General features: G+C 45.4%; 1 protein-coding gene across 1 annotated transcript; it reads right to left on the reverse strand.

Moving 5' to 3' along the window:
• Nucleotides 1–14,122: 14,122 nt before the first annotated feature.
• On the reverse strand, nucleotides 14,123–41,053 carry LOC306908273 (uncharacterized protein). Its single transcript, XM_079480983.1, has 8 exons — nucleotides 40,929–41,053; nucleotides 38,770–38,833; nucleotides 19,931–20,326; nucleotides 19,778–19,849; nucleotides 17,417–17,806; nucleotides 15,675–16,070; nucleotides 15,515–15,580; nucleotides 14,123–14,700 (listed from the first exon to the last, which is right to left on the reverse strand). The coding sequence occupies exons 2-8, from the start codon at nucleotides 38,813–38,815 to the stop codon at nucleotides 14,678–14,680; spliced, it is 1,389 nt and encodes a 462-aa protein (XP_079337109.1). The 5' UTR covers nucleotides 38,816–38,833; nucleotides 40,929–41,053; the 3' UTR covers nucleotides 14,123–14,677.
• Between the last annotated feature and the right edge of the window lie 31,036 nt (nucleotides 41,054–72,089).

Genomic DNA, 72,089 nt, shown 5'->3' on the forward strand with positions numbered 1-72,089 from the left:
AAAACAGGACCAACACGGGGGTCTGTCGACACAGCCCCGCAAAACCCTGACGTTAGAAGGAGACTCATTGGTAAGTAAAATATGTATGTCTATAGTTGTTCAAAACCCTATATAAACATGTTAGTCACACATTTTCTTTTTACATATGGCAACAGTTTCTGGAGACATACAAAACGACGAAACACCTCAGTTTGGCTACGGCGATAACGACTCACTAAGTAAAATATACTTATTTTGTTTTATGTTTTTGATAATCTGGTAGAAATGTAGATATATGTTTTAAATAATGTGTTTTGTAGGGTCTTTATCGCGATTGGTGGCAGACATCTCGAATGATGTGAACATATCTACAGACCCTGCGTTACCAAGTACCTCTATTGCTCCAAGGACGATTGTAACGACTGCTCAAATTCACACGGAGCCCGGCTCCATCAGCAATCAACGAACAGCGCAGGCTACAACACCGTTGCAAAATCTAAATAACGGGTCCGGTGAGTGAGTCTAAGGCTTTTTATATTTATTTATAAACATCTTGAACCTTTTTGGTTATCTCTCTCGCCTAATACATATTTTGTTTTACTATTTATTTCAGAGGCTGTGTGGGACGACGATTTAGTTGAAGCGTGGGAAGCGGCAGAGTTCACCCAGGCCGATACAGGCCCTGACACAGCGGCGTTGCCTTCTAATCAAGAGGCGTTCAGAGCGGAATCTGGTACAACACTGACGGCGCCCCCGGCACCTGTCTTTGAGGCAGCGGCGATTTTACGTCGTTTGGATCTGATTAGCTCCGAATTGAGGATTGCGAGAGATGATCGGTGTCGTTTGCGTGATGAAAGACGGAGAGACAGAAGGGACTTTGAAAAGTTAAGGAGTGTCATCACCGCAACATCAGTATCGCTGAGAGAAGGTCTAGCGAGACAACGGTTGATTCGTAAGGCTCTAAAAGACATTCAGGACGGTCAAGCGCAAAGTGTTGTATTATTTATGGAGATCATTAACATGGGCAGACGCAGATCTGGTGAGTAAACACCGTGTATATAAATCACTTTGCCCCTGTTTTAATGTTTTATTGTTTTGTTTTATTGTTATTGTTTTTAAAAAGTGTGTATATGAGGGGTTTCAACTGTATTTTTAAAAAGTTTTAAATAAAATATTGTGAAATGGCCGCAAAACGTTGTCAGGGGTCAAATGATTCTGAAAGTGAGTCAGCGGCAAAAATGTTTAGATACCACAGTGACGGTGATTCACACCCCCCACAAAGTGTTTCAGACACGTTACAGAGATTAATTTACACAGTCAGGTCGATGCATAGACCGACAACTACAACCGAGTCTCTTTTAGCTTTAATTAGTACCGTTCGTTCAATGTCAGATGTACAGCCAGAACCAATTGTGGCTCTAGATGCACCTGTTCTAAATCAACATCAAGTTGGTTACGGATTAGACATTGTTGATGCGGATATTGTTGGTGCAAATAATGTAGGTGCTGATATTGTTGATGACGATGATATAGTTGTTGATGATGAACCGGTTGTAAGAGATGTAAGAAATGTTGAGACCAATGAAACAACCATACCCTCTGTTTGTTTAAATCCTAGCGAAGCTCAGCGATTAGTAAGAGAGGGCGGTAGTGTTGGTGATTATACTGTGGTCCCTAGAAGGAGGTTTAACAGCTTGGAAATACATAGAGCATTGAATCTGCGTTCGATAACATCCAACGATATGGCAGACCATGTTCGTCTTTTACATGAGGCGTTGACTGAAATAGTTCAATTTTCACGACAGCTGGCTGGCGATGGCGGTTTGATTAATATCACGTTACGAGGTGCTAGTCTGACAGCTGATGTTAATACACTATTGTCACCTAGCAACAACTATAGCGTAGAGCTTTTTGAATACCAGATCGAAAAGATAATGCAGAGCAACGCAGACGTGTGCGTTGACGATAGATTGGAATTGAAAGTGTCTATAGCCATGTGTAGACAAGGTGGTGCGTATAGAAAACTCCGTGACACAGCTCATAACGAGGTTATTGCGAGAAACAGAATGAATCTTTTCTGCCCGTTAATATCTCAAACAATCTGTGTTTTGCTATTTGTCTGGCACATTTTCTGAACCCCCAAAAACAACACACAGAGTTAATACCATTAGCTTCAGCATTGCAGAATGCTGCTGGTCACACGGATCAGGATATGATAGGCTTTAATGACATAGCAAAGTTTGAACGTCAGTCTTATGTTAAAATAGTGGTCTTCCACAGGTCAGACACTGGTGTGTTGGAAAAGTACAACACAAAAGATGCACCACATAACAGAACAGTGTTTTTGTACCTGCACGATGGTCATTATTTTATGATTAAGAACTTAAAAGCTTTCATAGGTACGCCTTACGTTTGTGAATTTTGTTACAGGGGTTACACATGTCGTAGAGATCACAGCTGTAAATATGTGTGTGATATCTGTAATGGGTCTGAATGTTTCAGACACACTGTGAGAAAAAGACAATGTGGTGACTGTCTTCGTTACTGCAGATCTGACTATTGTTATGACATGCATAAGAAACCACCGCTTGGTCAACAGTTTTCGCAGTGTGTTGTGACCAAACATTGTCCAAAATGCAATAGACGTTATCACATTAGCGGCACAGATCCTAAACCCCACAAATGCCCAGCAAGTTGTTGTGTCCATTGCGGTGATGTGTTGGTTGCTGATGGAGCCCATCAGTGTTTCATACAACCGATAACCCCTAAGGAACCTGGTGTGAAATACTTATTTTATGATTTTGAAACACGCTACCAAGACGGTAAACATGTTCCGAATTTTGTGTGTGCTATCACTTTTTCTGGTGAGGAATTCACAGCAGAGGGTACAGATTGTGTCGACAGACTTCTCAGACGTTTCAGACAACCGCGTTATAAAAATTACACATGGATTGCACATAATGCATCAGGGTTTGACAACTTCATACTTTTGGAACATTTCACAAAAGTAGGGCTCACACTTAAAATCACAATGCAGGGGTGTCGTTTAATTTTAATGTATGACAGCGGCTTTAAGCAACGGTTTATTGATAGCTACTCATTCATACCCATGCGTTTGGCCAATACAGCGGCCGCGTTAAACCTGTCCTGTGAGGATAAGGGATACTTCCCACACCATTTCAACAGGGTAGAAAACGAAGATTATACAGGCCCTTATCCAGACAAGCATTTCTATGGGTACGAGACCATGAGTGATAAAGACAGAGGTCAGTTCGATGCTTGGTACACAACAGTCACCGATAAGGTGTTTGATTTTAAAAAAGAACTAGCCATGTATGGCAAGAATGACGTTGTTTTGCTGAGGGAGGCATGTATGAAATACCGCGATGAATTCATGCAATGTACCGGGATTGATCCGTTTATGTGCACCACATTAGCATCATGCTGTATGGCTGTGTACAAAACACATTACCTCCCAAAAGACACTCTAGCTCTTACCCACAACAATGCCTACACCATCAGAATAAGGCCTACTCAGATGTCTCCATCGAATGGCTGGAATATGTAAAAAAACACGGTGCATAGACATTCGACATGCTTTAAACTACGGTGAGGTGTCAATTGGTAAATATTTTGTTGATGGGTATTATGAGAATTCAGATGTAAAGACAGTTTTTGAGTTTTTTGGATGTTTCCACCATGGATGTTTAAAATGTTTCAGACATGAACATGTTAACCCCCTCTCAAAACTATACTATGGTGATCTCAGAAGACAGGTTGATGACAAACTTGTAGTGTTGAAACAATTTTATGGTCTGAAGGTGGAGGTGATGTGGGAATGTGAGTGGAAAACAGCTAAACAATCCGATCCTGCTGTAATTGTTTTTATGTCCACATATAAACACCCTGAAAGATTGAGACCACGCAACGCTTTATTTGGGGGGCGTACTAACGCGTTCAAATTGTACCATAAGGTCGCAGAAGGTGAGAAAATAAGATATGTCGATTTCACAAGTCTATATCCGTTCTGCCAAGCCAGAAAGGAGTACCCTGTAGGTCACCCACAAATCATTTTCAAGGATTTTGAACCTCTAGAAAATTATTACGGATTTGTGAAATGCCATGTTTTAGCACCGCGTAAACTACAATACCCAGTACTTCCCATGAGATTTGGTGGCAAGTTAATATTCCCCCTCTGTCGCACCTGCACCGAACAACAAAACCAAACAACCCCCTGCAGACACACAGATGATGAAAGATCCATCTCCGGTACTTGGGTTAGTATTGAATTGTTAAAAGCTGTAGAGAAGGGATATTTTGTGACGAACATAGATGAGGTATGGCATTTTCCACAGCGGTTGGATACCTTGTTTTGCGAATGTTGAAAATTTTTTGCAGTACAAACAGGAAGCCAGCGGTTATCCAGAACATACGGCAACGGACACTGACAAACAATCATACATCGACGACTATTTTGAAAAAGAAGGGATTCAACTGAACCCTGCTAAGATAAGTCACAACCCGGCACGTCGCTCAATCAACAAGCTATTGCTTAATAGTTTGTGGGGCAGGTTTTCAATGAGGGAAAACCTACCCACTACAGAGTTACTTTCAGACCCTGAGGAGTTTGCTCAGCATATTTTTGGCAATGGCTATGACATCAAACATTTCTCATTTGTTTCAGACACTGTAGCGATAATTCAATGGTGTTATGCTGATGGTAAAGGTGGCCAGACCCGTGATATAAACATTTTCTTAGGAGCATTTACAACAGCGCATGCTCGTTTAGAGCTGTATGGTCTAATGGATAGGTTGTCCGATAGATTGTTGTACTGTGACACAGACAGTGTCATTTTCACATCCAAAGACGGTGATTGGGAGCCACCATTGGGTCCTTACCTAGGTAATCTCACCGATGAAATCGGGTCAGGGGGCTTCATAACCGAATATGCTTCAGGAGGCCCGAAGACATATGGTTATCGCACCAACACTGGGAAAGTTTGTATGAAAGCCAAAGGTATAACGCTTAATGCAGTAAACTCTGATGCTATCAGATTGGACACTCTGATAGGACTTGTCAATCACTATATTGTGGGGGATGGTGATAGTCGTCACATACTGGCCCGTATGGACGGTATTGTGAGGAATTACAATAAAAGAGTTCTGCTTGGTGATTACACTACACTACCATATGGCTACTGACAACGTCTTTGGTCATCGAGGTGTGCTAGACACCGAGGCATTTGATTTCAGGTTACAACATCCATTTTCATGTGTGATAAGTGGATGCTGTTACATTGATTTCTAAAAATGTGGAGAATATTGTATATATTTATGATTGTTGGCAACCATTGTATGATGATTTATTGAAACTGTATAAAATTAAATTTTTTGAAGGTATACCACAGACTCTAATGATGATCATTTGTTTCCTGTCAATAAAACAAATCTGCTTATTATTGATGATTTAATGAAAGAAGCCAGTGTTAACAATGAAGTGGAAAAGGTGTTTACACAGTATGTACACCACCGAAATCTTAGTGCTATTTACATTGTACAGAATTTATTTTGTCAGGGTAAATCCAGCAGGACCATCAGCTTGAACACAAACTATTTGATATTGTTTAAAAACCCCAGAGACGCCACACAGGTAATGGTTCTAGCCAGACAGATGTATCCAGGCCGTGCAAAATATTTTATGGAATCATATCAGGACGCAACCGGTAAACCTTACGGATATCTCATGATTGATTATAAAGCAAAAACACCTGAACAATATCGTCTCAGAACAGACTTACTCAGTGACTTCGGCTTGGGTGATGGACGAGTCCACCTCTGAGCCCTCAACCTCTGCTTCCTCAATGGAGGACGTGACGGTGGGATTGAGGAGATCCTCGAAGTACTCCTTCCACCGTCCGACGACATCCCCAGTTGAGGTCAACAGCCTCCCACCTCCACTGTAAACAGCGTTGGTAGGGCACTGTTTCCTTCTCCTGAGGCGCTGGACGGTTTGCCAGAATCTCTTCGAGGCCAGTCGATAGTCCTTCTCCATGGCCTCACCAAACTCCTCCCAGGCCCGAGTTTTTGCCTCCACAACCACCCGGGCAGCAGTCCGCTTGGCCTGCCGGTACCTGTCAGCTGCCTCAGGAGTCCCACAAGCCAACCAGGCCCGATAAGACTCCTTCTTCAGCTTGACGGTATCCCTTACTTCCGGTGTCCACCACCGGGTTCGGGGATTCCCGCCTTGACAGGCACCAGAGACCTTACGGCCACAGCTCCGAGTGGCCGCTTCGACAATGGAGGCGGAGAACATGGTCCACTCGGACTCAATGTCTCCAGCCTCCCTCGGGATCTGGTTGAAGCTCTGTCGGAGGTGGGAGTTGTTGATCTCTCTGACAGGAGACTCGGCCAGGCGTTCCCAGCAGACCTTACAGTACGTTTGGGTCTGCCGAGTCTGTCCAGCTTCCTCTCCTGCCATCGGATCCAACTCACCACCAGGTGGTGATCAGTTGACAGCTCCGCCCCTCTCTTAACCCGAGTGTCCAAAACATATGGTCGCAGGTCAGATGAAACGATCACAAAGTCGATCATCGACCTGCGGCCTAGGGTGTCCTGGTGCCACGTGCACTGATGGACACCCTTATGCTTGAACATGGTGTTCGTTATAGACAAACTGTGGCTAGCACAGAAGTCCAATAACTGAACACCGCTCGGGTTCAGATCGGGGGGCCGTTCCTCCCAATTACGCCCCTCCAGGTGTCACTGTCGTTGCCGTCCCCCAGTAGGACGACGGAGTCCCCAGTCGGAGTACTTTCCAGCACCCCTCCCAGAGACTCCAAGAAGGTCGGGTACTCTGCACTGCCGTTCGGCCCGTAGGCACAAACAACAGTGAGAGACCTAACCCCGACCTGTAGGCGCAGGGAAACGATCCTCTCGTTCACCGGGGTAAACTCCAACACATGGCGGGAGAGCTGGGGGGCTATAAGCAGACCCACACCAGCCCGCCGCCTCTCCCCATGGGCAACTCCAGAGTGATGAAGTGTCCATCCTCTGTGTGGTTCCAGAGCGCAAGCCATGCGTAGAGGTGATCCCGACTATCTCTAGTCGGAACCTATCAACCTCACGCACCATCTCAGGCTCCTTCCCCGCCAGCGAGGTGACGTTCCACGTCCCTAGAGCTAGCTTCCGTGTCCAGGGATCGGGCTGTCGAGGCACTCTCCTCCGACTGCCGCCCGATCCACTACGCACCGACCCCCTATGGTCCCTCCCGCACGTGGTGAGCCCACGGGAAGGCGGCCCCACGTCGCTCCTTCGGGCTGAGCCCGGCCGGACCCCGTGGGGAAAGGCCCGGCCACCAGACGCTCGCATACGAGCACCGACCCCGGTCCTGGCTCCAGGGTGGTGCCCCGGTTGCGCCATACCGGGCGACGTCACGGTCCTTGTAATTTTAAACATCATAAAGGTTTTTTGAACTACTCTTAGTCTGACCCGTCGCCTAGGACCTGTTTGCCTTGGGAGACCCTACCAGGGGCATATAGCCCCCGACAACATAGCTCCTAGGGTCACTCGGGTACTCAAACCCCTCCACCACGTTAAGGTGGCGGTTCAAGGAAGGGACCTATGAAGTCAAAAAGATTAATGAGAAAAATATTGCACCATGGTACAATAGCACCACTCGCGCCCTTAAAAGAGAAACACGTAAACTAGAGCGCAAATTGACAAAATCCCAATTAGAAGTCTTTAAAATTGTGTGGAAAGAGAGTGCAAACTGTTATAGAAAGGCACTAAAAGTAGCAAAGGCCGAGCAACTCCGTAACCTCATAGAAACCAGCAAAAACAATCCAAGGTTTTTATTTAGCACAGTTGCTAAATTAACAAATAAACAGACATCAACTGACCTGGCTATTCCGCCGCACCTCGGTAGCAATGAATTCATGATATTTCTTACAGAGAAAATCGAAACTATTCGCAACAAAATAGTAAAAACTCAACCTCCAAGTCTGTCCTATGAATTAGTATCAACCATCGCTCCAAAAGAAAGGCTGCACCGTTTTTCACCTATAAAACAGGAAGATTTAATTAAACTTATCGCAACTTCTAAACCTATAACTTGCTTACTAGACCCCATACCAACTAAATTATTAAAAGAGTTACTACCTGTTGCAATTGAGCCCATTTATATAATTATCAACTCGTCAATAAATCTAGGCCATGTCCCAGGACCCTTTAAGATGGCCGTCATTAAGCCTCTAATCAAGAAACCAAACTTAGATCCAAATGAACTAGGAAACTATAGACCGATTTCAAATCTCCCATACCTGTCTAAAATTCTAGAAAAAGTAGTGTGCACTCAGTTGTGCTCTTTCTTACAAAATAACAACATGCACGAAAGATTTCAGGCTTTAGACCGCATCATAGCATCATAGCACTGAAACTGCAGGATGGGTTAAAATTACAAACGACCTGCTTATAGCATCAGATAAAGGTAACATCTCACTCCTGGTCCTGCTTGACCTTAGTGCTGCTTTCGATACCGTAGACCACAACATACTTCTAGATCGCTTACACAATTATACCGGTATTGAGGGACAGGCACTACAATGGTTCAGATCTTACTTATCAGAAAGACATCAATTTGTCCATTTAAATGGGGAATCATTAAATCTAACGCAAGTAAACTATCGATTACCTCAGGGATCGGTTCTGTTCTCCATATACATGCTGCCCCTCGGAAACATTATTATAAACATGGAATTAGCTTCCATTGCTATGCAGATGATACTCAGCTATATATCTCATCAAGACCAGATGATTCCTCCCAGCTATCCAAATTGGCAGAGTGCATTGAAGATATAAAACATTGGATGACCTGTAATTTCCTTCTTTTAAATTCTAATAAAACAGAAATATTACTTATCGGACCAAAGACACGCAAACTGAATATTTCTGATTATAAACTGCAAGTTGAAGGATGTACTGTTACTCCAACAAATACAGTAAAAGATCTAGGCGTTATATTAGACAGCAACCTGTCATTTCAAAATCACATCTCAAATGTCACAAAAACAGACGAAACGAAAACGAAATTTTTCGTTGCTGATGCGGAGAAGCTTATTCATGCATTTATGACCTCAAGACTTGACTACTGTAATGCGCTACTTAGTGGTTGTCCTGCATCATCAATAAACAAACTACAGTTAGTTCAGAACGCAGCTGCCAGAGTTCTAACCAGGTCCAGAAAATACGATCACATAACCCCAATGTTATCAACCCTTCACTGGCTAACCATTAAGTATCGTATTGACTTTAAAGTTATTTTAATCACTTATAAAGCCTTAAAGGGATTAGCCCCTACCTACCTAACAGAGCTTTTATCACACTACAACCCATCACGCTCTCTAAAATCTCAAAACTCAGGACTTTGGATAACACCTAGAATACATTTACATTTACATTTACATTTATTCATTTGGCAGACGCTTTTATCCAAAGCGACTTACAAGTAGTTTTTTATACAGTGGCACATTACTGCAGAGCAATCAGGGGTAAGGTGCCTTGCTCAAGGGCCCTTCAGTCATGACCTGCTGGCACTGAGATTAGAACCGGCAACCTTCTGATAACAAGCCCAACGCTCTAACCATTAGGCCACAACTGCCAAGTGAGACACCTCTGGCTCAATTCTGCGCAGATGGGAGGGGTCGAGAGAGTCCGCTTTCCTGATGCACCCATTGCACAGCGACTTTCGAGTATTTTGACGAAATAGCAGAAGGAGGCCATCAGCCTCTTCGCCGCGATCTGGCCCCCACTAGGGCATCGTGGTCACGGTTGGTGTCTGCATCCCAGCAGCCCCCTATCTCCACCTGTGGTTTCCGGTGCCCCCTCCTCAGGTGGCCCCCCACAGACGGTGGTTTCTTCGGTGCAGATGGAAGGCATCAGGAGAGTCCGCTTTCTTGATGTACCCATCGCACAGAGTGGGCTGCTTGGGCATCGTCGAAGACTTTCGAGTCTTTTGACGAAATAGCAGACAGAGGCCATCAGCCTCTATGCGTGACCCGGCCCCCGCTAGGGCCTCGAGGTCCTGGTTGGCGTCTGCATCCCAGCAGCCCCGCCCTCCGTAACTCCGCCTGTGGTTCTGGTGCCCCTTCCTCAGGTGGCCCCCCGCGGATGGTGGTTTCAACGGAGGACGTCAGCTCCCTGCCAGGAAACGGCTGGCAGGAGCCACCCGGGGAGACTTAGGACATTAGGCGCAGCTCCGGCCCCACGATGGGTGTCGAGCTGCATGGGAGCTGCATCCTTGCCATGTCCCGCATCAGGCCGGGCCCTTCTCAGGGCCTGGTGCCCACTTGGTCTCCAGGAAAGCATCCTTCCACCTGGGTTCCCACAGCATGCAACAGCCTCAATTTGTTTTGACATGCCACTTCCGCAGCCCACCGCACTCTCCACGCTTCGGCAGCGAAGACTTAAGGCAGGTAAGTCAGCAGACCCGCTTGCCCCCCCCAGGGCCCTAACCCTGGCGGGACAGCTGTGCTGGCACCACAGAACCTCCCCCCACGGGGCAATGAAGCAGATCTCCCTGCTAGTTCCTCATGATGTCTCGGGGCCTGGTCACAGAACCACACCATGTCACGGAAGCTCTGCCTAGTGAGGATGATCCGTCTCGGCCACGCGATCGGTTGCCAGGCACTCGCCCAAGTCATGGGACATTCTCTATATTCAGAGGTGAGATCGCTCCCGTACTTCGGCTCGAGGTTGCCACCCTTCTGGAGAAGGGGACAATCGAGCCAGTCCCTCTGGCCTAGATGTCTTAGGGGTGACAATCTCTACTTAATTTCCCCTGATTAAGGTGGCGGGGCTGTGCGGAGGCTCATCCTGGAGTCCGTCGGGCATAGCGTCCCTGTCGGCAATCATGAGCATATGAGACCAATTCAGCATGGGCTTCAGAGTCGGGTTCCCTGCAGAGTGTGGCACACCGACACAGGGCGTGTTCCTATCATGTCTATCTGCCGGTGCACCCTAACCACTCGGACAGACATGTCCCACATGTACCATTAGAGCAAGTGGGAGGCGTGCCGTGGTACGGCAGTCGCATCCCAGCTTGGTTGGGGTGGGTGTGCAACGGGCAAGCAGTGCTAGGGCGCTGGACGGGCCCCTGCCTACGGTTGCAATCCAATTGCCTAAGATTGCGGACAGCTTGCCTTGCAATGTAGAGGCCCCTGCCTCTCATTTGGTGCAAGCACATGCTACAGACAGCATAGCTGCCCTCTCCGTGTCCAGCGGGTGCCTTGAGTTAGGGTACCCCACGTGGGCTAGACCCCAACCTGGCCACATGCCCAGAGTCCCCACCACCCCCTCTCGGACTGGGGGTGAGGAACCTGCAGTCGCTCCCCCTGGGAGGAAGTCCCAACCCTTTCCCTGTCGTGCCCAGTACGCGCCCTACGCCTCTACTCGGACCGAACACAGAGCTCTCGCTCTGAGTAGCTCTTTGTCTGTGTCAGGGGATAGCGAGGGGCTTCCATTGGCGTTCTTTGTATCACCAAGCACTTGGGGAGTACGAGCCTGGCGGAGCAGCTCGTATTCACGCCCAGTATATGTGAGTTTCCCTCATGAGGTAAACCCTTGTACCTGGGCTGGTGCTCCACACGTAGTGACTCCCCTCCTTGGGTAGTCCCATCTGACGCTTTTCACTCTTGGTTCCCCTGTCAGCGAACCTTTGACCTCCCCTCGGTTGTCTCCACCGCTTGCGTGTGTAATGCAAATTTTCTAATCTTGCTTCATGATATGTATATGTATGAGATAAACATGAACCATAAATAAGTTTAATGCATTTAGTTTATTTAGCATCAGTTATAAAGGATGATTTACTGTAAAATCCTTTCCATTTTTTTCATATGTTAATTTTATGAAGCTTTTAAAAATCTTAAAAATCTTTTACAAATATTTTTGGTTTGTATTTCTCAGTAAGAGCATTTAAGCATGACATTCTATTTCATAGTCAATGACAACATGCAAAACACAACAATATATCATGGTTCTAATGTAACGTTACTCACTTGCATGGTTCAAGAAGGCTCTGTAACTTGTGCAGTTTATCCCACTCCGATGCAGTCAGCATGACTAACTTGTGTTTCTGTTGGGCCAGAATAGTCTTAACAGCCTCTTCATTTCGTAAGAGACGGGTGATCATGTCGAGTGATGAGTTCCACCTCGTTGAAACGTCTTGTATCAGCTGCTCTCTCTTCTGATCCAATGCTGTTTGGTTTTGATGAAGTTCTTCTGTATTAGCAGGACTGTGCTTAAAATGTCCAATAATCTTCCGACACTTTGTCAATGTGTCAGTGAATCCACTGTCAGAGAGACAAACCGTAATGGTTCTCTGTAGTATATGGGCAGCGCATTACATGTGATGATACGGAAGCTTTCTTGCCGCTGCGACCATGTTGCGTGCGCTGTCAGTTCCGATGGTTGTCACATTTTCTCTAACGCCCCAGACGTCGGCCACTGTTAGAAACTGTTCGGCACATGCATCAGAATAGTGCCGTGTGACTGACTTCAGCACGGTTAACACGAATGATTTAAGTTTCCAGTCACAATCGATGACGTGCGCAGTAACACCTAGAAAGTTATGATTGCTGATTGACGTCCAGTGATCTCCAGTTAGGGCCACATATTTAGCTTGAGCTAAATTGTCCCTGTGGCGGGACATTTATTAGTGAACAAATAGCTGGGAAGTGGTGTACGGTGAGAAGGGGAAGTAGCGGTTGTTTCCCAGCGGGGTACGTTAGTGAAGGATCCTCCGGTGTACGTGCGGTGAGGGTGAGTAGCTGCCGATCGTTTTAGGCGCTGGTCTCTGTGAAAAGACGCAAAAAAACAAGCATTAGCGATGACTTCTGTCAGGAGAACGAGCTCACCCTCTTCTCCTCTGTTCTGCTTATATCTGGTCTGTTTGATGAGGCGCAGGTGAAAACGATCGGCAGGTGCCGAGGCTTGATTGTGGTGTTTCCATGGCGACACTGATTGGCCATTGGCCCGCTCGCCACAGTCCCGTTTAGTTTTGAATCATTTGATTTATTCTCGAAAGTACCGTACCTCTTGACGGTGGTGTGTAGGTTGTATCGGAGGAAGCAATTCGAAATGCATCCATAAGCCCCTTGTCCTCCACAACATTAATAGGCCAACAGTCCATTGCAATCCACTTAGATATCGCATTTGTTAACGATTGTGATGTAGACTTACTTAATTTTTGGCGACTCGTCTCAGGAAGCGTGGTTTGGCGGAGCTTGCTAACTGCCGCAGCCGGGGGTGAGGTGACCGCCAAGCTCGCTAAAACATGCTTCGAGTTTAGGTGGTATTTCAAGCTAGAACTGCTTCGATGATAGGCAAATTCCTTGCCACAGATAATGCAAATGACTTTGCTTTTGTCAATGGCTCCATTGAGATCTCTTTTGTACTGAAAATGGCCATTCAGCAAGCCATGCAGTTCTTCGTCCTTTTTGTTTTGCATCTTGATCATTTTGTTACTAGAAGGCTGCAATTCTAAAAAGTGTACAGGTCTGTCGAAGGGCGGGGCAGGGCGGGGCGCGTTATTTGCGTTAAAAATATTAACACGTTATTTTTCCCAGGGATTAATTAATCAAATTAACGTGTTAAATTCCCAGCCCTAATATATATATATTATATACAAATAATGTAAAATCAGATATGGAGGACCCCTCTTCCCACTAATTTAATGAAAAACGTAGTGAAATTAATTTGATAAAATGCTTCCGAAGGATCTAAAAAACACATGAATAACCATTTAACAGAAAAACAGTAGAATAGAAAGCAAATTACACTAAAAGGTTCGGGCACGCATACTTAATATGATCCGCTGTTATTTGATCATGAGAGTAAGAACAGTTCCATTTAGTCAAAATAAAGCAAAGTTTGGGTTCCTAGCAAAGGTTAAAGAAATTCATAGGCACCAACACAAACAGTGCTACCGCAACAAACGTGATGCTAGAGCAGCAGTCTGTATATGTATTGTGGTAAAGTCTGTTCTCCATCTAGGAATCTGCACTTGACTACAACTTCTGCATCTGGGTCTAGCCAAACTTCAGTTTTTGGCTCAATAAGTTTTGATACACAAATAAAGAGATGCAGAATTGAAATAGTTGTAGTCGTTTATTGTATTACATGTGATATTGCAGAGTATGTTGTTCATACTGTACATGGATAGTTAACAGGATTTGTGTGTTCCTGCTCAGTGGTTGAGCAAAAGATTGTGGGTTCGATTCCCAGGGAAAACACAAACTGATAAAAACATACAGTAGCTTGGATTCTGCTAAATGGATACAATTCATTTTATAAATTTCTTTTTAAGTTTATGGCTTTATAACCAGACACATTCTAAATAATGTTGTCAATAAATGTAATGTTCCTGCCTTAAATAGGAGTAATGTGAAACAACCGTGAACAAAACAATGGAAATAAAATGTTAGAGATGTATTCTCCTTCTTTTTCGGATGTGTTATTTCCAAACAGGCTGCAAAAAAACGCGTTCCAATTGTAAATATTCACAAATGTCATCCACGCACATGATGTACCACATGAGACACTGCATTTGTAAAAACACAAAACTGGCACAGTTTAATAGATTAAAAACTTCTTCTCCCCTTTAAAGGGTGTGGTGCTTCTTCGGGTTTGTTGGAGATACGACGTGTCAGTAGTTGTCTGTGACATTTCCTAAAGTGGAAAAAACAAAGAACATTTAAATTTTTTCGGTTAAGAGACACTGTTGTATGAGCTGCGTCTGAAAGTGTGTTGCCTTGCTGCCCTGTCACACAATGACTCCGGAGGCAGCGTTTGTTAAGCAATCAATTCTAATACCAATAAGCTCCTTCTGATCATGAAGCAATAAAGGTAAAGTGTCGCTCCTTCTAAATGTGTTGCCCCGCCTGCACTCTGGGGCTGCTCGATGCTCAAGAGTGGACGCGTGACCCCACTATCCGCAACAAACTCCTCACGAACTGTAATCTATTCATTCATGTTTACTAACAAAACTTTTCGTGTCACCCAGCACGACTTTCAATCTAATTTAATTCATGATCTTTCACGTGTATAAATATATCAACGCATCTTCCTTTAAAGGTTGCTAAACCCTGTGAATTCTTACTTCCTACGATCTCATTGGCATGCTAAGTTATGATTTGACTTTGCCCTGTGACCTTCGGTTTAGGGGCAGTGTTAGGGGAGCCATTTATCAGTTTCTTTTAACGTTTAAGCAAAATTAGCCTCTGCGGTTGAGATTATAGGGTTTGGGCTGAAGTAAGGTGTTTGCGAGCCACATTCTAAAATATGTACCACTTCTTTTGACATGAGGTTATAAATACATGTACATACACACACAGTCTGTGTATTGAAAGTCTGAGTGCCTTTGAAAAGGCCATGCTCACTGATACGAAAAAATTTGGATATTTATGTCCACGAACTCAAATGAATTGATTCTAAAGTTTGTGACAATGACATAAATTCCTGTGAGACTGGGTTGTATATTTACCAGCGGTTGTGATGAGCGGAGTGCTCAGACTCTCAGTTGTCTGTGTTGTTTTGAAGCCTGTGACTACTGCAATCACAAACATTTGTTTATCAATGTCAATTATTAACAAACAAATCTCAGAAAAGTAAAAGATCAAATTTCATATGAGCAAATTCTTTACCTGCACAATAAATTGAACACTTTGTTGGTGTGACAAACTCATAGACATAATAATTTCCTGGACAGGCTTTGACTTGTATGGGGTGAGATTCATAAGCACAGCAGCCAAACAAGGAGGACATACAGACGTGTCGTGTGACCACTCCATCCTCTAGCTTCGGATGAGGATCTCTGAGCCACAGTGGGTAATAAGAACCACACATCCCTTGACTAACACATGATTCCGGCATCTGAGTGCTCTGACCATTCATGAAAAGTCTGTACCAGCCCTTCCAATACACCTTATGATCACACATGTCATATTGGTAGTTGGTGTAAGAATAATCAGTGGATCTCCAATGTTCATCCAGACTGGTGTAGCTCTCACAGGGGTCAACAGTTGGAGTGCTGAAAGGAACTGTTAAAAAACAGAAAGTGTGCTTGAATAATGTAGACTACATTCAATCAGATTAAAATAATTCAAGATAATACTACAGGTGTACATGAGAGGTGTATTCCAGAAAGCAGGGTTAACTCAACCTCAGCTGAACCCTGAACTCTGGGTAGATGAACCCAAACCTTGCTTACTCTGGGATATGTCTGTTCCAGAACATGTTTGAAGGGTTAGTTTAATCAACCACCCGCAAGTTACCCAGAGTTAACATCGGTGCGTAAAGCACCAAGTTAAAAAACATAAATATTGTGGAATTTAATTTAGACGTTTCTAAAACTATGAATGCTATTAAATATAAAGATAGATTAGATATACTGTATGTAGGCTACTATATATATTAAGATTTATATACTAAGATTTTTAGTGGCTCCATAATCTCCATTATATTTGTGAGATTTGTTAAACATTATTTTGCCATGTGTATGGTTTTCTACCAGTGTATTTTACAGGTATTTAATGACATTGCTGATTGTGTAGGCTGTATATTTCAGCTGTTATTTGTTCCTTTAAAAAAATTGTTTTATTTGGTTTTGTGTAAATGCACTTTGCAATGTATGCGCTTTATTTTGAACAGTTGCTGGTGTGGTCATATTAATGGAGACTCCGTTAAAGATAGAAACTGTTCAGTAGACATTAACCATGATAATTCGTTTGCATTAGAGGATGAAGGTCTGCTGTGACGGAGATAGAGAATGAAACGTTAGGCCCACAGTTACATGTCCAATAAGTCATATAATATATCGCCATCTAAATGTTTTTCAAATATATCCATTTTCATTTGTTTTGCTAAAAGGCCATGGCTTTCCAAATGTTAAAAGAGGTGGAAACAGCCTATCCGGCAAGGCTAATTGTAATTTATAGAAAGGCCTTTCAATACTAAACTGTAGGAGGAGGCTGAGGATCATAAAGACCTTTTGAAGGAATACAGTCAGTATGAAAAACCTTATGTCTAAGTTTTTGATGTATTTTTGATGTAAATGGGCTAAAAGTTATGAAAAGAATTTAATATGTGAATAGTTTGCCATAGTTCCCATTGCTGTTTTTTGTTTTAAGTCTGGGCCACAACTATCTTTGAACCCATGCAAGTAGTATTGTACACGAGTAAGTTGCTATGATTACTTACATTCCCTGAAAGTTATCTCAGTTTTTGGACGTTGAGGTTATCCGCTAATTTACCCTTAAATTTACCAGGTTATGTCACATATCCACGTTTCTGGAATACCCCCCAGGTCTGCACAGGAAGTTATCAAATAAAAATGATACAATTAAATTCATGACAAACACAAAGTCTTTAAGCAGAATGAATGTACCTGCACAATAAGAAGGGAGTGGGATCGCTACATTTGGTCTGGTCAGTTTGTAGACATAATAATCTCCAGGACAAGCTTTGACTTGGATTGAGTTGGATGTGAAGTGACTGCACTGGTCATAATAAGAGGCATACACTTCACGAGTAACAACTCCATCTTCTACTCGAGGATGAGAACCACCAAGCCACAGAGAACTGAAACCTCCACATGACATGTAATAAAAACACCATTCAGGCATCTGAGCACTTGATCCATGGATGAAGAGTCGATACCAGCCGTCCCATTTTACACGAGTGTCGTCACGTCCAGTTATATTTCCATACAGTTTCCAGTCTTTGTGTGTGCTCCTCCAGTACTCGTCCAGTTTGTTGTAGTTTGAGCATGGATCACCTGTGAGGAACAGGGGCGTTTTTATCTTTTGGGTGATGCAACTAGTATGGCTGTACTAGGCCCTGCCTTTTAGGTTGTATTAACTATATGAAAAATACATCTTTTAGTTGAGTTTGTGAAGTAGGATTCTAAGTCATTATCTGTTATGTGTTTGTCAATAGCTCTGCTTTGAGTGCACGTACTGTGTGAAAAAATTGAGCAAAAACATATATATTGTTTTATATTGTGTTCTCTGTATCTAGTGATTGCCTTTTATGCTGAATATTTTACTCGCTGAACAAACAGGCATTGTTCATTACCACATCAACTGCTTGCGAATTGGTCTTTGAATCAAATTTTTTTTGTTGAGGAATTTGGCTGTAAGTTACTTAATTTCGACAAAACGACAAACTTATTGCGTGGCAACAAACCTGCCACCTGCTGGGTGGAACAGGTACTGAAATCAAACTTTGATGACCATTGTCTCAGAATTAGATCGGAGACTTAAGTCTGGTTTTCACAGGCAGGGTCCCGTATGGATGCTGCACATTGTTGTGGCATTTTAGCAAACTGTGAGTGATCGAATGCCACATCCATACATACAGTGCTGTGAAAAAGTGTTGGCCCCATTCCTGATTTTGCATATTTTTGCATGTTTGACACACATTAATGTTTCAGATCATCAAACAAATTGTAATATTAGTCAAAGATAACACAAGTAAACACAACATGCAGTTTTGAAATGAAGGCTTTTATTATTAAGGGAAAACAAAATCCAAAACTCCATGGACCTGTGTGAAAAAGTGTTTATCCCCCCTGTTAAAACATAACTTAACTACGGTTCATCACACCTGAGTTAAATTTCTCTAGCCACACCCAGGCCTGATTACTGCCACACCTGTTCACACTCAAGAAATCACTTAAATAGGACCTTCCTGACAAAGTGAAATAGACCAAAAGATGCTCAAAAGCTAGACATCAGGCCAAGATCCAAAGAAATTCAGAAACAAACGAGGAAGAAAGTAGTCTATCTAGTGAGATCTATAAGTCTGGAAAAGGTTATAAAGCCATTTCTAAAGCTTTGGGTCTCCAGCGAACCACACTAAGAGCCATTATCCACAAATACATTGGAGAACCTTCCCAGGAGTGGCCGGCCAACCAAAATGACCCCAAAAGGTCACTAAAGACCCCAAAACAACATCCAAAGAACAGCAGGCCTCACTTGCCTCAGTTACGGTCAGTGTTCCTGACTCCACCATAAGAAAGAGACTGAGCAACAATGGTCTGCATGGCAGAGTTCCAAGACGAAAACCGCTGCTGAGCAAAAGAACATAAAGGCTCATCTCAGTTTTGCCAGAAAACATCTTGATGATCCCCAAGACTTTTGGCAAAAAACTCTTTGAACTGATGAGACAAATGAACTGATGAGACAAAAACTTTTTGGAAGGTGTGTCTTGGGTTCTGCAGCAGGACAATGATACAAAACAGTCCACCTCTGAATGGCTGAAGGCAAAAAAAATGAAAACTTTGGAGTGGCCTAGTCAAAGTCCTGACCTGAATCCTATTGAGATGCTGTGTCATGGCCTTAAAAAGGCGGTTCATGCTCGAAAACCCTCCAATGTGGCTGAATTACAACAAATCTGCAAAGACAAAATTCTTCACAGCGCTGTAACCGAGTCATTGCAAGTTATCGCAAACGCTTGATTGCAGTTGTTGCTGCTTAGGGAGGCCCCACCAGTTATTAGGTTTAGAGGCAAACACTTTTTTTTTTTGTTTTCCCTTAATGATAAAAACCTTCATTTAAATACTCCATGTTGTGTTATCTTTTACTAATATTACAATTTCTTTGATGATCTAAAACATTAAGTGTGACAAACATGCCAAAAAAATACGAAATCAGGAAGTGAGCCAACACTTTTTCACGCCACTGTATCTGTTTTTGACAATGCATAAGAGGTTTAAGCCCCATCCCCTTTGTAATTGAAAACCTACTGAAGGTGATGCTGGATCCAGTTACCGTAACTGGAGTTGGTGTGGAAGCTGTCTTTGATTTAGTGCTGAGATCTAAAAAAAGGTAATTCAAGATATAACTAAAATAACATTGTAAAGAAAAGTTAGATAGTTAAAAGTATGGTAACACTGTACCTGTGCAGTATCCCGAACACGACACATTTGGTTTCACAAGTTCATAGACATAATAATTTCCTGGACAGGCTTTAACTTTGATGGGTTTGGATTTGTAATCACAGCAGTTACCAGTTCTGTAATTCCCCGCACAGACCTCCTGGATCACCACCCCATCTTCTATCTGAGGATGAGGACCACTGAGCCACAGACCAAAGTCTGCATTACAGCTGTATCCATTAACACAGGTCTCTGACACTTGGATGTTCATCCCATAATGATAAAGTCTGTACCAGCCATTCCAGGAGTAGGATTCATCACAAATGCTGAATCCATTTTCAGTTGTGGCTCTCCAGGGACGATCCAGAGACTCATAGTTGTCACAAGGATCATCATCACCGGGGATGCTGAAAGAAACTGTCATGAAAATAGAGATGTTAGAAAAATTCTAAAGATTCAATGCAGAGAAGTCAGGCTATTCAGGTGAAAACTGAGCATTTATGAGTGATATTCATGTCATGTTTACAGTCATTCAAATAAGCTTATGTTCAATAATCAACTGTTGTATTTGTTTTATTCCAAGTGTTATTTAAAGGAACAATCAGTGGCAGTTTTAGGCACGGGCGAACCGGGCAGTCGCCCGGGGCGGCATTTTTTCATGTCACGTGGGGGGCGGCACCGTCACGAGCAGTAAAAAAAACTCTGGGCCGCCGCAAATCGGTTATCTATTATCTATCATTCATTGTGTGGGGAATTGGCAAATTGGCGCCCCTGCATGCTGAAAAGATAAAGGTATGCAACTATAATGTTCTCTCTGTGTTATGATTACTGTATCCATGTTGTCATCTGAAGGGCTAATTTTAACTGTAGGGTTAATAACTCTTACTCTTAACGTTTATTAGCCTTTTAGTGTGAATAGACGTTGTGGTGTTTAGCCTAGTCGTTAGAGCACTCGACTCTCATTCGGACAGACGCCGGTTCATGGCCCGCGCAGGGCAGGTAGAACCGACAACACCTATACAACAAATTTGGTTTTAAGTCAACAAACACGAGATCTAATTTCACCATAATATTTTGCTTTGCAACAAAACTGTTACAAGTTCAGTTATTATTATTTATTTCCATCAGTTGGGTTAACATAAGGTCCCGTAATGAGCAAACAGAATTTTCCAAACATTTTAATGACAAATTCAATTTGTACCACTGTAGTTTAGGTCAAGAAAAATATGACATAATTTATTTTTTTCGAGGGGGGGGGGCGCTCAAAGATGTTCTTGCCTGGGGTGCAATTCAATGTAGAACCGCCACTGGGAACAATACAGGGCTTTTAGGAGGATCTATTGACATAAATACAATATAATATAAACTATTTCTTGACACAGGCGTCTGTTTAATGGCGAAATATCACCCAAACGGATTTCCATATTCTATACTCATAAGACGCCTGATAAACATGTCCGCTGAGTCCGAAATCGCATAGTCAATGAGTAGGTACTCAATTTCTGTAGGTACGTACTCAACGGGGCTAAATAGGTACGTACTGTTCCCTTTCTGTCGGTCTCTCGACGTTGTGTCGAAGCCGACAGATGGGGTTCGCCCTTGAGAACCAATCATCTCTGACTATTTTGAAAAGGCCAATGAAATTGGCGAATGAAATTTGCATGCCGGGCTCCGCCCCCGGATATCCGGGTATAAAAGGGGAGCCGGCGTGCTCATTCATTCACCTTTTGTGCTTCGGAGCCTTCGCATCTGATGACATTCTTCGAATTGCCGGTTTCTACGACGCGGTGCAGCGGAGATTCCCCTGGGCGTCCTGGCAGTTCCTGAGGTATTTTTCTAAAAGAGCAATTTCCTCAGCGTGGCATTGCCCGCTGATCTCTTGGGTGCAGTACACTCATCGAGGACGGGGACGGACACGGTGGTTGCCGCAAGTGTTCGGGGGTCCGATCGCTGTGGCAGCCTCGTGGATTCGTCCTGCCCGCACGGCGCGCGGATGGCTATTCAGACGTTGCGTCACTGCGCGCGGATGGCTAGTCAGACGTTGCGTCACTGCGGGCGGACGGCTATTCAGACGTTGCGTCACGTTGGCTACGTTCTGTCAAGAGCAAGCCACCACCTCGTTTGCTTCCCGTTCTGTGACCGCAGCGGCTACGGCCCTGCCGTCAGCGGCGGCGAGCAGCGAGGGTGATGTGGGGATTATCGTGAGCGTTAATCCGTCAGCCGGTCGGCTCGCGGACCGCTCGCGCCCCGTCTCGCTTGTTTAGCAGGTCCCCAAGGATGGTCCTAAGCCATCTTATTCCTCAGCCACGCGCTCGGACACGAGCCGTGGAGATGAGGTGTCTCTTGCAACATCGGAGCGCGACCTGCTGGCATCAGACTCTGGCGATTCCCTGAAGCTCCCTCCCTCGGGAGGTCGAGCACAGGTGAGAGCAGACGTCAAGATGTCAGCCATGCTCGCTCGGACCGCCGTGAGCGTCGGGTTGCGGTGCAGCCCTGGTGCTCGCGGCTGGGTACTCGCACATTGGGCCCGGCTCAAGTGCCAAGTTTTACCGAGCTGCATAAGGAGTTCAGTAAGACCTGGAGCGTCCCTTTCGGCGCGCTTCCGTCTAGCTGACTCTTTCGCCCTCTCTTCCCTCGGGGCGGGGAGGCAGCTAGGGACTATGTCAATGCACCCTGGGTGGAGCATGCAGTCGCGGGTATCCGCAGACGGCGGCCACCTGGGGGGCTTGACCTAGACTCACCGTCCAGGGCATGTAAGGTCTCAACATCTCTGGTGTTGAGGCTGGCAGTGCCGTGGACCAAGCTGCCTCCACTCTTACGCATGGCCTTCCTGCAGGCCAGGGCGCTAAAGAGAGCCCCACGGGGTAAGACCGACCCAAGTAGTGCCGCCGCCGACTGGCCCTCCGGGGACCGCGGTGGCAGCGCAGGCTGGGTCGGACGATGTCCACATCAGTGGCCCGGAAAGATGCCTCGGACCCAATCTTGCGCAGGGGGGCGATGTCGAGAAAGGCCACTTTCCCGACTCCCCTCTCGCAAGGTCGGCTGATTGGTGGCGCTGTCAAGGACTGCTCCAGCAGCCTTTTGACAGTGTAGAAACAGACCGGCCTGCTGTGACCCGGCCGCCTTTCGGCCGTCGAGGTCTCGCACGTGGTCTGCCCCCAGCAGCCCTGGCCTTCTCCAGCGTCGACTCCGGTTCTGGTGCCCCCGCAGGTGGCCCCCCGGAGGAAGACGTTGAGAGGAGGACCACCTAGAGAGATTGAACCATCGGGCCCGACCCAGCCTGGGTTGCTGGATGGTCGGACTGGGGCGGTCCCTGCCGCGTCCCAAACACCTTCTGGGCCCCTTCGGGGGCCTAGTGCCCGCCTTCTCACAAGGAGAGGTCTCTCTCTGGGTCCCACTTGCAGCCGCTCTCACCCTCTGAAAGATGGTGTTCGGCAACTCGACGTTGCGTCGTGGCGGCACGCAATGACGAGTATAAAGCAGCCCTCAGCACTCTCGCTTCGACGGTGCGTCGAGCTGCGCCATCGCCTGGCAGGTGATTTAGCGGAGCCGTTCCCCCCGGGGAGAACAGCACTGCTAGTCATTGAACCAACCCCCGCGGGTTGATGAAGTAGATCGCAGCCCCCCCTGTGAGGTCTCTGGGTGCTTGGTTAGCATTTCAAACCATCACGGTGGCTGGGAGTGTGGTCCGTCTCGGCATTCGATCCAGCTCGCCAGACCTCCGCCGGACTTCAGGCATCCTCTTACCTCAGCAGAGGCAGGGATGTTCCTGTGCTCCAGGCCGGGGCTGCCACCCCTCTGGCGAAGGCGATCGAACCGTCCCCTCGGCCGAGATGTCCAGTGGCTTCGACAGCCGCACTTCATCATCCCCAAAACCAGGGGTCGCTGCATACCTTGAGCAGCACCTTGCAAGGGTGCCGTTCGGGAGGCGCAGAAGCGCGTCCTGGTGTCTGTCAGACGCCAGGAGTGGTTCATGACAACTGACCGCATACTCTCATGTACAGTTTCCCTCGGCACTGTCGAGGGGCTGGCATGTCAGTAACGGGTCAGTCGGGAAAAAGAGAGCAGCTCTCCCTGGCGCGGAGCTCCCCCTTTTCCTGGTAGAGAACTCAACACTGTCTCCATGACGGTGTGCTCGCTCACGAGCACGCACAGTCAGTGCTGAGCTGCTTGAACTTTCAGGCAGCAGCCAGCGGTCCCCTGAAATCAGTTTCAGAGGCTCCTGGGCATGGTGTCCTCGGGGGTGGCCTGTCCCCCTCGGGTTGACGCACATGGGACCGCGACAGCACTGACTACAGAGATGAGTTCCCTGGAGAGCGTGGCGCACTGGCAGTAGGCGTATCGTCATTACGCCTGCTGCCGTCGCATCCTAACCCCGAGCAGGTCCTGAGGCCGGTCGTGGAACGACAGACGCCTCCCTACGGGGTGCGGGTGCGGTGTGCAATGGGCGCGCAGTGTCGGGTCGCTGGACGGGCCCCCGCCTGCGTCGGCAGATCACTGCCTTCAAGTTGCTAGCTGTCCTGCTTGCACTGATGAGGCTCCGGCCTCTCGTGCAGAGCCAGCATACTGGCCCGGACAGCACGACCGGCGTAGCGTACTAAACCTCAGGGTGGCACTCGCTCGCTGCAGTCATCGCAACTCGCCCAAAACGCCTCCTCCCGTGGAGACAGCAGGTGGCAAAGCCCCTGCAGGTCACAGGCCCACCGGGTGTCCTGAACCAGACAGCCAAGCGCTCTCTCGTCAGTTGACACCCCGTGGGAAGTGATGACTCCACCCCTGCGGGCTGGCCTGGGTGTGGTTTGGGCGGGCACAGGGGGACCTGTCGCCTCCCTGAACACCACCCAGTACCGCTGGGCATTCCTTGGACGAGGACCCCCTCGACACGGAGGCCCTAGCGCGCAGCCTCCAGTGGAGACAGCAGGTGGCAAAGCCCCTGCAGGTCACATAACCACCGGGTGTCCTGAACCAGACAGCCAAGCGCTCTCTCATCAGTTGACACCTCGTGCGAAGTGACGACTCCACCACTGCGGCCGGCTTGGGTGTGGTTTGGGCGGGCACAGGTGGACCTGTTGCCTCCCTGAACACCCCCCAGTGCCGCTGGGCACTCCCTGGTCGAGGCTCCCCCCTCGACACGGAGGCCCTAGCGCGCAGCTGGCCGCGGGACAAGCGGAACTACGCTTCCCCCCAGTGAGCTTCATTGCGCAGGTCCTGTGCAAGGTCTGGGAAGGGAGTATCAAGTGCTGCTAGTTGCGCCTTACGGGCCCAACTACACTTGGTCCTCGGAGCTGATACTCCTGACGACAACTCCCCCTGGCCAAATCCCCTGACGAAGGGCCTACTCGCAGGGGATGGACACGTTGTGGCGTTCGAGCCGGACCTCTGGGTCTGGCTCCTGGATGGGACGAGGAGTTCCTGGATGACCTACCCCCCTCAGTGGTGGAGACTGTCACTCAGGCAAGGGCCATGCCCACAAGGCTGGATGCCTTTAAGTGGCGCCCCTTCTCGTCCTGGTGCTCTTCTCGAGGAGAAGACCCGCGGAATTGCTCGCTCAGGAACGTGCTGTCCTATTGCAGGAGAGGCTGGGGAGTAATCTCCCCTTCCACATTGGAACGTGGGTACCCGCTGTCGCGGCTATCACGTACCAGTTGCTGGTGAGCCTCTGGGGCGGCATGACCTGATTATTAGGTTCCTCTAGGGCGCGAGGGGCTAACGCCTCGTCCGCGCCCCGTACCCTCTTGGGACCTTAAGGTGGACCTGTGGGTCCCCTTTTTTCGGGCCCTGCCGAGAGCCCCTTCCTCGTTCTGCGAGGGGGGTTGGCTCTCCTGCTGGGGCTCGAGTCCATCCAGAGGGTGAGGCACCTGCAAGCATTCCGTGTCCACCGATTGCCAAATTTCAGGCCCGGTGACTCTCACGTGATCCTGAGACCCCGGCCGACTTACGTGCCCAAAGTTCCGCCACCCCCCTTTGGGACTAGGTGGTGAACTTGCAGGCGCTCCCACACCGGGAGAAAGACCCAACCTGTACGTGGGGTGTCCAGTAAGCGCATTGCGCCTCTACTCGAACCACACTGAGGGCTTCAAGGCCCTGAGCAGCTCTTGTCTGTTATGGAGGTCAGCAAAGGGAGTGCTGTATCCGAGGAGAGTTGTAGCGCTGGGTCGCACACGCCGTCACTACGGCGTGCCGATCCTAGCCCGTGCCCATTTGAGTGACGGTACACTCCGCTCGGGGTGTGACCTCCTCGTGGGCATCGGCTTAGTGCGCCTCTCTGGCAGACATCTGTAGAGCTGCGGGTTGGGCTACGCTATACCTCGCAGAGGCTTGCAACCTCCGTGGGGAGTCGGCAGCTCGAGTCTTGCCAGCAGGTGAGACCAGCAGTCGTGGGGCGTACGCCTGCGCATAGCGCCATTCCCCTTCTGAGGTGGACCAGTGCGCTATGGGCTGCCTCCCTTCTTTCCCCAAGGGTGAAGAATAGGCAGTCCGTCCATCCATCAATAGCACTCAGGGCGGCGGGCTCGGCGGAGCAGCCCTGCCGCCTATGGCCGGGTATCAAGCTGAGTTATTACATATAGCTCTAACCGGACCTAGTGCCCCACACGTAGTAACCCCCCACTAGGGTGGTTCCGTCTGAGATGTCGTCATGAGATGGTTCCCCGCGTGGCAACCCATGACCTCCCCAGGTGGACATCCACCTTGCGGCATTCCGCACATACCTCCCATGAGTTCTCCCCTATTTGGTGAGACCATGTTGGTGTCTCCACTGTATTCCCCCCTAGGGTGGGAAGTGGTCTCCGTAGCGCACGTCCTCATTGAAGGAACAGCGCTTACCCAGTAGCCCTACGACTGGATGGCCCTCGCCAATGGGGCCGTCTGAGTTGGCAGAGGGCAGGGGCTACTCATCTTTGCCAAAAGCTCTGGGAGCCCCTGCCTGCCCACTGGAAGGTTACAAATTTCGCGATAGCGCTCACGTGTGGCTCGCCCAGGCCGGTCAACGTCGCTTCGCTAGAGATTGTGACGCGGCTAGTGCCGTGGCGTTTTCCATAGGAACCCCATCTGTCGGCTTCGACACAACGTCGAGAGACCGACAGAAAGGGAACGTCTCGGTTACGTATGTAACCTCTGTTCCCTGATGGAGGGAACAAGACGTTGTGTCCTTCTTGCCACGACAATAGCCGTCCGCTGCAGCAGTCACGAGATGCTCTCAGGCTCCTCAGCACAAAAGGTGAATGAATGAGCACGCCGGCTCCCCTTTTATACCCGGATATCCGGGGGCGGAGCCCGGCATGCAAATTTCATTCGCCAATTTCATTGGCCTTTTCAAAATAGTCAGAGATGATTGGTTCTCAAGGGCGAACCCCATCTGTCGGCTTCGACACAACGTCTTGTTCCCTCCATCAGGGAACAGAGGTTACATACGTAACCGAGACGTTTTACTGGCTGTAGTATGAATGCGACCGTTGTTCGGCATATTGATAATGTTCTTTTCCTTTTTAATGGCGGGGAGCAAATTAAGTTTTGGTGCATATCCAACACATACTGTACTGGAGTGTACATGGGCCAGATATTAACCATGTGATGTAATAACAAGCGCAACAACTTAAGTTAGGAGAGACAGGTGCATTAACACCAGTAATGCTAACTTTACCTTCTGTGAGTTTTCCCAGCATTTGCCACATGTTTGCAATGCCTTCACAAAGGAGACGTCGGGCAGCTGCTCTACGATCTCGCCGTAGGAGAGCACTGCTGATTTTATTGTCAAGTATATGTGAAGTATTATTGCTTATGAATTAAGTGTACACTAGAAATGCATTGCTAGCCCACAGATACACTTGTGCACAATATTGATAAGTGCTGACCAATACTTTTTTCCCCCTGAAAATGATATATTGTATTAAAATAGCTACTTAATTTAATTGTATTGTCATATGCCATCTATGCATTAATACAAACTACAAAAATGTGAATGCTTCACTGAAAACGTATGCAATGACATAATGCATGAAAGAATGTAATATGTTTTATTTACAGAAAACTATAGAATAAACATGAATAAAAATATGTAACTTTGATGCAGTCAAACAAGATTCAAGTGACCTCTGTGATTTGTTCTCAATGCTGCATTGAAATGTGCAGGTAGTTGCACATGTCTAGGGCTGCAACAAATGATTATTTTGATAATCGACTAATCTAACGATTATTCGATTATTAACGATATTATTTATTTGACTAATCATCGATTCTTTTCTCAGGTTAATCAGGAAGTTTGGGTCAATTATTCAATTCTTGCAATTCATTACAATATCGAGTTTGTTTTATTTATTGGATAAAATAGCTCAAAGACATTAAAGGTCTGTAAGTATTTAGAACTCGTTTGGCCACCAGGGGCGAAATAATGTTTTAAGGGTTGTGTATCACGTGTCGTATAACACACACACACAAACTATTGATTTCAATATTTATTATAATAAATTAACATATTATATATTATTAGGCTTAACATATTATAATGGGGCTTGGAATACATGTGTAGACCATCACTCCGAAGTTACATACAAAATACCGCGTTGTTTGGACACTAGGTGGCGCTATAAAAGTCAAACGCGTCTTTGTTTGCAATTTTATAAACAATTGTGTATCACGTGACATTTGACATTTTCAAAAACGATTGATATCATAGGATATCTCTCCAAATTTCGAACAACTTTGCCTCTTGAATCATTGATGTCGAACGGTTTGTGAGTTATAGCTGATGATGTTAAAAACTACTTTTGCGAACTAGTCCTAGTTTTTACAAGCAATGACAAAATTTCCACCACAGTACAATTCTCTGGACTCTCTAGATCGATAATAATCAAAAACATGTTCAACATATAGGAATAACAACCTCCTGGACAGCAATCAGTCTGGTTTCAAGACCGGTCATTCCACAGAGACTGCACTGCTCTCAGTCATCGAAGCCCTGAGACTGGCAAAAGCATCATCCTTGTCATCTGTGCTCATCCTACTGCCTCTGTCTGCTGCTTTTGACACTGTGACTCATCACATCCTCCTGGCTTCTATCAGTGCTATGGGTGTCTCTGGAATGGCGTTGCAATGGTTTGAGTCCTACCTATCGGGTAGGTCATTCAGAGTATCCTGGAGAGATGAGGCCCCTTATGTCCCAACAGCTCAACACGGGGGTGCCACAGGGCTCAGTGCTTGGACCGCTACTCTTCTCCATTTACATGACATCCCTCGGCTCGGTCATTCAGAAGCATGGCTTCTCCTATCACTGCTATGCGGACGGCACACAACTCTGCTTGTCATTTCAACCGGACGATCCGACGGTCTCTGCTCGCATCGCGGCATGCCTGAGTGACATCTCGCTTTGGATGAAGGATCATCAGCTGCAGCTGAACCTTGCAAAAACGGAACTGCTTGTGATCCCGGCCAACCCAAAGATTCACCACAACCTTGCCATTCAACTATTACACCGTCAAGCATAGCCGGAAACCTGGGGGTGGTAATCGATGATCGGCTTAACTTCACAAGTCATGTTTCCAGCACCACCCGGTCCTGTAGATTCATCCTCTACAACATTAGCAAAATTAGACCTTTCCTATCAGAGCCCTCTACGCAAGTCCTAGTCCAGGCCCTTGTCCTGTCCAAACTGGATTATTGCAATGCGCTTCTGGCTGGACTTCCTGCTTGCACAATCAAACCTCTCCAGATGATCCAGAATGCGGCGGTAAGAGTGGACTTCAATGAACCGAAGAGAGCGCATGTAACTCCGCTCTTCATCAGGTTACACTGGCTCCCTGTTGCCGCCGGCATAAAGGTCAAAGCTATGCTCCAGGCCTACAAGACCACCACCGGGTCTGCACCATCGTATCTCCACTCGCTAATGCAGATCTATGTTCCTGCCAGATCACTGCGGTCTGCAAAGGAACAACGACTAGTGGTACCATCCCAAAAAGGAAAAAAGTCACTCTCCCGTACCTTCTCTGGATCTGTACCACATTGGTGGAATGATCTACCTGCTGCTACAAGATCAGCAGACTCGGTTGCCATCTTTAAAAAACGCCTAAAAACGCATCTTTTCCGTCAACACGTCGCTGATGGATTTATCCTAATTCTCTTCCCTTTCCTTCTTATTCAAAAAAAAATATATAATAATAATAATAATAATAATAATTTACTAACCTCACTATTCTTAGCTTTGTATACTGTACTAGGCTTTAATTGACTAGTTTTTGATGCACTTATGTATTTTGTTCCCTATGCTGTTATAATTGCTTCCAATGTTTCCTCATCTGTAAGTCGCTTTGGATAAAAGCGTCTGCTAAATGACTGAATGTAAATGTAAATGTAGGAATGATATTTTGAAATGTGCTACATGGTCTCATCACATAATTATCATGTTAAACTTTACCATTTGTAACACAGCCATTTCTTAAATGGATGTTACCAAATGAAGCTGAAAAGCTGATTCTCCTCATGTGTCCTTTATGTGCATATGTGTCTAACGATGTACAGTCTGTATAAACCGTTACTGGCCCTATCTGTGTGGGGATTATCGTCTATCTTGGGTGTTTTAGGGTATGAGTACTGAGCTTAGTCGACGACGGCAAAGGTGCCTAAGGGCCCTAAACTGCTAGAACCTGCCAAATGCTGCTGCAGCTTTAATCTTCTTATTCTTTTTCTGCTGTAAAACTGATTGTACAAATCGAACCTCATGTCGTAAAGACTTGAGACTTGGTCCAAACCCTGATTGGCCCATAGGTGGCGCTACAGCGATGCAAAGCGCGGTTGCGGTCATAACCCCTAAAATGTTTGTCGCACTTTATGAAACACCTACTTTTGCAAACTAGTCCTACGTTTTTCGTTAGATCCGAGCCAAACCAGCGCAGACGGATGTATTGGCGTATCTCAAAAAATATGGACGTCGATGGGCAATGATTTTTTGAGCACTCATCAGACCAACAAAACCTCACTGGGCTTGTTTGATTCATGGTCCTGAAGGTCTGTGAGTAGTAATATGAAACCCATCGGCCACCGGGGGCGAAATTACGCTTTTAGATTGCATAAACAATGATGTATCACGTGACATTTGATATATACCCAAATTATTTTAATCATATAATAGCTCTCCTCATTCTGAACATAATAGCTCTCTCTCATTGCCTACGGAACCACTTCTGTCGATCAATCAATTTGTGAATTATCGCTGATGATGTCAAAGACCTACTTTCGCGAACTAGTCCTAGGTTTTTCGACCGATTGGAACCAAATCAACGCAGTTGACTTCCTTGGAGTGTGAATGTAAATAATTATTGAAACAATAAATGCCATTTAATCAATCACATTTAAATGGCCATAACTCGAGAACTTTTTGAGATATCATCATAAGGCTTGGAAAATATGTATAGACCATCACTCCAAGGTCAACTCCAAAAGCTTGCGGCATTTGGATGCCAGCTGACGCTATTACAGTACAAATGGCAAAATTGACGAGTCTTTTGGTTGCCAAAACAGTATCACATGACATTTGAACATCTACTCCTAATTACGAACAACTTTGCTCCTGTAACCACTTCTGTGAAACGAATGGTTTTTGAGTTATTGCTGATGATGTCAAAAACCTACTTTTGCGAACTACTTATATTTTTTTCTAATCAGCCAGTGACAGCAACTCAATCCATTAAGGCATCTAGACATGGTGAACACCACTTGCTGAAGTTCAAACCGAGCCTCAAAATGAAGACAAAACGTCTCGGTTACGTATGTAACCTCTGTTCCCTGATGGAGGGAACAAGACGTTGTGTCGAAGCCGACAGATGGGGTTCGCCCTTGAGAACCAGTCATCTCTGACTATTTTGAAAAGGCCAATGAAATTTGGCGAATGAAATTTGCATGCCGGGCTCCGCCCCCGGAAATCCGGGTATAAGAGGGGAGCCGGAGTGCTCATTCATTCACCTTTTGTGCTGAGGAGCCTGAAAGCATCTCGTGACTGCTGCAGCGGACGGCTATGGTCGTGGCAAGAAGGACACAACGTCTTGTTCCCTCCATCAGGGAACAGAGGTTACATACGTAACCGAGACGTTCCCTTTCTGTCGGTCTCTCGACGTTGTGTCGAAGCCGACAGATGGGGTTCCTATTGAAAACGCCACGGCAATAGCCGCGTCACAATCTCCAGCGAAGCGACGTTGGCCAGCCTAGGCGAGTCAGACGTAGCGCTCTCGCGAGATTGTAACCTTCCAGTAGGTAGGCAGGGGGACCCAGAGCTTTCAGAAAAGGTGGGTAGCCCCTGCCCTCTGTCAACTCAGATGGCCCAAATGGCGAGAGCCGTCCGGCCATTGGACCACTGGGTAAGCGCTATTCCCTCAAGGGGGAGGTGCGCTACGGAGACCACTTCCCACCCTCGGGGGGAATACAGTGGAGAAACAGCATGGTCTTACCGGTAGGGAAGAACTCATGGGAGGTATGTGCGAGAATCCGCAGGGTGGATGCCCTCCCGGGGAAGGTCACGGGTTCCGGGGGGAACAACTCATGACGGAATCTCAGACGGAACCACCCTGCCGGGGGGTTACCACGTCTGGAGCACTGAGGTCGGTTAGAGTCACACGTAGATAACTCAACTTGTGCCCGCCAAAGGTGGCAGGCTGCTCCGCCCAGCCCGCTGCCTTGAGTGCTTAGTGATGGATGGAATGCCTATTCTTCGCCCGAGGGGAAAGAAGGGAGGCAGATGATTGCGCACTGACCCACCTAAAGAGGTGGGGTGGCGCTCGTCGCAGGCGTACGCCCTGCCGGCCGCTGGTCTCACCTGGTGTTATCCTGCAAGACTCGAGCTGACACCGGATCCACGCGGAGGTTGTAGAACCTCGCGAAGGTGTGGGGCGTAGCCCAACCCGCAGCTCTGCATATGTCTGCCAGAGAGGCGCCCCGAGCCAGTGCCCACGAGGAGGCAACACCCCTGGTGGAGTGTGCCCTCACTGCCAGCGGGCACGGGCAATCTTGAGATCGGTACGCAGTCGTGACGGCGTCCACGATCCAGTGCGCCAGCCTCTGTTTGGAGACAGCTTTCCCCTTCTGCTGACCTCCAAAACAAACAAAGAGCTGCTCAGAGCCTCTGAAGCTCTGCGTGCGGTCCACGTAGAGGCGCAAGGCGCGTACTGGACACAACACGGACGGGGTTGGGTCTTCCTCCCCGGGGGGGAGCGCCTGCAATGTCACCACCTGGTCCCGGAAGGGAGTGGTGGGGACCTTGGGCACGTAGCCGGGCCGAGGTCTCAGGATCACGTGAGAATCACCGGGCCCGAAATTTAGGCACTCTGTGGACACGGAAAATGCTTGCAGATCCCCCACCCTCTTGATGGAGGCGAGCGCCGTCAGGAGAGCCGTCTTCATCGTGAGATGAGAAAGATCGGTCTCTCCGAGGGGCTCGAAGGGAGGCCTCTGAAGGCCCGCCAGGACCACATTGAGGTCCCGAGAGGGTACGGAGCGCGGTTGAGGTGGGTTAAGCCTCCTCGCGCCCCTGAGGAACCTGATGATCAGGTCATGCTGCCCTAGAGGTTTTCCAGCAACTGGTTCGTGATGAGCGGCGATAGCGGCTACATACACTTTCAGCGTGGACGGAGAGAGCTTACTCTCCAACCTCTCCTGCAGGAAGGACAGCACGTGCCTGACCGAGCAAATCCGTGGGTCTTCTCTGCGAGAAGAACACCAAGACGAGAAGAGGCGCCACTTAAAGGCGTACAGCCGCCTCGTGGCAGGTGCCCTAGCCTGAGTGATGGTCTCCACCACCGCGGGGGGTAGACCACTCAGGATCTCCTCGTCCCATCCAGGAGCCAGACGTGGAGGTTCCAGAGGTCTGGTCTCGGGTCCTGCAACATGCCCTTCCCCTGCGAGAGAAGGTCCTTCGTCAGGGGAATTGGCCAGGGGGGAGTTGTCGTCAGGAGCATTAGCTCCGAGAACCAAGTCCGGTTGGGCCAGTACGGCGCAACTAGTACCACTTGATGCTCCTCTTCCCTGACCTTGCACAGGACCTGTGCAATGAGGCTCACTGGGGGGAAGGCGTACTTCCACTTGTCCCGTGGCCAGGTGTGCGCTAGGGCATCCGTGCCGAGGGGGCCCTCGGTCAGGGAGTACCAAAGCGGGCAATGGGTGGTGTCCAGGGAGGCAAACAGGTCCACCTGTGCCCGCCCGAACTGCACCCAAATAAGCTGGACCGCACGGGGGTGGAGTCGCCACTCTCCACGGGGCGTCGACTGACGAGAGAGGGCATCGGCTGTCTGGTTCAGGTCGCCCGGTATGTGAGTGGCATGCAGAGACTTCGTCACCTGCTGACTCCACAGGAGGAGGCGTCGGGCAAGTTGCGTTATCTGTCGTGTGCGTATACCCCCCTGGTGGTTGATATACGCTACGGCAGTCGTGCTGTCTGATCGGACCAGTACGTGCTGGCCCTGCACGAGGGACCGTAGTCCCCTCAGTGCCAACAGAACAGCCAACAACTCTAGGCGGTTGATATGCCAACACAGCTGGGACTCCGTCCAGAGACCCGACACTGTGTGCCCTTTGCACACCACACCCCAACCCCGTAAGGAGGCGTCGGTCGTTACCACGACGCGCCTCGGGACCTGCCCCATGGGGACGCCAGTCCGTAGAAAGGTCACTGATGACCACGGGGTTAGGATACGACGGCAGAGAGGTGTAATGACGATCAACCTCCTGCCTGCGTGCCACGCTCTCCAGGGAACTCGTCTCTGTAGCCAGTGCTGCAGCGGTCCATGTGCATCAACCCGAGGGGAATTACCCCCGCCGAGGACGACATGTGGCCCAGGAGCCTCTGAAAAAGTTTCAGGGGGACCGCTGGTCGCTGCTTGAAGAGTTTCAGGCAGTTCAGCACTGACTGTGCGCGCTCTGTCGTGAGCCGCGCCGTCATGGAGACAGAGTCGAGTTCCATACCGAGAAAAAAGGAACTCTGCGCAGGGGAGAGTTGGCTCTTCTCTCGGTTGACCCGTAACCCCAAACGGTCTAGGTGCCGGAGCACCAGATCCCTGTGTGTACACAACAGTTCTCGCGAGTGTGCTAAGATAAGCCAGTCGCCGAGATAGTTGAGTACCCGCACACCTCTCTCCCTGAGGGGAGTGAGGGCGGCTTCCACGACCTTCGTAAAGGCACGTGGGGACAGGGACAGACCGAATGGGAGGACCCTGTACTGATATGCTCGCCCCTCGAAAGCGAACCGTAGGTACGGCCGGTGACGAGGGAGAATCGAGACATGAAAGTACGCGTCCTTCAGGTCGATAGCCATGAACCAATCTTGACGCCTGACGGACTTCAAGATGCGCCTCTGCGTGAGCATCCTGAACGGCAGCTTCTGGAGGTGCTTGTTCAGGGCACGCAGATCTAGAATGGGGCGCAACCCTCCACCCTTCTTGGGGACGATGAAGTACGGGCTGTAGAACCCGCTGGACATCTCGGCCGAGGGGACGGGCTCGATCGCTCCCTTCATCAGAAGGGTTGCCACCTCCTCCCGCAGCATGGGAGCATCCCTGCCTCTGACCGAGGTAAAGAGGATGCCCCGAAACTTGGGTGGAGGTCTGGCAAACTGGATCGAGTAGCCGAGACGGATCGTGTTCTCCAGCCACCTTGACGGTCTGGTGAGTGCTAACCAAGCACTCAAAGACTGCGACAGGGGCACTAGAGGTACGATCTGCTTCATCGCCCCTGGGGAGGGCGGTTCGCTGGCTAGCGGTGCCGGCCCCACCTCGTGGGGGGACTGGCTCCGCTGGTTTGCCTGCCTGGCGGCGGCGCAGCTCAACGCACCGTCGAGGTGAGAGTGCTGAGGGCTGCGCGATTTTATACTCGGCCTGAAAAGGGCCTAGCAGATGTTGGGACGGGGCAGGGACCGTCCCTTTCCGACCCGTCAGCGATGGAATGGCTGGGGTCGGGCCCGATCTCGATCTCCCTGGGTCCGGCTCGTCAGGAACGCTTCTGCTTCCGCGGCGGCTGCTGACGAGAGGGTGGTCGCTTCTTCTCCGTCCTCTTCCGGGGGGCCGCCTGAGGAGGGGGCACCGTAGCCGGAGCTGACGATGAAGAAGGTCGGGGCTGCTGGGAGGCAGACGTTCCACGGGACCTTGACGGCCGAAAGGCGGTCGGGTCGCGGCGGGGCAGGATGTGCTTGATTGCCTCCGTCTGCTTCTGCACTGCCGAGAACTGCTGGGAGAAATCCTCGACAGTGTCACCAAACAGCCCTCTTGCTGAGCTCCTCATGCACCTCGGGGAAAAAAGGTACAGGGGGCGTGCGCGGCTTGGAGCCGTGCTCGGACCCGATGTACCAATTATCCAGCCGCGAGCGCTGGGGCGTGGGCGGTGCGGTGCACAGCAGCCCGATGCTCGCGGCGGCCCGATAGAGCATGGCCGACATCTCGACGTCTGCCTTTTCCTGAACTCTATCTCCTGCAAGAGACGGCTCGAAGGAATCGTCAGGGTCGGATGCCAGAAGGTCGCCCTCCGATGCTGCGAGGGACATCTCATCGTCGTCACGCATCGAGACCGACTGCGTGACGGAGGAGTAAGACGGTGTGGAACCGCCTTCCTGGGAACGGCCAGACGAGCGAATCGGGGCGTGAACGGTCCGCGAGCCATCGGCTGACGGATTTACGCTCACGGAAATCCCCATGCCACCCAAGCTGCTCGCCGCTGCTGACGGCGGGGCCGTGGCCACCGCGGTCGCAGAGCGGGAAGCAGACGAGGTGGTGGCTGGCTCTCGAAAGAGCGCAGCCACCCGTGACCGCAACGTCTGTATCGCCATCTGTCCGCAGTGCGGGCAGGATGACTCCACGAATGCTGCCTCAGCGTGTTGGACCCCCAAACACCTGACGCAAGCATCGTGTCCGTCCCCCTCCTCAATGAGGGAACCGCAACCACGAGAACAGCGGGACATGCCACGCTGAGAAATTTGCTCTTTCAGGAAAATATCTCTTTCAGAAAACACCTCTGGAACTGCTGAAACGCCGGGGGGATGATCGCTCGGAAGGGACAATCCGCTGCACCACATCAAGAATGCAGCTGTAGAAGTCGTCATTCGATGCGAAGGCTCCTCAGCACAAAAGGTGAATGAATGAGCACGCCGGCTCCCCTCTTATACCCGGATTTCCGGGGGCGGAGCCCGGCATGCAAATTTCATTCGCCAAATTTCATTGGCCTTTTCAAAATAGTCAGAGATGACTGGTTCTCAAGGGCGAACCCCATCTGCCGGCTTCGACACAACGTCGAGAGACCGACAGAAAGGGAATTTGATATATGGGATAGGATATATTAAATTCCACCTTCTACCTGAGGATTGTTGCCAATCATGTCCATCTCTTCATGACAACAGCATACCTATCTTTTGATGCCTACTTCCAGCAGGATAATTGATCATGTCAGAAAGCTCAAATGATCTCAAACTGGTTCTTGAACATTTTGGCAGCTGTGTTCACTTTACGCTGTAGGGTCTTGCAGTCTGCACTGCAGTGTTTATTATATGTGCATATATATGTCTGTATTACATGTGTGTGTATTTATGCATATTATTTTCTTCTGTATCATAAGAGTGTGTGTGCACTGTATACTTTGTATATCGTGTGTGATTGAGAGTGTGCATATGTGTGTCTCTTTGTTTTAAACTTTGCTCCATATTTACATGTCTATAAATATAGCACATGGCTGCTGGTTTGCTATATATAAAGCTCACCTTTATTATGTACACCAGTTTAATTGCAGGTAAACACAAATTGCTAATCAACAGGTCACATGGCAGCAACTCAATGCATTTAAGCATTTAGACGGGGTCATTTCTTAAATGGATGTGACCGAATTAACCTGAAAAGTTGATTCTCCTCATATGTACACATATGTGTTTAAGCATGCATAGTCTGTATGAAGCAATACTGACACTCTCTGTCATTTTTCTGGGTGTGAGTGACTATGCAATTCCTGAGCCAAGTCGATGACGGGAAAGGTGCCTAGGGGTCATAAACTGCTTGAACCGGCTAAATGCTGCTCATTTAATGCAGTCATTTTTGTATTGACTGTATAGAAAATATTTATATTTATTATTTCTATTGTATGTAAATATCATATTAAAATATTGGCGTTAATATTACTTTTATAAATAGTAGTCCCATTACTTAGTAGTATCTAAGTAACTTGCTACTTGAGTAGTTTTTTCATGGCATACTTTTTAACTATAACTCGAATTATGTTTAAAAAAGTGACTTTTACTTGACTTGAGTAACAATTTCTCTAGTTACTTGTATTTTTACTCGAGTAAAGTTTTTGGCTACTCTACCCACTTCTGGCGGTATCAAACAGTACACTTCCAAGCTTACTTCTAGTCCATTGAGTTCTTAATAGATAAAGTATACCTAAAAATGTTAAGTATACGTCTTTTTGATAGGGGCAGGCAAATCTCTTCATTCTCATAATCTTCATTTATTGTTTCTGAAATTGAAACTCAACAGTACATTCAGGCTCTGTCATATTCTAAAAACACAATCACTTATAAAACTTTAGACCTATATGCTCTTTTTCATTTGTTGTTACATATATAAAAAATGTCCTGTCTTATTTTTAGTTTTTTTTTGTAATGTATTACATCTATAGTCTTAATTGTTGACTAAACTTTGTATTTTTTGCATTTACACCTGGCAATAAAAAAATGTAATGTAAAAATGTAAATGTGGAAATGTTATTTATCGCAATATTAACTGCGATGACTGATATAGTGGTAATTATCAGGACATCATTTCCCATCGCACAGTTCCTTTATTCCTTATTTCAGCCCATTTTAATTTTTTATTCTACAGATTTGTATTTAAAAACTTTAAAACACTCACCATTAACCAGCAGCAGCAGATACACAGACGAGATCAAAAACAGCATTGTGACAAACTGCCCCTCCTGCAAAAAATTTTTTACATTTATATTAGACACTAAATAAAAATAAATACATTGAATAAAGGTCTATAAAAAGAGAATTAAAGAATTAAAGTGACCTGAGATGAGATCATACTGCATAGCAGATTCAGCAAGATTCTCTGTTCAACAGTTGAATCATATAATTACTCCATGTGGGCGGGGCTTTACTGGACTAATCATGCATTCTCTTGAAATGATTTGCTATGTGAACAGTGTTCACTTGTCATTTAAACTGATGTTGTTTATCATTAAGTCAACATGTGTAAATGTATAAGGAAAGAATGACTGAAATCAACTGCTTCAAACGCAAGGTTCTTTTTTTGAACCCATAACTGCAGATAAAAAGCAAAGTCACATCTATTTTGTTTTCTGACTTTTAAACCATATTGTTTCAACGCTTTATAGAGAATGTTGCCTTAATGAAGGCAAATGCTGCTTTTTATGTGATTATATTATTCTAGCTTCTGTTTTGTAAAGGACATTTTTATATACTGGCATGTACATTTCATTTCCATTTTTATTTAAAAAGAAATACATTTGATTGTATTCAGTTGATGATTAAATCTGCTAAACCTATTACAGGTTCTCGCAACAGAAAGAATGTCCTGATCAAGTGGATATAATAGCAAGTCTTGTTTTCGCACATATAGGGTACGTACAATGAACCAAACTGTCATAACGATCTGCATTGTGCAACATCAGAAACTTTAGGAAATCCCTTCGTTCTCTTTCGTTTCTCCTCACTGGTGGGACGGTTCACCACATCACTCTCATCATTCAAGTAACAATAAACATGAATTCTTAAAACCTATATACCCTATTATTGACATACACCTGTAGACATATCGCTTTATAGTTTCCTTATTTTTTCTATAAATCGCTTTGGATAAAACCGTCTGATAAGTCTTACCTAATGTGTACAATGAACAGCATGTTTAAAGACACATTTACGTCAGTTAGCGTGACTGAACGCAACGATGCAAAACGCCCTTATAATTGGTTTGGGCTGTTCTGGGTTAAACGGCACAATCCTTAGGCTACTATAATCCTTAGGATACAAGAGCTATAAGATAAGAATAAGGTGTGTGAGCACATCAGTCAGTTCCATTCATTCATCTCTTAGAGAGGACAAAATTGTATTTATTAGGAGGTTCGAGCTTTATAAGACTCTTCTGTTACTCTTGTCACATTTGTGTTAGTACTGACACATCATGTGTGAATATTATTCGTAGCTGTTTAAACAGTAACATACATTTACCAGTGCATACAGAAAATTAAAATGCATGTCGATTCAGTTCCATTTAAACGAAGCTTGAAATAATGTGGTATTACACTTTCCGGTCGTTTTGTAAAAATATTGATGTGATTCAGACAACGTGCGCTCGCTCTGATTATGATTTTCGGATGTTAAATAAGGCATATCGACAGGATCGCGTTGTCTTTGCAATGTGATCATTGAAGAACAGCTGTTCATCAAATAAGACTCCGTGGCTGATTCGGAGTGGACTTGCCAAGTTGGATGGTGAGATCGTGTTGGACCGTGGGGTGTGCCGTCTTGGCCAGGTTTAGGAGGCGATGCTCCTTCATTCAAGCTGAGATGTCATGTCTGTTATGCGAGCTGCTACAGCGCTATCGTCTGGGTGAAACGAGATCTGGGTGTGGTCAGCATAACAGTCCATCCGACGGCCGGGTGATGGTTCTGACACATTCCGCCGAACAATGCTTCATGTGAGGAAAAAAACTCGTGGAAATAACACATGGACTGGAAATGGATGAAAATGAGCAAAGCTAATGCTGTGAATATTATAGTGATCTGAATAGCTCTTGTTATGTCTTCATCAAATCTAAAGTTACTCAATTCTAAAATAAATAACTGTAAATTCTAAAAATAAGTAGGCTATATATACATACATAAGAATGTAAAAATAAAAGGTTTTCGTAAATATTCAACATGTTGCGATCGGCGCTGCTCCGGCGGAGTAAAGTTGGTTTTGTTTTCGATATTCCCGACACGTTCAGCCATTAAACGCTAATAACTACAAAACGACTTGCCCCCGAAATTTCAAAATAGTATTACCTCTAAGAAAGCAAACTTGGTAAAGTTTCACAACCTCCTTTAAGATCGTTTTCGCTCTTTATGACAAGGCCTGCCCCGCAAAAGCTGTCGCAATGTGCAACACGCCGGGGGCGCTCGCTCTTTGCGGAGCTGTAAGTAAGGGATCATGGGGAAAGTGCAAATTGTCTCAGTTTTTGTAAAGCCCGGTGGGTATTTTTGTAATAGCTTTTTTTGTTACAGGACATACAGACATGAGGAGAGTGCCATTCAATAAAGGGTGACAGTGGGCATCTAACCCTAACCCTAATTAATTACTCATTACTAGTTACTGTATTTATTCTAAATCAACCTTGATTGGTTATTGATTCAAGGATAGACATGAAATGGGTCTTAATTCATTCAAATGAATAATATAAAACTATATAAAGTGTTACAAAGTATTACAAATGTGTGAATTGTACATTAAAGCATTTTAAAGTTAGATGTTTGAATAATACGGAAGAGGATTAGGGCCACTGGTGAAAAAATATTTGAGTTCTGACTTTATTCTCAGAATTCTGACTTTAATCTCAGAATTCTGACTTTATTCTCAGAATTCTGACTTTAATCTCAGAATTCTGACTTTATTCTCAGAATTCTGACTTTAATCTCAGAATTCTGACTTTAATCTCAGAATTCTGACTTTAATCTCAGAATTCTGACTTTATTCTAAGAATTCTGACTTTAATCTCAGAATTCTGACTTTAATCTCAGAATTCTGACTTTAATCTCAGAATTCTGACTTTATTCTCAGAATTCTGACTTTATTCTCAGAATTCTGATTTTAATCTCAGAATTCTGACTTTATTCTCAGAATTCTGATTTTAATCTCAGAATTCTGACTTTATTCTCAGAATTCTGAGATTAAAGTCAGAATTCTGACTTTAAAGTCAGAAGTATGGGTACCTGTAAGGGACCAATGAGAGGGAGTAACTTTGCATGATGGAGAACCACACACTGAACATGTCGAATTTGGATATAAGTGAGTTTTTGCGTAGTCGAGGGGTCCCAGATGAAGCAATTACATTACTGGAAGAACAAAAGGTGAGTAAAAGAGAATTATACGTTGGTTTGGTGCCTGGTGTTTGTAAAGACTACAGAAATGCACATATAGGCTGCACACCAGCTGCTAACGTTAGCTAGATTATTTCAGTTAATATATGTATATATATATATATTTAAATTAATATAGGCACATACAAAGTAACGTTAGCGCCTGACTAAAACTAACTAGCTGAATAGCTAGCCAGTGAAGATAACATTGTGAGCCTTAGCGCTTGTTCTATTCAACGCTCACTTCAGTTTGTCATTATATTTGTTATGCTTCACAAGTAAATGCGTGTTAACATGTTAACATGATGAGGGCCAGTGCCGATTTGTTCCTGGTGATAAGGCCGAGATTTCGGCGATGGTCTCTACGCCGACTCGTCCCCAGCGAACAGGGTTTTCGATGTTATGATGCTTCATCCATACACTGTATAAAACAATGGCCAAAGCTAACAAAGCGGTCTCCGCACTGCGATCGAGTTGCAAAGTCAACAAACACCTCAAACTATTTCTCGTTTGTAACGTTAGGTATAAACACTTTAGAAACGAGTATGCCACACATCTGGATTATCACAAGTTAATTCATCCACCAATTCAACTGGGCTGTGGACAAATAGAAGTTAAATTAAGCAAATAAAGGAGTATGACAAGGAGTGTTCAAAGTTACTGACAGACATTGTATGATTTCAAGTTTATATAAATATATGCACAGGTATTTTATTCCTTAGAATAAACGAACCTATCAATTTGCTTTTGAACCATTGTATTTAAAATGATTGAGAGATCTGGTAAATCTTGACTAGTTGTCAAAGGTTTCAGTTGGATTGACACAGAGCCTACTTTGAAAAGGGTCGATTTATGAGGCTTAACCTTATTATTTATGGAATGTGCACTTTGGAGATAATTGTCTTTTTTCTTTGTTATTCTGTGCAGATTGACAGCGACGTCATCGTGCTCATGGATGATGCAACACTGGCAAATTACATCCCCTCCTATGGAGACCGAATCGCCCTCTTCAATTACTGTTAAAGCCTTCCCTCAATATGATTTGATCAGTTTTGCTGCTCACAACAATGCCTGCTATGTCAGATTTGGATGAATATATCAAACTCTACTTCAGACTTTCTTTCAGTAACAAGGAAATACTTGCAATTTTAGCACACAACAATCAAATAGTAATAAGTGTCCGGACTTTAAAGAGAATTTGTAGAAGACTTGGTCTGTTCAGAAGGAAGAACCAGTCTGACTTGAATGAAGTGCTGGCCTTTGTTCAACATGAGATCATGACCAATGGACAGATGCAGGGTTACCGTTGGCTACATCTTCGTGCAGTTCAACGGGGATTTGTTGTATCACAAGATACCATCAGACGCATCATCAAATTGGTTGATCCACAAGGTGTGGAATTAAGACGAGCCAGACGCTTGAGAAGACGTCAATACAGCTGCAGAGGGCCAAATGCGCTTTGGCATATGGATGGCTATGATAAGTTAAAGCCCTATGGCATTGCCATCAATGGCTGTATAGATGGCTTTAGTCGCTATGTGTTATGGATGGAGGCCTATACTACGAACAGTGATCCTAAAGTAGTTGCAAGTTACTTCATCAAAACAGTTTCAAGCATAGGGGGATGTCCAGAGAGGATTCGTGCAGACAGGGGAACAGAAAATGGTTGTGTAGAAGAAATGCAGATATTTTTGCGGCGCAACCACCCAGACAGTTTTGCAGGGGAGAGAAGTTTCCTTTATGGAAGAAGCACAGCAAACCAGCGCATTGAGGGATGGTGGGGTACCCTCCGCAAACAAAGTGCACAGTTCTGGATGAACTTATTTCAAACTTTTCAGGATGATGGCCACTTCACAGGAGACTTTTTGGACAAAAATCTCATCCAATTCTGTTTCCTAAATCTTGTTCAGGTAATAATCTTTCCTCACCTTCTGAAATGAGTCAGTAATAAATGGAATATAGTAATAATAATAGCAAAGCCTGGAAGGTGATTTAATGTCACATTTAATCACTTTTTTTTTTTTTCATTTACAATATCTCTTACTAAAAGGCAGGTAAAGGGTATTCATTATAGGCTCTATCTAGCTACACAAATATACTATGAACTGTGCTTATCTTGGACCTGTTAAAATCTATTATTGCTCGGTATTTTTCCTCATTCGCCCACTATATACCTCTTGATGGCAGACACGAGGTCTCACACCTATTAGGGAATTATATCTATACATTCAGTAGTGAACATGTGCCAATCTATCTCCTACAGTCAACTTTAAATCAGTATAAAAGTTATTGGTAACACGGGATCATAAATCTGCAGCATGACAATTGAACATCTCATCTCTGAGGCAGAAAAACCTATTCCTATACTTCACATTCATAAACCTTAGAATAAAGAAAAAGAAAAAAAATCGGAGTCAGCAAAACAAGTCTGTGCAATAGCAAAAATAATGCCACGACCCTGCGACATCATGTCACACACGAGAGATGTAACCGTATTGTTTAGATAAGAAGCTCCCTGGAAATCTAAAAAATATATTTGGTCATCAAGCGCAGCCATGCAGCTACCAGTGATTTGCAGTGTCTCGGTTCAAACATTTTTAGGTTATTTTACATTAAAACCTCTTGCTTATTTTGCATTTCCTGAAATACTGTAACATGATAACTATGATATGAATGTTCAATTAGTGCAACTAATCACAATATGACCGATGATTGATCATTGATCAGTTACAGCTTGAAACTTTCATTCAGAGCCTCCTGTTAGGATACAGTTACTGTATGCACTGACAAAGTATTAGTAAAGTAAAGTATTACAGTATCAGTGCAGCATTGTTCTGTGTGCTTGTGCTGTTTGGTGAAAATTACATTCTCTTGCTGCTTAGTTTTACAGTGATTAGTGTGGCATGCTGTATCTGTTCACTGTTGACTTAGCTGCTGAAATGCAGAAAACCTAGGTTTCAGTTTAGGCAGCAGTTGCATAGTTTAAGACCAACTTCAGTACAGGCCAAAAGTTTGGACACACCTTCTCATTCAATGCGTTTCCTTTTTATTTTCATGACTATTTACATTGTAGATTCTCACTGAAGGCATCAAAACTACGAATGAACACACATGGAATTATGTACTTAACAAAAAAGTGTGAAATAACTGAAAACATGTCTTATATTTTAGATTCTTCAAAGTAGCCACCTTTTGCTTATTTTTATTAATAAGGGATAAAATTCCACTAATTAACCCTGACAAAGCACACCTGTGAAGTGAAAACCATTTCAGGTGACTACCTCATGAAGCTCATTGAGAGAACACCAAGGGTTTGCAGTTATCAAAAAAAGCAAAGGGTGGCTACTTTGAGGAATCTAAAATATAAGACATGTTTTCAGTTATTTCACACTTTTTTGTTAAGTACATAATTCCATATGTGTACATTCATAGTTTTGATGCCTTCAGTGAGAATATACAATGTAAATAGTCATGAAAATAAAGGAAATCCATTGAATGAGAAGGTGTGTCCAAACTTTTTGCCTGTACTGTATATCACATGTTTGTAGTCTGTATTTACTGTGTTTGTTTCTCTGCAGGATGAACTGGATGAAGTTGTCAACACATGGAATTCACACAAAATCAGAGCACGATCAAGTGATGATGCGGCGTCGGGTCGGCCATTTGTGATGTACTCATTTCCAGAGTTGCACAGTGCTGAGGATAGACTGAAACCAATTGTCATGGAGGAAGTCACTTTGTGTATGGAAGAGTGTACTCCTAAAGGCCAGTTTCCGTGTAACGAAACTGTTTTTGAACTGTGTTGTCTCCTAATGGAGGAGAAAGGATGGAATGCTCCAGCAGATCCACTTGATGCAGCTGATCTGTACATCTTGTTAAGAGAGGAAATACAGAAATTTATTTGATGTGTTTAAGATGAATGGATGTTGGATGTAAACAAAATTCCAACTCTTAAGAGATGAAATTAGAAAACTACAATTCAAGACCCTTAATAAAAATAGCAATTGTAGTTACATTTTTATTTAAAAAAGTAATTAGTCAATTTGTTTTTTTCTGCAAAAAATGGGGACAAATAAAAGTGTTAGGTACTATACTATATGCAGTGAGGACATATGAGGAATAAACTGGGTTCTAGAGCTTGTAAGCAGTGAAAGAACTTAAGATGGTTTAAAACAACCCACCATAGTGTTATATGTATATTAAGTTGTTTTAATTTGCCAAATATGTATCAAAAATATAGGCCTTGCTATTCCGTGTGTTCCTAAGAAATGTTTGACCCCCAGCAACACCATTTTCATGTATTTCTCTGATCATCGTGTATCTACTATTAAAACTTTCAGCATAACTGTTTTAGTTTTTGTGTAAGATCAGCTCTTTCTAGGTAATTTGCTAGCTCTGTTTAATTGTGACTAGTTGACACCTTGCACTGGATGACTTGTTTTTAATCCCAGTGGAATGATTTTTTCATCCTTGTGTCAAATATGAATGACTAATAAACACTTTAACACTAATATTCTTGAACTGTATTTTAAACCTCATGTACCACATCACTTTTACCCATATGGAAAGAGAGCTTCATCAACATTCAATTGAATACCTGAATACAAATGTGAAAAAGTAACATTTTATTAACATTAAAACTTCAAATTAAACATTTTATTGGTAATACAATAATAAGATGGTTAAATCTCATAACCACATAGCTTGGTCTGTAAAGTGCATATAACCAGAATGACTTGACTTTTTAAACTAACATTTGACTATTAAAAGTAACATTTAACATGTTTACAGTAAAGAGGCTTTAAAAGAAATCTCAACTAATGAGATGGTCACAAGCTAAACGTGCATGAACACCACATGACCAATTCTACATAATACATGCAGTATATGAAGCATGCAATTTTATATTGATGCTTTAAAAAATAAAATATATATCCTTAACATTGTCTCGTATAGCCTCTATCGATGCATCTTCTACAACAGTAACCTAATGTAAAAGATCATTAACACCCCAGGTCAACATTGGCTATTCAACCAGGGTCTGTTACCGCAAAAGTTATATCATAAAATCAAAATCATACATGTAGTGTAGAATTAAGGCAAGTGTTAATACTTATGACAACCTGCAAAGCTATATGGCAGAATTGCTTTTAGTAACAAAGAAATACCTAAATAAATAATAGAAATAATAATTAAAATGAGAACCTGAGGATTTGGAACATGGATTCCTAAACAACTACAGCCATTTGGCATTGCTAGTATCAAATGTGTTGATCCACGAGGTAATGTAAGAACGCACAATTATCAGACTGCATTGTATAGTGCATGTGCAATATCAAACAGTAAATGTATTCAAATTAAAAGCCATCAGTTTTGCTGCTCACAATTCTTGCATTGCCGGATTTGGATGACTTAATCAAACTTTGTTTCAGTAACAAAGTCATATTTGCAATTTTAGCACATAATAATCAGATAGTAATAAGTAAACTTTAAAGACAATTTGTATCAGACATTGTCTGTTCAGAAGGAATAAAAATTCCAACATGACATCACAAGATACCATTAAATAGGTTTTAGGTATTTAGGTAATAGGTATTTTAACAATAATCAGCATTATTTAAACTTTAAAGACCTGAAAGACATATAATGCAACATTTTGCAAACATGGCTAATGCAAAATAGTATAGACTGGGAAAATAACAATAGTGTTGAAAAACTGCCAGCCTTACTTTTAGATTATGTATGGTTGTAATTAGTTCAGACTTAAAAAAGTTGGTCTAGATTAACTAGTCTGACTAGAACAATACGCTTGCTGGTCCAACATGACATTCCACCAGCCAATAGTCAGTTGTGGCTTGGGAACACTTGGCTGAAATGAAATGGTTGTTTACACACAACTTTAACATGGGTCATTATTTTGCAACTTATACAAAAATCCTATAGCTGATATAGCTGACAGCATAAAGCAGTGATGAAGCACGCCACAGTTGTTGCTGCTGTTGGAATGGAATTCTTAACCTTAATTAAACAAACAAAACATGTTTCTGGACAGCAAGAAGGTTTGTGTTGTACAGCTGGATAACTTGATCTGGTGGAAATGAATATAGCTTTGGTAATGATCAGTATGACAGTTTGTTGTGGTATGTGAATGCACGACCAAAACACATGAAACGATAATATAGTTTTTGTAGCAAAAGCTGGGCTTCCTTCTGCACAGCTGGAGCAACTTGTCTCTGACTATTAAGGGTCATGCTGAAGTGCTTATTATACAGTATGTCCTAAGTATCTATTCCTCACACTTCCTTGCATTTCTATCCTTGAAATCCTGCATTAGTTCAAATGTGAAAAGTCTTAACAATGGCTTGTTGTTGGACAGGTTTTGTCAATCTAAACAATGTCCATTACCCAGACATTGCTTTCAAGAACTGCATTAAATTCTGAGCGAAAGTCTGGGAAGTTCTCATAGCTGTCAGCTATATGCAGAATCTTCCCACATGTGTGCCCAACTGGTCTTCTTGTGAACTCTGTCATTTCTTCAAATTCCACACAGATGCTGTCTGTAACTATGAGATCAGATCCAGTGCAGAAGAGCAGGAATTTCTGAAGTTTACTTTCATCTAGCTCCCTGATGAATCTTTTCAGATGATTTATGACTTCCTTCTGTTTTGTAGTCAAATCAACGTCAAATTTCAGCAGCTTGCAGACCTTTTTTGTGGTTGGTTGCAGGTCAGAGAACAACTTGGTCAGTGCTTCTGGACTGAGAGAGAGAGGATGATGATGGGTGATCTCCCTCCAGCAGTCAATGACAAACATGGGTTTTTGGACAAGTTCTTTGTGCGATATTTCATCAACTATTGTAGGAAGAGTCTCCGCTGTGATTCTCCTTCTACAGTCATAGCTGTCTAGAACTTCCACAAGATCATCAGAGTCAACTGCGGACAAATTACTCATTGCTTGCATCAAAACCTCACGTTCTTGGCTGCTCACAAACTGCAGAAAATGTGCTTTAAGGTCACTATACACATTGTTGAAAAGCACCTGTTCAAGGAAGGGGAGTGCAAGTTTGTTTGGCAAATATTGACAATCTTGGTAACCTTTCACAAGGATTCTGCCAATTGCCTTCCATGTTTCAGCAGGGAAGTCGTGGCGAATGAAGGGCACTTTAACTGTTGTACCAAGTGTACATCGATCATAGAATTCCTGCCAGAAGCAGCTGAGAACATCTCTTAATACCCCAGATCCACTGCCTGCTTCTTCTTTGTTGTCTGGAAGTATGCGTTTCACATTCAGTGCTTTCTTCAAAATCTCTTCATCCGAGAAAGCTGTAATCATGTCATTTAAAGTGTTAGCATGATGTATGGTGATCATTATCACATCCTCTGGAGGAGCTGGACTGGTGGGCATAGGAAAACCCTCATAGATCAATGTGTCCTCTGTGTCTTCTTCAGTGCCGTAAATGGGACCAAAGGTAATTTCAGACTCCATCAAAACCAAGCATGACCTCTCCCACTTGTAGTTCTGCTGTACTGATTTCATTGCCACTGTGTGCAGAGACAAGAATGACTTCAGAGGTCTCGCTGGCATCATCTTCAAGATCTTTTGGCTTTGTTGCAATGTAAAAGCGCAACATTGTGAGCCTTGCAGTCTCATACATAGTGCCAATGGACAGGCAAGTGTCAACAGTAAGGTGGTTCTGTTTGAAGTCCCACACCTCAAACTCAAAATCTGATTCTGGTCCTTTAGGAGATATTCCATCGGGGAAAAAAAGTTTCTTTCCTTCTTGAAGGATATCTTTTAATCCAGCATTAACTGCCAATTGAATTTTTCTGGTGCCACCTCCCTGCTTTGCCCTCACCTGTTTGGCTATGTGACCGTCACTGTGAATCCATCCTATCTCTACATTTCGTGTTGTTTTTAGCTTCTTTGTCTGTGTTGTTCTTGTGTCAGCATGTGATATGTTTTCCTTGGTGCCTTCCTTTCTGACTTTCATTTTCTCACGAAGTTTTTCTAAAAGCCCTTGTTTTCGCTTTGAGATGGGCTTTTTACTTTTGCAGTAATTGAAGAGGGCGATTCGGTCTCCATAGGAGGGGATGTAATTTGCCAGTGTTGCATCATCCATGAGCACGATGACGTCGCTGTCAATCTGCACAGAATAACAAAGAAAAAAGACAATTATCTCCAAAGTGCACATTCCATAAATAATAAGGTTAAGCCTCATAAATCGACCCTTTTCAAAGTAGGCTCTGTGTCAATCCAACTGAAACCTTTGACAACTAGTCAAGATTTACCAGATCTCTCAATCATTTTAAATACAATGGTTCAAAAGCAAATTGATAGGTTCGTTTATTCTAAGGAATAAAATACCTGTGCATATATTTATATAAACTTGAAATCATACAATGTCTGTCAGTAACTTTGAACACTCCTTGTCATACTCCTTTATTTGCTTAATTTAACTTCTATTTGTCCACAGCCCAGTTGAATTGGTGGATGAATTAACTTGTGATAATCCAGATGTGTGGCATACTCGTTTCTAAAGTGTTTATACCTAACGTTACAAACGAGAAATAGTTTGAGGTGTTTGTTGACTTTGCAACTCGATCGCAGTGCGGAGACCGCTTTGTTAGCTTTGGCCATTGTTTTATACAGTGTATGGATGAAGCATCATAACATCGAAAACCCTGTTCGCTGGGGACGAGTCGGCGTAGAGACCATCGCCGAAATCTCGGCCTTATCACCAGGAACAAATCGGCACTGGCCCTCATCATGTTAACATGTTAACACGCATTTACTTGTGAAGCATAACAAATATAATGACAAACTGAAGTGAGCGTTGAATAGAACAAGCGCTAAGGCTCACAATGTTATCTTCACTGGCTAGCTATTCAGCTAGTTAGTTTTAGTCAGGCGCTAACGTTACTTTGTATGTGCCTATATTAATTTAAATATATATATATATACATATATTAACTGAAATAATCTAGCTAACGTTAGCAGCTGGTGTGCAGCCTATATGTGCATTTCTGTAGTCTTTACAAACACCAGGCACCAAACCAACGTATAATTCTCTTTTACTCACCTTTTGTTCTTCCAGTAATGTAATTGCTTCATCTGGGACCCCTCGACTACGCAAAAACTCACTTATATCCAAATTCGACATGTTCAGTGTGTGGTTCTCCATCATGCAAAGTTACTCCCTCTCATTGGTCCCTTACAGGTACCCATACTTCTGACTCTAAAGTCAGAATTCTGACTTTAATCTCAGAATTCTGAGAATAAAGTCAGAATTCTGAGATTAAAATCAGAATTCTGAGAATAAAGTCAGAATTCTGAGATTAAAATCAGAATTCTGAGATTAAAGTCAGAATTCTGAGAATAAAGTCAGAATTCTGAGATTAAAGTCAGAATTCTGAGATTAAAGTCAGAATTCTGAGAATAAAGTCAGAATTCTGAGAATAAAGTCAGAATTCTGAGATTAAAGTCAGAATTCTGAGATTAAAGTCAGAATTCTGAGAATAAAGTCAGAATTCTGAGATTAAAGTCAGAACTCAAATATTTTTTTCACCAGTGGCCCTAATCCTCTTCCGTAGAATAATCATGTCAAATCGCTTTGTATTTACTTCCGCTCTGTCACGTGGTGAAACTGGGTTTAGTATCGTTCGTTCTCGGGCTAGTGTAATTGGTTTGATTTGTGTGCGCGTGTCATCTGAGGGCGGGGCCTGTTGAATGAATGAATTAGACGTGTATTTAAAAACGACTACCCACCGCGGCACCGGTCTCTTTCTGCTTCTCTTAAATATGTGTTTAAAATCCTGTCTGTTATCACAACACGTAAATCATCTGCCGTATGGCGAAGGCGACGCAATGCTAATAATCTTCACAATGTATCACTGCTTTCAACTGCCCCTTCCACTTTCCCAATAGGATTGTGGAACTGCCAATCTGCTGTGAACAAAGCTGATTTCATTACAGCTTTTGTTAAACATTCTGGTCTTTCCATCGTAGCACTTACAGAAACATGGATCAAACCAGAGGACTCTCCCGCTGCCCTCTCCCATAACCACACTTTCTCCCACAGACCGCATCATTTCTCCTCGAGCAGGTTTCCACATCAGCAACCCACAAGAAACCATCTAGATCTGATCTTCACAAGGTACTGCTCCACTCATCACTCTAAGGTCACCCCACTGCACACTTCTGATCACTTCTTCGTCACTTCGACCTCACTGCACCGGACATCACAGATGTCTTACCGATGGTCACTTTCCGGCGCAACCTGCGGTCCCTCCCTCCCTCCTGTTTTTCCTCTGCTGTCCTCTCTCCACTCCCCCCTCTGATGAGCTCTCTCTTTTGAATACAGACAATGCCACAGACACTCTGTGTTCCACGCTTTCATCCTGCTTGGACAACCTATGCCCTCTTGCATCTGAACCAGCCTGTGCATCCCCATCGGCTCCCTGGTTATTGGATGAACTGCGTGAGCATCGCGCCAGCCTCCGGTCAGATGAGAGAAAATGACATCAAAAGACCTTGCTGACCTCTCACTCTTCCAATCTCTTCTCTCTACTTTTTCTGTTGACGTCACCTCTGCTGATTACTACCACTTGAGGATCTGCAACTCTCTGGACTCTCACACGCTCTTCAAAACCTTCTCTGCTCTCCTCTGTCCGCCTGCTCCCGCACCTTCATCTTAGTTAACAGCTGATAATTTTGCATCGTTCTTCGTAAAGAAAACTAACGCCATCAGCGGCCAGTTTTCTACGCCACCACCTGTCGAACCCGCCCACATCCCCGACACGTGTGTGCTCCCCGCATTTTCTCCTCTGTCTGAAGCTGATGTTTCCAAGGTCATTAGTTCCAACCACCCTACCACCTGCCCACTGGATGCCATCCCCACCCATCTCCTCCATGCCATCTCTCCAACAGTTGTGCCTGCTCTGACCCACATCATCAACTCTTCGCTCACCACTGGGACATTTTCCACAGCGTTCAAAGAGGCCCGCATCACACCGCTTCTGAAGAAACCCACCCTCGATCCTACACTGCTAGAAAACTACAGGCCTGTTTCCCTTCTTCCCTTCATTGCCAAAGCCCTGGAGCGAGTTGTGTTCAACCAGCTCTCCTCCTTTCTCATGCGAAACAACCTCCTGGACAGCAATCAGTCTGGTTTCAAGACCGGTCATTCCACAGAGACTGCACTGCTCTCAGTCAATCGAAGCCCTGAGACTGGCAAAAGCATTATCCATGTCATCTGTGCTCATCCTAATGGATCTGGATTCCTGGCTTCTCTCAGTGCTATGGGTGTCTCCGGAATGGCGTTGCAATGGTTTGAGTTCTACCTCTCGGGTAGGTCATTCAGAGTATCCTGGAGAGATGAGGTCTCCGCGTCCCAGCAGCTGAACACGGGGGTGCCACAGGGCTCAGTGCTTGCTACTCTTCTCCATTTACATCACATCCCTCGGCTCGGTCATTCAGAAGCATGGCTTCTCCTATCACTGCTATGCCGACGACACACAACTCTACTTGTCATTTCAACCGGACGATCCGACAGTCTCTGCTCGCATCGCGGCATGCCTGAGTGACATCTCGCTTTGGATGAAGGATCATCACCTGCAGCTGAACCTAGCAAAAACGGAACTGCTTGTGATCCCGGCCAACCCAAAGATTCACCACAACCTTGCCATTCAACTAGGCTCATCAACTGTTACACCATCCAGCACACACACACACACACACACACACATAAATATTACACAAATTAATTAGTTTAATTACATCAAAAGTAACTGTAATTAGATTACACAAAATATAAGAGTAATCCCTTACTTAACTTTTTCAAGGGAAAAGTAATTAAATTAAAGTAACTAATTACTTAGTAACTAGTTAGGCCTGCTCCAAACACTGTCAGCAGGTAGACAGAGGTATATAAGCAGTTCCATTCATTACAAAAAGATCATCAGGACTTACCTAGGACTGTCGGAAGGAGAGAAATGTCTGTCAGCCAACAAAACAAACCAAACTCTTTTTAATATCTGTTCAATTTCGTTTTACATAATTTTATGTCAGGTCAGCCAGTCAATCAAATTAGGTTTTGTTTTTATGGCCTGTCAGTCTTGTTGACATTTATGTTTAACGACTTTTGTTGTTGTATCCCTGTCGCTGTCTATCTATCTATGTGTTTTCAGCCTGCTGGCATGACAACCTGCTGTTCTCACATTACAGCGTGTAAGCTGGTTGTGTTTTTAAATGAGAGAGAGAAATCAAGTTAATGTTATGTGATGTTTCTTCTGAGAGTAAGTTGGTTCCAGGTTTAATACTGTAATCTGATAATAATTAAAGTGTTTGGGTCACCATTTTTCTGGTCATGGAGGAACTGGAGATTGTTTTTGTTAGCACCTATAAGGGATGCGTTCTAACAATGATATGGGCTTAAGACAAAGAACCAAAAAAGGTTTGTGTTTTCATGTTTGTGAACCAAATCAAACATGCCCCACATATGGCAAGGAATGAGGAAAAAAACCCTAGAAAATGTCTTCAATTTGTTTAGTTCTACACTGTTTTATATAATAAATGTTTAGTTTCGGAAGATCTTGAGAGATCTACAAAAAGGTTAGTGCTAGTTTAGTTCTAAGTCTAGGTTAAAATACAAATGTTTAGTACTCTTTTCAAAATTCTAGATTGACTCACTTAGTCTTTAAAAAATGTAGAATAGTCAAATAACTTCTACGCATCCTGTTGAGTACAGATTGTGTCACAGCGGTGGGTTTAAATGTAGCTTCTGTGTAGGAGCCAAACCGAGCTGTGTTGATTTCATGTTTGTTTCTTGTGAATAGTAGAGTGTGTGATTATATATATGGCCACAAGTCTGTCTACTGCCCCTAAAGGACTGTTGCGAGACTGAAGGTGGAGCCCAAGGGAAAAGGCCTTAAAGACAGGAAGCCACAGGATCTGGGCGTGTGGCTGAGAAGGCAAACAGTCTTTTGACCGTGTGGTTACGTGCTGTATGGTTCCATGACGTGACAAGCCGTTTGCTACCATATAAGAGACTGCTTTCATTTAAATTGTTTGTTTTATTTTCTGTCTACATCAATAACAATAAATGGTCATTGGACCGACTGGATCAATTTCTACTACTCATCTTTAAAACTGCACGCGTCAAGCTATATCCAGCTCAGCCAACAGTAGTAGCATAAGCGAACAAAGGTCGCATAGGAAAAGGCTATTACATGCTGTTTAAGCCACTCCCTAAAAGACAGCACCACCGCCACGTACTCGGACACGATGCGTGACGAAGATGAGATGTCCCTTTCAGCATCGGAGGGCGACCTGCTGGCTTCTGACCCTGATGATTCCTTGGAGCCCTCCCCCGGGAGGTCAAGCTCGGGATGAAACAGATGTCAAAATGTCTGGCGCTGCCGTAGTGGTGCACTTGTACCACAGACGGTGACCTGGGGGCCGATCTAGACTCCCGTCCGCGGCTTGTGGGTTCTCGGCCCCCCCGGGAGCTTGCAGTGCCACGGACCAGGCTGCCCCCGCTCTTCACACCATGGCCGTCCTGCAGGTTAATCAGTGAGTTACACGAGGGGAGACCGACCCAAGGTAATGCAGGAACTCTGCCCCACCATTGACCTCGCCCTCCGGGCGACTAAGGTGGTGGCGCGGGCCCTGGGTCGGACGATGTCCACGATGGTGGTCCAGGAGAGGCACCTCTGGCTCAACCTTGCCCAGATGCGGGACGCCGAGAAGGTCCGCTTTCTTGATGCTCCCATCTCGCAGGGTGGGCTGTTTGGTGAGCCCCGCCGCGGGCCGGCCGCCTTCCGGCTGTCGAGGTCCCGTTCGGGGTCTGCTCCTAAACAGCCCGGCCGCCGTTGTCGTCATCCCTGGTTCTGGCGCCCCCCCGGAGGAAGATGTCAAGGAAAGGTCCGCCATCTCATCAGCAGCCGCCGTGGAAGCACAAGCGCTCCTGATGAGGTGAACCCAAGGAGAACAAGATTGGGCCCGACAGCAGCCATTCCATCTCTGCCGGTTCGGACTGGGATGGTTCCTGCCCCGTCCCAACATCTGCTGGGCCCCTTTGGGTCGGACAGTACTACTGCCGTAGCGACCGCCAGGGTGGCGTTTGCTCACGGCAGTTAAAGCAACTTGCCCGACGCCTCCTCCTGTGGAGTCAACAGGTGACGAAGTTCCTGCGTGCCACACACATCCCGGGCGAATCCACGGTCAGGGAAGAGGAGCATCAAGTCTGAGTAGTTGCGCCTTACTGGCCCAACCGGACATGGTTCTCGGATCTAATGCTCTTGACGACAACTCCCCCTGGCCGATTCCTCTGACTTTGCAGGGGAAGGGCACGTTGTGGTATCCGAGACCAGACCTCTGGGACCTCCATGTCTGGCTTCTGGATGGGACGAGGAGACCATGAGTGGTCTGCCCCCTGCGGTGGTAGAGACCATTACACAGGCAAGGGCCCCGGCCATGAGGCGGCTGTACGCCTTTAAGTGGCGCCTCTTCTCGTCCTGGTGTTCTTCTCGCGGAGAAGACCCACGGAAATCCTCAATCGGGTACGTGCTGTTCTTTACTACAGGAGAGGCTGGAGAGGAAACTCTCCCCGTCCACACTGAAAGTGTATGCAGCCGCAATTGCCGCTCAGCACAAACCAGTTGCTGGCAAGCCCCTGGGGCAGCATGACCTGGTCATTAGGTTCCTGAGGGGCGCGAGAAGGCTGATTCGGCCCGTCCGCGCTCCTTTCCCTCTTGGGACCTCAATGTTGTCCTGGCGGGCCTTCAGAGGCCCCCCTTCGAGCCATAGGAGGCTGCTCTTCCTCACCTCTCGATGAAGACGGTCCTCCCCTTTTCTGTTTCCCCGGATTGCCTTAAATTTGGGCCCGGCAACTCTCACGTGATCCTGAGACCCTGGCCTGGCTACGTGCCCAAAGTTCCCACCACTCCCTTTCGGGACCAGGTTGTGAACTTGCAGGCGGGGAGGAAGACCCAACCCTGTCCGCGTTGCGCCTCTACCTTGACCGCACGCAGTGCTTCAGAGCTCTGAGCAGCTCTTTATTTGTTTCGGAGGTCAGCATAAGGAGGGCTGTCTCCAAACAGAGGTTGGCGCACTGGATCGTGGACGCCGTTACGACGGCATACCGATCACAGGACTGCCTGTGCCCACTGGCAGTGAGGGCACACTCCACTCGGGGTGTGGCCTCCTCATGGGCACTGGCTCAGGGCGCCTCTCTGGCAGATATTTGTAGAGCTGCGGGTTGGGCTACGCCTTCGCGAGGTTCTATAACCTCCGTCTAGAACCCACAAACCCACTGGATGGTTACAATTTCACGCTAGCGCTCGCGCCTGACACGCCTAGGCCAGTCACCGTCGCTTCGCTAGAGATTGTGACGCGGCATAGTGCTGTGGCATTTTCCATAGGAACCCCATCTGTCAGTTCACACAACGTTGAGAGACCGACAGAAAGGGAACGTCTCGGTTACGTATGTAACCTCCGTTCCCTGATGGAGGGAACGAGACGTTGTATCCCTCATGCCACAACACTTGCCGCCCGCTGCAGCAGTCAAGAGATGCTCTCAGGCTCCTCAGCACAAAAGGTGAATGAATGTCACCCTTTTATACCCGGATATCCAGGGGCGGAGTCCTGCATGCAAATTTCATTCGCCATTTTCATTGGCCTTTTCAAAATAGTCAGAAGATGATAGATTCTCAAGTCAAACCCCATCTGTCGGTTCGACACAACGTCTCGTTCCCTCCATCAGGGAACGGAGGTTACATACGTCTTTGTACCTTTTATTAACAAGAAAACAAAACAATCATTCATTTATTTGAATTTAATATGAATTTGTCCAAAATTTTAATCAGAGATACTTTAATAATTGGGTTACATTTGCTCCATGTTAGAAAATAAATATGTAGCAGCACAGAGAAATAAGAAAAATGAAAAATCTATATTAAGAAATGTTCTTTTATTTAATTTTGAAGGTTATGATTAGCTCGTGTTATGATTAGTCAGCCTAGCATACTCCAAAAATGTTTTTTGTTAATCTTATTATTAACTCTTAGTTCTAAATGCTTATGTTTACAGCAAATTTAACATAATTTGAAGGAAGTACCAGCCTACACAAAAGAAAAACACAATTACACTTGGCCTATTCATTTCAGTAATACCTACTTGTATCAATAATTAAGACCAAAGATACTTATTCTTGCGATATGAATTAAGGAGCTTGCAAAAATAGTCAATTTTATATCAATTCTGAATTTAAACTTTTTAAATACTCATTTCATTTGCATGCTCTTTAATTCGCTCTGACCGCCACACAGCGCGCACGCACACACACAAATGTGTAAATTACGTTTTCTCACCTTGGAGCGAGGATTGTAGCAATGCTATACAGACGCTCAGATTCAATGTCACTGAATCTTTTCTGGACCGCTTCGAACAACGTGGCTTTTGAAGTTTATACACCGTGGTCAGTCTCTGCTGTCTTCTCAAGAAGACAAGTTAAAGCTCTGATGGATGGTATAACATCTGCAGCCGATGCAGTTGATGAGCTGATCTGTTGTTTTCCAATTACCTTTTTGTTCTTCGGAACCTGCAAGGCTTATGCTGAGCGATCTTCAATTCTTCCTACTGGATCTATGATGCAGAGCATTGGAACTCGTCCCGCCGTTGCGATTCCTCTGGGCGTTTCAGTAGCTGGTCGGAGGTGTCTTCAAAGAGCATATTTCTAAATAGGCAAATTTCTCCTGCTGCGTGCACAGATATGTTTCGCCGCTGTAGTCTTGGGTGCGACCGTACCATCCTCCGTACAGACCAAGGCTCCCTTCCAAAGTGTGTTCGTCCTTGTAATCACTGATGTCGAGTGGGTCAGCTGCCTCCGCCCTTCACACCATGGCCATACTGCAGATCCACCAGGCTAAGGTGTTGGAGTGGTTAGATGAAGGAAATCAGGACCCAGTGGTTATGGGTCCGACGATGTCCACTCTTGTGGTCCAAGAGAGACACCTCTGGCTCAATCCTGCGCAGATGGGAGGCGTCGAGAGAGTCCGCTTTCTTGATGCACCGATCGCAAAGCGTGAGCTGCTTGGTGACACCGCCGAAGACTTTCCAGTCTTTCGACGGAATAGCCGATTGGCGTATGCATCCCAGCAGCCCTGCCCCTCAGTGCCTTCGCCCCGGCTCCAGTGCCCCCTCCTCAGGTGGCCTCCGGCGGATGGAGGTTTCAACGGAGGACATCCACTCCCTGCCAGGAAGCTGCAGGCAGCAGCCACCCTGGGAGACCCAAGACATCGGTCGCAGCTCCTGTGTTGGCCACGCGATCTTGTTAGCCAGGCACCCGCCCAAGTCGCGGAACATTCTCTGACCTCAGCAGAGGCGAGCTTGCTCCTGTGCTTCAGCCCTACTTCAGTCCTACTTCATCGTCCCTGAGAAAGCGGGGGGGGCTGCGCCCCATTCTGCAAGGTTGACGCAGAGGTGCATCCTGGAGTCCATCTGGCATTACGATTGGTTTGTGGTTAGCGGGAGTGGGAGCAGTGCGGGCAGGCACAGGTGGTCCTGTTCGCCCCCTGGCACACCTCCCATTGCCCGCTTGGATACTCCCTGACCTAGACCTCCTCAGTACGGATGCCTTTGTGCACAGCTGGCTGCGGGACAAGCAGGAGTACATCTTCCCCCCAGTGAGCCTCTGGAGCCAGGGTAGAGGAGCATCTAAAGTCTGCTAGTTGCGCCCGATTGGCGGGCGAGAAGGCACGGTCTGGCACCTGAGACCAGACCTCTGGAACCCCATGTCTGGATCCAGGATGGGACGAGGAGATCTGAGGTGACCTGTCTCCCACTCTCGTGAGCATGGTCGCTCGGGCAAGAGCACCACCGCTAGGTGACTGCCGCTATAAGTGGCACCTCTTCCGCCCTGCTGCGCTTCCTGCAGCACAGAGTGCCCCGATCTGTGTCGTGTTAGGCAGCATGACCCGATCAGCAGATTCCTAAGGGGCATGCGGGGGGGAGCTAATCCCTCCACTGTCCACTATCTGTACCCTCCTGGGACCTTAACATGGTCCTGGTGGGCCTGCGTAAGGCCACGTTCGAGCCCCTGGAGAATCCGATCTTTCTCAAATGATGAAGACGCTCCTCTTGTCGGTGCTCCATCAGGAGGGTAAGGGATCAGCACACACTCTCCATGTCCAGCGGGTGCCTAGAGTTGGGTTACCCCATGTGGGCTATACCCCAACCTGGCCACATGCCCAGAATCCCCAACCTGCAGGCACTCCCTCGGAGCTAAGAAAACATTTCAATGATCCAGACCCTACATATCCCCCTTTTCGGAAGATGAAGTTCACGTGTAAACTTCAGCTGACGATGGTTAGTTGGATCATGATGGGAGGCTGATGGGTGGTTCCTATTTGTCCCCAACATCTTAACATACCGGCAGAGAATGTTTCCAATGTGGTCAGGCATTGTCTTGACTTGGGTACCTTTCATCATTTCCATCCTGCTTTAACATCAAGGGAGAGGGTGTTTCCAGTCTCCGCGGAGATGCACAGTGGCGGCTCTGGATGAAACAGAGGTGGGATGGCATGATTGGTCTCCCAGCAAATGCCAGGAAGTCCAGTCCAGTGTGCCAGATGGGAGATTGTCTCATGTAGTTGTGCAAAGTTATGATACCAAATCTTGACACTCACATAACATTCCTCTTGTGAATCTTGCCAGGAGCAGCATGCTCTCTGGCCTTCACCTTTTCTGCAGTGATTGCTGGGCAAATGCAGGTATCACGCTCAGGTGTCTTGTGGGGTTGTGGTGGTGCCATCTGTCATCAGGCCATCAGATCAAAGAGAAACACTCATGGGTTTGTTTGAGGTCCTTCTGATGGCGTTGGACACAAAGGGGGTTGATCCCATCAAAGTTTTAAGTTAACAGACACATACTTCTCCAGCGTACTGCTTGTTGTTCAGTTGGTTCTTTCACTCGACAGGCTGAGACTGGTTCAGGGAAGGAAGGGTAAGGGAGCATTCAGGCTTGAATGCTTGTTGGTTTCCAAAACCTTTTTGGCTGATCTCCATCCTGGAATGGGTGTTTCTGCCTGTGCTGGCAGTTGGCACCTGGAGAACATGGTCTCGTGGGCTGCTGGGCGGTACTCTACTCGCTTGGTGAACTGGCATGTGATTTGAAAAAGTAATTGTTGCCCCTTGTTGGCATCGCTTGTGAGCAGTGGTGGCTGCTTAAATTAAGCTAGATTGTAGGCGGAGCCAGTGGGGGTGTGTGTGATGCAGTCTTCGTAGCGACATGAGGTGCTAGCTGTGGCTAACAAGCAAAGCTTGGGATGGGCGGGTGGATTTTTGGTAACCACCGGTTGGATGTGAATGGAACATCGCAGGATGGCTTGTGAAGCACAAAGCAGTTCTTATCATCTGGGTAAGAGCCGTGTTCTACTGTTGCTTGGTCACCCCCTTTTTTTCTTTGGTAAGCTGTCAGTGTAGACCAATGTTAAGGTAGTGGTTGGCAAGTTCAGCTTTCAGATGGAACTCCATTCAGCAAGGGTAGATCAGGCTTGTGGTGGAGCGCAGGTGCCATTGGATGTGTACATGGCACCGTCTTGAGTGCTCATTTACATGAGTGGGCAGTTCTTTTTAACAGTTCACGAAAGTGGTGTTCTGTGTAGCCCTGGATGCAGCTAGCTTGGGGTGTTATGTCATGTGGTTCTGTGAGTGGTGCCACATAGTTGATATTAGCTCTGCATCACCGTCTTTTGTGAAGAGAAGCTTTAGCACTTGCAGTTGCTGGCAGGTGCAGGGCGTTGTCCATCTCCGTGGAGTGGTAATCAGCTGTCATGCTCTTTATAGATATTGTTCAAAAACCTTTGGTAAATATACTGTACACTGCAAAAGATTACTTATTCTGTAAAAAAGGAGGTGTGGCTTCCAGAGTGGGCAATGCTCCACATATCCCATGAAATATATATGGTTGAGAGCTTGGTAACACTGGGTGTTGAGCTGAACAGTTACTCCTCACACTTCTCGCACTTGACAGGCCCCCCATGGGGCTATGAGATTCGTGAGAACTAGGAAGTAGTAGTAGTGGTCTCTGTTTCTGACGTGTCGCGACTTTCTGCAACTAAACACAGACACTGATGAGTGCGCTAAGGTAGGACCAAACCATTTCATGCAGATATAGGGGGGTGCTCGGTCAATATGGATATTTACTTTTTGGTCAATTGGGGATATTTAACTTTTATTGCCAAAAGAAGTAAAATAAAATACATCATTCATTTTATTATTATTTGAAATATACTAAATGATGAGGATTTATATAGTGTATAATATAAAATAAAATTAATTGGTTTTTCCCTATTTGTTGGGGCCCCTGTCAGTCAGGGGCTCTTGGAATTTTCCTAACTTTTCCCACCTATACGGTGCCCATGGGTGTGCCGGTGTGAAGTTCATTCGGGCTGATCCTGTTCTCGAAGCCTGAGCTCTGTGCATAGAAACACGTGGAGTAGAAGTGGTAGAAGTATTATAATCGCAATGAAAACTTACCGCGGATTTGCGAGCTCCAGCGCCGTTTTACATTCTCGCAGCCGTGTCTGCTTCTCAAGTAAATCCTGGATCTGCTTCTCCACAGCCTCCAATTCCAATTGAAATGCGAGCATTTCCTCATCTGCACTCAAAGGTACAAACACATCTGAGACATTAGCATTAGCCATTAGTGATGTAATAATGAGAACAGCGAGTTAAGCAGTATGCAGGCTGGTAATGCTAACAGCATTAGGGCTAACACAGAAGGGGGGGTATGGGTCCATCTGAGATATGTACATGGGGTGTACATGCTTGTGGAGCCTCTGGTCAGGTGTGTGGGAACTTCTTGTTTCAGCCATACCTCAGTTGGTGCCTGTCTGTATGTGTCTCTGCCTGTTCTGGGAAGTCAGCCGTCTGCTGAGATGCTGTTTGGGTGCCATGCTCATCTGGTGTTAGTATAACTGACTCTGTGTCCGACAAGCAGGTTGCAGAGATCTGTGAGTTTTTCTCTGTAGGAGGGCATTCTGAAGGGTTGTTCGTTTCACATGCCACTCGTGGTCAAAAAGAGTCTGATTTGGATTTTGTTACATACCCTGGTGGGGGACTTTTGGCATCAGCTCCTTTGATGTCCTCAGGATCTCTGCTATCTCTGTTGTCCTGTTAAGATGAATGCCTCGATGACTGTTGGACCGGAGCAGGTCAGTGGCTCCTAGGTTGCCAGTTGGGTTTTAACGGGGTGTGTCTTTCTGGTCAACAGACGAAAGTGGTCCTTTCTCTCATCCCGTGATTTCCTGTCTCTCTCTCTCAACTCTTCCTGGATGGGCCAGCATCATGCAGAGTTAATTTTCAACCCCAATCAAACACACCTGGCCAAGCTAATCATTCAGGACTCATTTAAAATTATGAACAGGTGCTTTACTAGCCCTGCAATAGCATATACAATAGTATTTACTAAAGTAAAGTAAATTTCCCAGATACTACAGTGTACCCTTATGAAATTAAACTTTCAATTAAAACAAATAAAATGGCCACTATAGTTAAGCCATTGTGACCACAATTTTACCATGGGGTGGCTACAGCATAACGTCTCGCTAGCGTATGTAACCTCGGTTCCCTTTCTGTCAGTATCGACACAACGTTGAGAGACTGACAGAAAGGGAACCAGAGTTAACCATGGTATTTGTATTGTAACTGTGGTCACGCAAATCTGCCAAAAAACATGGTTTCTTTCTACAATTACTAATTGATAAAATCATGGTTGATTTCCTTAAAGGCATTTTAATACTACTATAGTACTACAGTGCACTATAACAGTATATATTACTATAATATTACATTTACATTTAGTCATTTAGCAGACGCTTTTATCCAAAGCGACTTACAGATGAGGAAACATTGGAAGCAATTATAACAACATAGGCAACAAAATACATAAGTGAATCAAACTAGTCCATTAAAGCCCAGCACAGTATAAAAAGCTAAGAATAGTGAGGTTAGTAAGGCATTTTTTTTATTTTTTTATAAAGAAGGAAAGGGAAGAGAATTAGGAAAATCAATCAGCGACGTGTTGACGGAAGAGATGCATTTTTAGGCGTTTTTTGAAGATGGCAACCGAGTCTGCTGATCTTGTAGCAGCTGGTAGATCGTTCCACCAATGTGGAACAGATCCAGAGAAGGTACGACAGACTTATTAAGTGAAGAGAATAAGTAGAACAGTTCTGACTTTTTTCCTTTTTGGGATGGTACCACTAGTCGTTGTTCCTTTGCAGACCGCAGTGATCTGGGGTCTGCATAATATATACCGATCAAATAGTGAACGTTGATATTATGTTGTGTATAACTCTATTTCTGTGCTGATTGGCTTTCGTAAGTGTGTGTGTGCGCAGAGGGCCAAGGTTCAAATGTCACGATTTACCACTGGAATGTATTAAAAGCTTGAACTAAAATTAGCAATTTATGGACATCTAATGATTGCTATAGGGTCTAGGGCATAAACTGGTGGAAAATTTTACTTATTAATCCAAGTAACCTTTCTTTCATTATACGGAAAGACTGAACACCTTACATTTCTTCAACAAAACGACAACTGTTTGTAAATATATAATATTTTCTGTCAGGATCGGCCAAGAAGGGTAACCCAAGTGCAAGCAGCAAGTACAAACTCAAGACTTTTATTAATACAATAAAAACCCACAGGGGAAACCAACACTGAACAAAGACAAACTTCGAACAAATGCAAAACAAAGACATCCCACAAGGGGGAAAAAACAGAGAAACAGGATAAACTAAACTTGAAATAAGGCAGTAACAAGAAACGCGATACAGGCGATGAGTAACGTGCAAGTAATTGTTTTCCACAAGCAAACTGAAAAATCACAGGACATAAAACAAAAGGGCAATAAATAGGGGAACTAACAAGGGGTAATGAACAATAGGCCGGTGTGGGCAATCAAACACATTACAACTAGTTTATTATTTCAGGTGTCTTTTGAGAAGACAACAATTCAACTGCACACCTCTGCACAGACCAACCGGCTTTTTGTCATCAAAACACTGCAAGTGTCTCTTCTCGAATTTCTGCCTGTAAACTATCTCATACGCCAGTCAGTCTGTCAGACCTCATGAAGACGAAGACCGATCAAGTTCTATCCATTTGTTAAGTTGTGACATAAGCAGTACATTTACATTTACACATTTGGCAGACGATTTTAACCAAAGCGACTTTAATACAAATGTATGGTATCATGCAAAGAGAATGTGCAATCCCTGGGATCTAACCCATGCCCTTGGTGTTGCTAGCGCCATGCTCTAGCCACTGAGCTACAGGAACGCTATATAACTTACTTCATCAGCAAAGTACCATTTTCAAGCCTTAAGTGCAAAGTAGCTGTTTTATGAGCACTGTTTGTTCATATCACACATCTAAGCAAAGTAGATATAACCTCACATATACACTACAGTCCCTCGGCCTCAATATTTTAATATATGATAAGAAATGAATTGGTGTCTGGTAAACTGGGATTTCGTTTTGGAAAATTTTAAATTAAGAGAAACATGACATGATGCGGCAGAATCATGACACGGATCCATATGCAGTATTTTATTGTCAAGAATGGTCCAACAGGCAGAGATCAAAGAACAGCGTCAGGTATGTCAGGGAATATCCAAAATCAGAAACAATAGCAAGCAGAGGTCGGGGCAGGCAGCAGAGAATCACAGTCGGTATAATCAATCCAAGATAATCCATGGAAGGCTAAACAAGACTTCGCAATCATTGAGAGTCCAAACACAGTATATAATATAGGGGAGTGGTAATGGGGAAACACCTGGTGGTGATTAGCATGGGATTATGGGAAATCGGGTTTAGAAATGGGAATGATTGAAAGTGTGAAAGTGACCTATTTGTCAGTTATGGTGAACCATACCTGAAATGTGACCACTGCATTTAACCCATCCAGTGAGTAGTGAACACACGCACAGCAAGTGGTGAACATACGTACACCCGGAGCAGTAGGCAGCTATCACTGCAGCGCCCGGGGAGCAGTTAGGGGTAAGGTGCCTTGCTCAAGGGCACCTCAGTCGTTTCCTGCCGGCCCTGAGGATCGAACTGGCAACTTTCTGGTTATGAGTCCAACTCTCTAACCATTAGGCCACGACTGCCCATGAACTGCCCTAACAGAGAATAGTCCAGAGTTCAGTTGGGAGATGGAGCGGAGGCAGACAGGGGAGAGATGGAGGACCAGGTCTACATGGAAGTGGATTAACAGTGGACCGAGGAAGTGCCGGAAGAACAGGAAGCCAGGGTGGCACAGGCGGAACTGGAGCCAACCGGGTTGGAGCAGACGGAACTGGAGGCCACCAGGTAGGAGCAGAGGACTCCCACAGCCAAAACAGAAAACCACCAGGGCGGAGCAGAGGACTACCACAATTGAGCAGATGGGACAAAAGCCCACCAGGTGGAGCAGAGGACCACCACAGCCGAGCAGCTGGGCCAGAAGTCCACCAGGGCGGAGCAGAGAACCACCACAATCGAGCAGATGGGACAGAACCAGTGTGTTTGCTTCAGAAGTCATTTTCACGTGAATAGTGACATAATGATACAAGCTCCGAAGCAGTGGTGCATTGCAAGGACCGTTTGAGTTTGAAGCAAGCTTCGGAGCGTCAGTGTCAGACGTAACATCACTAAGCACAGGTAGGTGGTTTTATAATATTGTGGAATCAGTAGGGAAAAAGGAACATTCCTATGGTAGACATAGAAAGGAAGAAGTATTGTTTTCAAGACCAAGGTTGGGACACACGAGATTAAACTCAACAATGGTATTAATGGGAAAGCATGAGAATGGGTTGTGTGATAGTTGTTAATGGTGTTAGAAACAGTAGAGCATGTTTGTATAGTAAATATGATGAGCAATATGATTTACTTAATAGCAGTATAAGGAGTGGGTCGGTAAACATTGTTGACATATTGGGAAAGGGTTTGAGGGAAAATCAGCGGTGTAGGGATGTTCTAACATTTGTAGAGACTACAGGGCTGCACCATGGGATTTAGAAAAAGGAGGATAAGGAGCAGGATGCTTATGCCTAACTTGAAGAGAGAGGAGCTCAGTGCAGAAGTTTGTTGGGCTGAACACGCAGCTCCAGCTGAAACCTGGGCTCTGATCCTTTGAGGTGGGTGGGGCATTACACCAAATATTTTATTTCATTTTTTGCACAGATTCATCACCCATGTGGCTAAATATACAGTAGGTGGCGGTAATACTCATAAGGAGTGAACGGCCATTAAACAAAAGAAGAAGATCGAGAGGGCTGAGACTGGTGGTAGTAAATACAGTATCTGCTGAGTAGTCTGATTGAAGTATTAGACCTGGTGTGTATTCCAGAAAGCAGGTTATGTGACTTACCCGGAGCAGGTTATGTTGTAGGGTTAGTTTGATTCAGAGAGGTTTCTGAGCATGGCGTGCCCTTTTGATGAGGATCTTGTGGACGTAGAGGCACAGATTATATGGGTTAGTTTGATAAGACCACGTATCAATGTCTTTTCTTATCCTAACGAATATTTGCAGGAGCGCTATCGTTTTTCAAGGGAGTCGTTAATTTATTTAACAAACCTACTAAAACCACACATCTCAAATGTGACAAACCGCGGGTCAACGCTTGGTGCCGAACAAACTCTTTGTATTGCTCTTCGCTTTTTTGCGAAGTTTCCTCTACAATGTGGGCGATGCAGAGCATGTGGGAAAGGCAACAGTGTGTAGAGCCGTTCGTACAGTATGCATGGCACTGAAACTGGCACTGTTTCTACACACTTTTGTACAGATCCCTGCCCATAAACCTGCGCGCTTAATTAAAGAATAATTCCACAGGGTGGCAGGTTTGCTCTCAGAAATTCTGTCATCTACCTCAAGTAAATTACATTTCGTAATATGACCACACACACACACACACACACACATTTTTAATTAATCTTAATTTCAGGGAACCCACATTCCTATTAAAGCTCCATCTATAAATGAGGGAGACTATATTAATAGGAAGTCTGTGCATAGCATCAATGTGCAGGTAATGGCTATATTTTGGCTCCATAATATTGGTGTTACAAATAATATATGTATTGTTCTCCACAGGTAATATGGGATGCAACCCACCTCATCACTAATGTTGAGGCAAAATGGCCTGGGTCTGTACATGATGCCAGAATATTTAGAGAATCATCTCTGTGCAATAAATTACAAGTTAGACAAATGCTTGTAGTCTTTATTACATTTACAAAACACCTCAAACAATTCAGGACACTGCTATGGCTACTTCCTGGGGGACAGAGGATACCCTTGCCTACCCTATATGATGACACCCTACCCTGATCCTGAGCCCGGACCACAGACACGTTTCAACCTGTCTCACAGCAGAACACGGGCCAAGGCGGAGATGACAATAGGCATTCAGAAGGTGAGGTTTCAGTGTCTGTTTGGGCTCAGGGTCACTCCAAATAGGGCACGTGACATCACAGTTGCTTGTGTGGTACTTCACAAAATTGCTATGATAAGAGGAGAGAGGCATCCCCCCTGTCCTGATAAAGATGACCTAGAACAACAGCCATTGAATCTAGTAGACCAGAGATTGCAGAATGCTTAGAGACATGATTTGTCAAAACCATTCTATTTAATGTGTTCTATTTCTTCATATCCTGAAATAAAAAAGACAGATTTGTATTTATTGCTTTATACAGACACAAAAAATAACAGATTCATGTTCACACATGATTCTCACCTTAAGGCGATGCTCCAGTAGTTCTATTTTAAGTTTGGCCTTTTTAATGGCCAGCCTTTTCTCCTCTAGCTGAAGATGGATAAGGTCCATGTCCATGTCAGTTTTATTAATTTGCCATAATAGATGGACCTTATACAGCTCCTGTGCAGACAACTAGGAAGGCAAAGTAAATAAGATGGTTAAAGATGAAAATCTGTCACATAGTAACATTATGTAAATAAGGAAACCAGAGACAAGCTCTTATTATGTGTAGAGCACCCTCATCTGCATGTACATACCCAGCTAGATTCTGTCACAGGACAAATTACACATTTTCACTCCATCTAAAAAGCTATGCATTGTCCAGTATATGCATCATTCCTCTGTGGGTCTCCTAGCACTTTCTAATTCAGTCACAGCAGATGTGGTCTCTTCATCATCATCCTAGAGTGGAAATATGCAAGGTTACTTTGTCAGGCAGACAAACAGAAAGATCTAAAAGCAACTGGTTCTTAAAATGCATCACTAACAATTGTGACAGACTGTGTGGTTTCAGGAGGATCCAATAATACAATGCATCCATTAGCAACTGCAAGAAAAAAAGAAACTCAATGTGTAAATGACTAAAGTATGACAGACACTGAATAAAGGCATTAGGAACATGCAAGAGTAAAAAAACTGAGTTCTGTATACAGCATATGCTGTAAAATAGAATATGTATGCATAATGCACAAGTGAAACAATGACTGCATTTGAGAAGCATTTAGCCTTTTTTCCTAATGACAAGAGTTAATGATCGTTTTGGCCAAACGTATGACTAAATAATCATAAGTACTAATATTGTACCCAGGGTACAATACGCAACTGCTCAGTGTTAAGGGGTATGCAGAAACACTTTTGGCGCCCCCCCTGCTAAATAAAAAAGTGTGCCTGACATCATCATGTATGGGCACTGATATAATAAAGGTTTATTTTAAAAGTATACCAGACAGCTACTGTAAGCCTACCATAATTATATGGTATATGAACACAAAAATATAAAAATATATTCATGGAAACTTCTCTGACATTTCTTTCTTTTTGCCGTATCTAAAACGTACCGATCCGTACCGAAACGTGACACAAGTGTATCGTATCGAACTGAACCCTGAATTTTGTGAACCATTACAACCCTACCTTTTTCCATATTAATAATATTAAGAAATTAATCTGTTGGTATCAAGTATCAAGTTGGTATCAAGCTCCCTCTACACTTCCACCTAATGTTAGACCTACCTGTTGCTTTCCCCTGTTTTTCCTGATCCACCATCCTCACACCTGAATAAAATGAAGTCGCTGTTAAATATAGCAGCCTAAATTCAATTTTTCAATCAGCCTATGGATGGCATCAGATAAGACAACTATTATGCAGTAAGGTTGTGCTGCTGTTGAAATTACATTAACATTTGGGATTTTTAAAAGTACAAATATGACACACACACATACATATAGAAAAGTAATTACAGGGTCACATCTGTTCACATCTGTTTAAAGGTCTGTGCTGATATATATACATACATACATATATACATACATATATACATAGATACATACATACATACATGACTGCAGGCTGCAGGCCTGTGAACGGATCTAACTCCTTCATCAAGTTTGCAGACGATACAACGGTGATTGGTCTCATCAGCAACAACGATGAGACTGCATACAGGGAGGAGGTCCGGCACCTGGCCACATGGTGCTCAGACAACAACCTGCTCCTTAACACCTCCAAGACAAAGGAGATCATTGTGGACTTCAGGAAGGCGAAAGGAGGCACACACGACCCCATCCACATTAATGGGATGGCTGTTGAACGTGTTTCCAGTTTTAAGTTCCTGGGGACTCACATCTCGGCGGACCTGTCCTGGACCACCAACACCTCATGCCTGGTCAAGAAGGCTCACCAGCGTCTCTTCTTTCTGAGGACACTGAAGAAGAACCAACTGTCTTCAACTATCCTGGTGAACTTCTATCGCTGCACGATAGAGAGCATCCTGACCAACTGTGTCACAGTCTGGTACGGGATCTGTTCTGTTGCTGAGCGCAAGGCACTGCAGCGGGTGGTGAAATCAGCCCAGCGCATCACAGGGACTACACTTTCTCCCATTGAGGACATCCAGAAGAAACGCTGTCTGCGTCGAGCTCGCAGCATTCTCAAGGACTCCTCTCACCCCGCTCATAGACTGTTTACTCTCCTGCCTTCCGGTAGGCGCTTCCGGTGCCTCCGGACAAAAACCAGCAGACTAAGAAACAGCTTTTTTCCCAGAGCTGTTTCATTATTGAACTCTGCCCCCCACTGATTCCATTACCCCTCTTACCTTGAACTCCAAGCTGCTATAACATTGTTTACACTGCACTACAGGGCTGCATGCATGACTGAACTGTACACACCAGTACTTCATGTTATCTGCTCTTCTGGACTGTTTACACACGCACAGCATCATTTGCACTCTATACTGCTCACTTGCACATCTGAAATATGCTCATTTGCACCAATGGACCACTTTCATAACTGCACTAACTTATCTACTGTCTGTAACTCTATTAACTGCATCTACTCATCTATTGCACTGTAACCTCAATAACGTCTCGGTTACGTATGTAACCTCCGTTCCCTGATGGAGGGAACGAGACGTTGTGTCGACAGAATGGGGTTTGACTTGAGAACATATCATCTCTGACTGACTTGAACAAGCCAATGAAAATTGGCGAATGAAATTTGCATGCCAGACTCCGCCCCGGATATCCTGGTATAAAAGGGATCAGTGGGTCAGTTGTGGCCTGGGGGTTAGAGCGTTGGGCTTGTGATCAGAAGGTTGCCGGTTCAAATCTCAGTGCCAGCAAGTCATGACTGAAGTGCCCTTGAGCAAGGCACCTTACCCCTGATTGTTCTGCAGTAATGTGTCACTGTAAAAAACTACTTGTAAGTCGCTTTGGATAAAAGCGTCTGCCAAATTAATAAATGTAAATGTAATTAATGTAAAAGGGAAACGGCGTGCTGCATTCATTCACCTTTTGTGCTGAGGAGCCTGAGGATCGTGCCCCGACTCAACGTCTCATTCCCTCCATCCGGGTACGGAGGTTACATACGTAACCGAGACGTTCCCTTTCTGTCGGTCTCTCGACGTTGTGTCGACAGAATGGGGTTCCTCGGAAAACGCCACAGCGCTGTGCCGCGTCACAATTCCTTGCGAAGCGATGCTGACTGGCCTGGGCGTGTCAGACTTGAGCGCTAGCATGAATTGCAACCTTCCAGTGGAAGGGAAGGAGTTCAGAGCTTTCTTAAAAGATG

The sequence above is a fragment of the Barbatula barbatula genome, assembly GCF_947034865.1.
Source record: "Barbatula barbatula genome assembly, chromosome: 19".
Lineage (NCBI taxonomy): Eukaryota > Metazoa > Chordata > Actinopteri > Cypriniformes > Nemacheilidae > Barbatula > Barbatula barbatula.

Excerpts from the sequence above, each read along its gene's own strand:
- LOC306908273 (XM_079480983.1), bottom strand. The coding sequence starts at position 38,815 with ATGCTGTTTTTGATCTCGTCTGTGTATCTGCTGCTGCTGGTTAATG. Across the intron at positions 19,850-19,930 it reads GTGTTCGGGATACTGCACAG|ATCTCAGCACTAAATCAAAG; the intron begins GTACAGTGTTAC and ends ACCTTTTTTTAG. Across the intron at positions 16,071-17,416 it reads ACTCCCTTCTTATTGTGCAG|TTCCTTTCAGCACTCCAACT; the intron begins GTACATTCATTC and ends GTTTTTTAACAG.